Source organism: Cornus florida, unplaced genomic scaffold (genome assembly GCF_030987335.1).
Source record: "Cornus florida cultivar Cherokee Brave unplaced genomic scaffold, ASM3098733v1 CherokeeBrave_3.0.0_Hap2_Chr04, whole genome shotgun sequence".
Classification (NCBI taxonomy): Eukaryota; Viridiplantae; Streptophyta; class Magnoliopsida; order Cornales; family Cornaceae; genus Cornus; species Cornus florida.
Genome location: NW_026775574.1, coordinates 7,377,998 through 7,450,086, shown reverse-complemented (window position 1 = coordinate 7,450,086; position 72,089 = coordinate 7,377,998). Strand labels below are relative to the sequence as shown.

Below are 72,089 nucleotides of genomic sequence, written 5' to 3'. Positions count from 1 at the left end.
TTTCACGAGACATAGTTCTTTAATTTCAAGTTTCCCGAACATGTTGGTACGAGCTTCCTCCAATTACAGACTGCCTAACTTCTTCCAAAGCAGTAGAAGAGGCTCAATTGTAAGCACATTTTACATTACTTCAAAGGCATCAATCTGCCTAAATTGGATCATGCACCTGCTCTCAGTTTATAGCCTTGTAGATTCATAGCAGATTCCTGATGAATCCATGGATTTATGATCATAGAAGTACTGAATGGTATTCTAAACGCTCCCAGTATTAGCCTTTAAGTAGGTGTTTCTGAATGTACTTTGACTAGGTTATGGTGGGCTAAAGGACACCAGATTAGTTCAGCGAGTCAGGCAGTCAAACTTTAGTTGTCAGCTGGGACCTACTGCAAGTTAGTTAAAGATTTTAATAGCCATATCAGAGGATGCTGGATCCACTACACATTGAACATATTTTTGGCTGCTGAGCCATGTGAACTTTATGATGATTTTGTTCTTTTATATTTCATAATATATACATACATTGACGTAGAAATGTCTAAGTATAATTTTTTGTAATAATTATAATGATAATATGTAATATGTTCGTAGCAAGAAAATAATATATCTTTCCTACTATAAACATATATTTTTATATTTAAATGTACATTCATATATTTACACTTATATAGGTGCTCTGGTATATTGGTATTTTCTGGACATTCTCTTGCTCTTGCTCCATGTTCTAGGGACTTAGCATAGGCGAGATGAAGTCTTATGGGTCTTGGAGCTTTGATACTGTTATTTATCTCATTCAGCACCGTTTGTATGGAAAGGTTTTTGTCTTTCCAGTACAATGCATTTATAAATCCTTGCTGAACTGAGTTAATAATGTTGTACCAAGTGAAAGAAAAAAGTCAATAATGTTCCAACATCAAAATATCATGAGTTTGGAACAATTCTGCAACAAACGCCTTCAATCACCTTCCTTCCTCATCAATTGGCCACAATTGCAATCTAATATTTGGAAATTGACTGATGAAACCTGCTGGAAATCTTTCCTTCTACTTCTGAAACCTCCTATACAACCATTGCAATGGAAATTAAACAAATCCTCAATGTTTGGACACAACAATTGCTATTGAATCACAACATGACTTCAGCAAATCAAAAGTAAATTGACTTGGTGAAAAATCTGATTCCGGAGTACCAATTTTCAAATATAGACCATTTAGGGCTTCCACCAATCAAGTAGTCTATGTCAAGGAAGCTCTGGACTAACAGTTCTGCATCTGGGCCATACATAATTAAATGACAAAGCACCATGCTGCCGAATAATGATTAGCTCCGGAAGAGATTGATTCACCTCATCAGTAGACACCACCTCTTCATCGATCTCAACTCTCACATTCAGGATTCACATTCTTATCCCATCTCTTCAGGGTCATTGGGTGTCCTTGATATGTATGAACCCTCTTTATAATCTCTTCTTGACAAGCAATGGATTCTAATCTAACAATAAAGACGCCATTTTGTAAAGATTCAAGTTTGGGTTGACCCACATTCTTCCAGATGTGTTGCAAGTCCTCTGTACACTATGGGCCGAACCCTGGTTTAGGTGACCCATGATTGACAAACCCTAGATAGCGCGTATATGTATATATATATATATATATATTTGGATTACCCATGCAGAGTTTTTTTGCAATACTTTAATTTGATGGTGCTCAATCAAATCCTCAAGGAGACTACGGTAATTTACCCGAAAAGAAAATATGTTGGCTATAATGTTCTGGAGACCATGGTTATGCAAATACTAAATTTACTTGCAAGAGAGCACCTTGGCTATGTACTGCTGTCTGTGCAACTCGAAGACTGTAAATTGACCATAAAGTAAAGTCTGGAGTTAAAGTACCGTGGGGGTTGAGGTAGGAGGTAATGGTTCTAAATTTAAAACCTGATTTTTGTACAGCTTGTTGTGAATTCCGACTCTATTTATGGTATATAAATATGAAATGTAGCTACCTTAATTTGAAGTTAACAAAAGCTTCCAATGTAGAAAACGTATCACTAATGTCAAGAGCATCCACTATTCCACTTTAATTTGTGGAGAACATTTTCCATGATTCTTTAATAAGACAGTGATGGTGGTTCCTTGTACAACTAACTTAATAGTGCAGCTGCTTCATAAAGCTTGGGATACATTTTAATTGCACTTTGTAATATGGTTCTATTCCAAAAATTGTTTTGCCGTCTGGCCGCACTCCTAATGCAGTGCTAATTTGTATCCTGAAGCTTGAAATACTTTTTCGTTAGTATAGACCTCCAATTGTTTGGAGTTTCTTTTCTCCTTTTTGTGTTAAGAGTTCTTGCTTTGGTTGGCATCTACTTGTTGATATTATATTTCATATTACACACGATTTTCCTGTTGTGTGTGTGGGAATACATATGTATTTGCATGTTCATAATTTTAAGTCTCGTCTTGAAATTGCTAGTGTTTACGATGCGTGATTTTTTAAATGAAAACAATACTCACTTGTTGTGGGGGCATGTAAATGTCTTCATTACTTTGCTATTGCAGGGAAAACGCAATGCTCGTGCAGCAGATCTACCTGTTGATAATGTCAAAAATCCTCATTTTCTTGTTCTAATTTCAGAGAATTTCATCGAGGCTCGTGCTGCTTTAAGTCGGCCTGGAGTTACAAGTTTGGCACCAAATCAGAGTCCTGTAAAGATGGATATAGCTTCAATTCCTCCTGCTTCAGCGCCACCTTCAACTTCTATACCATCAGGTTGTTTGCATGTTGAACTCAATATTCTACACCTCTTTCATCCATTCCCTTTACAAGTAATCTGCTTTGACTCTATCATTGAGCGTGGTTAACTAAGTTGCTTATTATATTATGTTCTTTTGTCTTCCCTAAATCTATATATATATATATATATATATAGGGTTAAGTGCAAATACCCCCCTCGCTATATACAAAATGTGCAAGAAACACCCCTACTAAAAATTAAGTGCATATAAATCCCTATATTATTAACTGTTGAGCAAATTGCTCCATAATCCTCAATTTTGACTAATTTTTTTATAAAAATTCCAAAATACCCTCCACACTGCATCATCTTACCTGCACTCTCTCAATAGCATCTCTCTCTCTCTCTACATCTCTCTCCACACTCTCCCTCTCTCTCTCTTTCTCTCTCTCTCTCACACACACACACAATCCTTCTTTCTCTCTCTACAACATCCTTTTGGAGCAATGATACATAGCCACATCATTCCCCACAAAATTCTCTAAAACGTTTTTCTTCTCTCTTCAATTTCTGCAGACTCTCTCATTCCTCTGGTTGACTAACAAGATTTAAAAAAAAAAAAAAAAACAAGCGTTTTGTTCAAGATGGTTGTCCGGGAACCCTTATTTCTTTGTTAATGGATTTCCATTACCTAACCCACCACCAATAACATAGTATTCATTGGAAAAAAACAAGAAACACCCAAATTTATTTCCAAGATCCAACACCTATTGTAATTTAGTATTGAACAACAGGTTGAAGTGTTCAATGATGGATATTAATTTATTAATTTTATCTAACACCAACTATAGAGTATTTACATAAATTCAAAGTGTAAGAGTCCTATAAGCTATACGGAATTCTATTTTGTAAAAAAGAGAAAATTAATTCAGTTTTGGGCTTATAAATTTAAATTTAGACAGAGATAGAAGATTTTTCCTTCGATTTTGCAAAATCAGAAGAATCTATACCTACATTATTTGTTAGTTCTTGGAATCCATGGCCATGATTTAGAGGATTCAATGAGTGATTCAATGTCTTCAACCAGTGCAAGTGCATGTAGCTAGTTCTACATGGGTCTGGTGCATGTGTTGTGGTTTTGTTTGTGTGTGTGTGTATATATATATATATAGTAATGAAAATGAAAACTTTTTTTTTTTTATTTTTATTTTTATAAGTTAAGGCTAATTTAGTCATTTTATTGTCCAATTACCCAATTTGTCCTTATGTGCACAAATTAAAAAATGTAGGGGGTTTATGGAACAACAGGGGGGTAATTGAACATTTTGTATATAGCGAGGGGGTTTTTTGCACTTAACCCATATATATATATATATATATATATATGTATATATTTTTAACTCGTACCAATACTGAACTGGATCTGCATATAAGAAAAAAGGGTGACAAAAAAATGGCTTTATAATGTTCTTGGGTTTTCTAACTATTTATCTATCCTGCCTTAATTCTGTATCTGCTTGATTAGGATAAAAATACTTACTCAGTCCTTTCTTAGAGGACGGATGCTGCTAAATTGGTAGATGCAGCAGCACTTAATTATTATTATTATTTTTATTGTTATTTTGTTATTCAACTTTTACATCTGGAGAACTAATATTTTTAAAGTACCACTTCCAAAATGCATGCATATTGAATAGCTAGCATTGACTAAGGGGAGGGAAACATGTCAAACCTTGAATTAAAGTGCTTTTGTTGAGTGTAGACTTTCAAATTTCTTAGTGTCAACAATTTTCCTTGATTAGTTGGTTAAAATTTTAAAGTATGGTTGAGGTCCCACCATGGAACCAATAGCAACCTGGTATCAAAATATGGATATTTTTTTCCGTAATAATTTGCTTACCATAATGCTTGCATGATCCTTTTCTTTTCAGTAAATGGTTCTATCATGAACCGGCAACCAATTCCAGTTGGAAACATCCCCCCTGCAACTGTAAAAGTTGTAAGTATCATACATTCTCTGATTCTAATTTACATCGACTAATGTAGCAAAATAAAGTTGTTTGTATTGTAGTTTCTATGGCTTTTAGGGTCGTGGGATAGGTCATGATTTCATAACATACTTGTTCAGGAGCCAAACACTGTGACCCCCATGGTATCTGGACCTTCTTTTCCACATATTTCTTCTGTTCCTCGTGCAACTTCTCAAGGAGTCCCCAGCTTGCAAACTTCTTCACCAATGTCTGCTTCTCAGGAGATGATCTCAAATAATGACAATGTGCAAGATCTAAAACCTATAGTTAGTGGTTTATCACAGCCCTTGCGTCCTGTAGGACCTGCTGCAGCAAATGTCAGCATTCTGAACAATCTCTCTCAAGCACGGCAAGTGATGAACTCTGCACTAAGTGGGGGAACTTCTATTGGACTTCAATCAATGGGTGGAAATTCTATGGCCATGCATATGTCAAACATGATATCCAGTGGCATGGCATCTTCTGTGCCTGCCGCTCAAACTGTATTATCATCTGGGCAATCAGGTATCACATCAGTTGGTGGATCAGGGATGCTAGCAGGGACTGCACAGGTCGCACAAAATACAGCTCCTGGTTCATTCACTTCCGCAACTTCTAATATGTCTGGGAATTCAAACCTTGGAATGTCACAACCACTGAGTAATCTTCAAGGAGGTGTTAGTATGGGTCAATCAGTACCTGGCATGAGCCAAGGAAACCTTGCAGCAGCCCAGATGGTACAGAGTGGAATTGGCATGAACCAGAACATAATGAGTGGCCTTGGTGCATCTGGTATGTCTTCTGGAACTGGCACCATGATTCCTACTCCTGGAATGAATCAACAAGTGCAACAAGGAATGCAATCTCTTGGTGGGAATAATAACTCTGCAGCTAACATGCCCATGTCCCAACAGACGTCAAGTTCACTGCAGTCAGCACAATCGAAATATGTAAAAGTTTGGGAGGTAAGACCAACTTAACTGTTAGAAAGGATTGAAATTGAATCTGCATATTTTAGATTCAAGTACTTAAGATACTTATCATGCTAAAGTTAGTTTCCTAGAATAATAAACAGTTGTTGATATTTGGAACCTTTTCTTTTATTTTTTTTTTTAAAAGTAAAATGTATTAGAAAGCGTTCAAAAGGGAAATGCGTCCCAAGAGCTGTACACAAACCAGAAAAAAGAAAGAGGAAAAGACCTATGGACTCAAAGAGCCCAAAAAGTCCACAATTTCCTCAATAGATGAATAATTTCTCCCCCAATCCCCACAAAAAAGGGTACAAATAATAGAAAATTCCAATGCCCCAATGAAGGACTCCTTCCCATCAAAAGATCTTCTATTCCGCTCTTTCCAAAGGCTCCACCAAACACAAAGGGGGGTCACCCTCCAAAAATCAACATGCGCCCCCACCCATTGGCCCCCCCAGATGTCCATCAACTCCCTAGAGGTCCGGGGCATGACCCAATGGACACTAAATAGACCAAAAATAAGTCTCCAACAGTCATGGGCCACAAGACAATGCAACAGAAGGTGATCCGCGGACTCTCCATCAATCATACAAAGACAACACCGATTGACAATGATATGTCTTCTCTTCCTCAAATTGTCCAAGTCAGAATCTTACCCTAAGCTGCGGTCCACACAAAAAAGACCACCCTAAGAGGAGCCTTTGACAGCCACACCGTCTTCCACGGGAAGGTGGTATCGTGAAACCCAGAGAGACAAAAAAAGGACTGGACCTGAAACATCCCTTGCGCAGAAGGCACCCAAGTCAAGGAATCCGCACCAGTGCCCTCCATCCCATGTCTATACAAGAGAGCCATCCAACTCCCAATCCCAAAAAGATCGTCGGAACTGCACATCCCAAGACAACCTACCGCTATCATGACGATAGTAGTCAGCAACCAGCCAACCATAGCATGTTTGTCAACAACAATCCTGAACAGCCTTGGGAACAAAAGAGACAATGGGCTATCCTCGCACTAGGAATCCTCCCAAAACCTTTTCTTTTAATTGTGCCTTTGATTTATTATTTTGTTAGTGTTTAGGTGTATTTGAATTAATGTTTTACATTTAGGACTAATTGCCTTGTCACTCTGTTTTGACACATCCATAGTTATGAAATATATTTCACTATTTCGAACACTTGGCCCACACTCTCACATACTCCAAAGAAATGACTTATGTAGTATAAACATGTCTTAAAAGGAACCTTGCCTTACCATATTAGAAACAAGGTGAACACACCTCGAGATTCCAACATTTCCTTTTTTCTATAAGGAAATCTGACATTGTACACAATTTTTTTTTTTTAATGAAAAAATGACATTGCACATATGGTCATCTCAAATTAAGAATGCAATGAACAATTTCTTATATAGGGCAAGAACATAATTATAGTAGCAGAAATATACTAATAAATAAAAAATAAAAAAAATAGTGGCACAAATATAGGAGTATTGTATCGGCATATTTAATGTAAAATCTTTAGCATCATCTTTGACCTTATGCATTCCTAGTATAGAAATTAGCAAATTAATTAAATTTATGTAATTAGTTTATATAATAGATTCTTACAATAAAAAAATAAATATTTATTATTGCCATATCCATGTAGAGTTCATATGCTATTTGTTCTTTTAAGATTTGCTGCATCAGTGTATCTGGGTCGTAAAGTGTTTGTGTCACGTGTCAATGTCTTCTTAGTCCCCCATGAATAGGAGTATGGAAGTGTACAACACAGCATGCAATGAGTATGGCACATGTCTGACTCTGACTAACGTGGCTAAATAAAGGTGTTGTCTAGTAATTGAATGGACTGTGCCGGGCACGACATTGATGTCTGTACTCAGATGACACTTTCATATTTTGCCAAGCACCTTTGTTCATTCTAGTTGCGATTTTTCTTATTTCTTTTAGGTAAATGAATCAATACTGATAGTCACCCAACTCACCCCTCCCTTCCAATTTCCTTGCATGCACCACTACGCCACAACTGTTTTGGCCATTTTTATTGAGTTAAAAATGCCAAAACACACTTACTGTTTCTTCTTTTCCCCAAACCCTCCATTCACTTGTACAAGGGAGATTACTTATCAAAAAAAAAAAAAAAAAAAACTTGTACAAGGGAGATGCTGTTATTTTTCTTCCACCAAAGTTCTTCGTTCTGTCCTGTCAAAAAGGGCAACAACCTTTTTTTCCTACCAATGCCCCTATTAAAGCATTAAAGTACCAAATAAACTAATTAACAATGCACCAAAAGGGGGACGTATGGAAAATGTTTTTTGCCAGCTGCAAAAGCTCTTTCTTAGTGATTGTCATCGGAGGTCTCTTTTCATAGGCTACAAGAAATAAGGCCTTGGGGAGAACCAAAAAACATATATGAACAACAGTTAAATTCAGTAGAATTGTTTACGTTAATTTAGCATCACAATTGCTTATGATAATAATTGAGACCTTGCAATGCAAATGCCTACTTTAATTTTTATATTAAAATCAATAAATATTTTTAAAATGCAAGCAAAAAATTGTACTCAATCAAGTATTGTTTCTTTATTGTATTTTATTTGTTTATGCAATCACTTATAGTTTCTTGAATGATCTAAATGACGCAGGGAAACTTATCTGGGCAGAGACAAGGTCAGCCCGTGTTTATCACCAGACTGGAGGTATGTTTCGCATAGTTGATAAAGGATTTCATTCGAGTTTTATGAAGCTTACTGTTAACACATTTCACATGTAATTTAATTAATTATCTTATCCTAATGATTTTAATCTTACGCTGCAACTAAAACATGTCACATTGTAACGTAATGTAATCTAGTCTTTTCCATCTCTTACATAAACTTCTAATACTTCTCATTTCGCAATTCTGATGTTTTACTGATTTATGGCAGGGTTACAGGAGTGCATCGGCCTCTGAAACGTAAGTCTAGGGAGTATCACAAACATTTGAGAATTTGCTTCAAGTTACTTTTCTTATCATTAGCATTTGAGGTTTCAAAATGTAATCATCTCAATTCTTATAAGTCAACAAAAAGGGAAAATTCTGAACTTGAGCTGCTTCCTTCCAAGTTGCAAAATACTCCTTTTACTCGTGATTAATTAGAGGACCTAAGGTTCAGTTAGATTTGTCATATCGCCGCGTCCATATCATACACTGGCCAGGGCCGCCAGGCTGTAAGTCTACTAAGAGACCTAAGGTTCAGTTTCAATATTATAACCAGGGCAGCGAATTGATTCAGCGGAAGGTTTGTGAATGTGCCACCGCTCTAAGAGTTGTCCTTAATGATGGTATTATATTCTGCAATTTAAGAAATGGTTTGTGGTGACTTTCCTATTAAAGGTGTTTGAGGCAACATTAATTTGTTTCTTGAGGCTATGATGCTTGTTCCCTTGAAAAACTGTGGAATGCGGTTTTGCTGAGAATCATATTTCTTTAGTATACAAAAATAATTCATCCTGTCAAAATCTCCTCTTATTTGCAAGTTAATTATGCCTTTAAAACATTTTTCCTGATACTTCTTTGATGCATTTAAAATGGATGACTTAGTCTGGAACTGATCCTGGGACTAATTGCTTTTGAAATATTGAGTCTCTGGTTGTTATATGTATTATATGAATCTTCCAGTTGTATGAGTTCTTTTCTTTTTTCTTCCATTCAGGCTTGCAGCAAATTGGCCACCAACAATGCAGATTGTTCGGCTTATATCTCAGGACCACATGAATAATAAGTAATTTCTGCCATTTGGAACAATTTTTTTTTTTTGTATAGTTGTAGGTTCATCTCTGATTATATACCTGTTCTGAATTTACGGTCTCTTCAGAAATTTTCATATTTCCTTTATTTAAAACCAGGCAGTATGTAGGGAAGGCAGATTTTCTGGTTTTTCGGGCAATGAATCAACATGGGTTTCTTGGACAGCTGCAAGAAAAGAAGCTTGTGAGTAATCTGAAGGCTTTGCTTATATTTTCTTAAATACTTGTCGAAGGTTACGTTACTCAGGGGACATAGAAAAAAAAATACATTTATTATGACGGAGCACATGAATTAATTTAGAAAAGTTACATAAAGTAATGATAAAATTATCATTATGGCAATGTTAAACCAGTACTGCTATTACATATTTTGTAGTTTCATATATACGAACATGTCTGTGATACTCTGTGTGTATAGGTACACAGCAAATATGTATAACTGATGCTATAGTTGTTATTGTTGCTTATATTGTGGTCTAGATTGATAATAGGCAATTGTGTTGTTATTTTTATTAGTAAGAAGTGAACGAACAGAAATAAAAGGCGGCAAAGAAAAAATAATCTTCTTCTTATATTAGGTAATGGAATCTTTGATGCTTAAATTTTTACTAAGGGCAGGAATGGAAAGGACACAAGAAGAGTAACATGAAAATTACCGTCTACTGCTCTTTCTTTCCTCCTGGCTATTTTTTTTTTTTTTTTTGATAAGTAAGAATATTATAAAAAAGCGCTCAAAGGGGAGCGAAACCCAAGGATACAAGAAGAAAAAACCAAAAAGAGCCTCAAGCCTTCAAAGAGGCCAAAAACATTACAATCTCCTCAACAGAACGATAATCTCTCCCTGAGACCCAACAAAAGAGAGTAGAAATAATAGAAAACTTAAGCATAGAAATGGGTTTCTCCTTGCCTCCTGGCTATTCATGCATGAGGATTGTCCTCGACTACCGGTGCTATAGGTAGGTGTACATTATGGCAGGAACAGTCACTCGGGCTCCTAGCCCAGAGATGCAATCTGCAAGAATGTTACTACTATTCGAGGTAGGCTTACCCTTCTATTGGATCAGACACTAAATACTCGGCCAGATATTTCATAACCTGGACTGCCAGCCCCTCTCCTGCTTTTTTCAGTCAGATCTTTTAGAACCAATTAGTTTCCATTTTTGTATTAATGGCACTATTGTTGTGATATATTAAGAAGTGAGTTAAATCACAAGGCATGCGAGTAAAAAATTTGTTCATAGTTATGTATTGTGCAATATCATTATCATTGTTACTACAAAGGGCTGTAGCCCAATGGTATCTCCTCCACCTTCTGAAATGAAAGGTTGAGGGGTCAAGTTCTCATACGGACTAACTAGAGTGTTTGTTATTTGTCCGGACAAAAAAATTAAAAAATTAAAATATCGCTGTTTCTATTTATTACTAATTACTATCAAGGATAGAAATGGAAACAATATAGTTCATTCTTTTAAAATGTGGTACAGGTCAAGGTAATGTTTGCAGTTGTAAATGGATTGTATCAAGGTTATCTGTTGATGGAAAACTGTTGGCCTCCAATTTGCTAAATTTTAATGTCTTTATTGGCTTAAAGTAAATCTTGTTGATACTTAAAAAAGATGTTGTTTTTAAGGAATATTGAATTGTATATCGGTTTTCAAGTCACTCATCATTATCATCACCATCCTTGCCTATATCCCACATGAATGCGATCGGCCACATGAATAGTGGTTTTCAAGTCACGGTTGGTAAGAAATACTTCTATTATAAATCCCTCCTGTATTCTCATGACTAGGGTCACTCTATTAAAAAATTATTTAGTCAAATATGCCAAAATGTCCATTGATACTGCAATTAAGTATGATAAAATATCCTATATTTGAAAAGGATACTCAATTTTTGGACTCTTAACTTCTCGTTTATGAAGATTTGACCTTACATCTTGTGACTCTTACAGCATAGATCCTTTGCCTATAAATATAGTTTCCTAGTTTAGATTGGAGAAATATGTTGAGCAATGGGGAAAAAGTTTTGAAGGCACTCTGAAGTACTTGATGAATTCACATGCTTTAACGAGCCTTGACAACCAGTAGGGTACAATAATGACTCTTAAAAAATGTGATTTTCAATCTGATAGAAGGCATTGTTATTCTTTGTTAATGTCATGGACTTGAATATAAAAATGTTAGATTGAAACACAATCCCTTTATTACAAGTTATAACTTAAACTTTTAGATTAGATGGCTGTCCAGATTGGCCATAAGCGCTTCCATCATCATCATTATTATTTTTTTATGTAGGGGAAAAAGGTGTAATGCCTTGTTTCTGTCACCTCTCTTCAGTCATTTAGAAAAACTTTGCCTAGTTGCTTTGATTGATGGGACTTCCGAGGAGCATGGATATGGACACAAGACACGCACGCCCTATGATACTAATACATTAATATAGAAAATCTTGAGGGAGGTAGAACACTAATGCGGCAAGGACACGGAAATAGAACATTTTATATAAAGAATCAAATTATATATGATAATGATATTTCATAATAAGTAGTCATATAGCGTGAAATTTTAACTAAAAAGATCATATAATCATAATGATCCTTATTTCATAGAGATATATAACAAGGGCTTAGAACAATATACACATGCTTGTTTTTATGTATCTCTCTGTGTGTTTGTGTGTGTGTGTATTTATATATATATTCATATGTTTGTGTGCGAGCATCACGCTGTCCACACATAATTTGATGACTTCCATGGGCACTTCTTCAATGGAAGTTTAGAACCTTCATACACCTGTTTTTGAAATATGGTCAAATTTATGTAATATTGTAAGAACTTTTAATTTAAATTTTCTTATATTGTAAACTTTTTCCATGCTAAAAGACAGTCATTCCAACTTTCAAGGTTCATTAGTTACATTATTGCATGTACAATAAGCGTTAACCGTGTGTTCTAAATGAAAAATATTATTTTTAAATTATGGACATTTTTAAGATGTGTAGGACATCCAGGAGTGTTGAAGAAGTGTTGGTCTCTGACATGGTTCCTCCTTACAAGTGTTTGTGCTTCTTAGTTGGACTTATACGAGAAACACCATTTTGCCAATATTATATTTGTTTATATTTTTTGATGTTGCTATTAAAAGGGATTTTAGTACTTTTGAAGCTCTCTGATTTACTGAAGCTTGGAGGGAAGTTTGGTGGAAAGGGGGGTTGGCGTCGTTAATTTGTAAAGTGACGCTTAGATGTTGAACACTTGCAACTTTTAAATACTAAAACTGACAACTTTTGGATGCTAAATTTAGAAGATTATAGAATACATACGTAAATTTGGTGCAAGGCTTGGTGCTTGGAAATACCCAAAGATCGCATTGAGTTCACAAATCAAGCCTTGATTTAACATATTTGTATTCTCAAGAATGAGATGATGGCATGTTTTCCCGGAGACTCATGAATCAACCAGAGAAATTTTTTACTTCATCTTGCTTGCCATATTTTGTCAAATGCGTTGGTGGATGTTTGTATTGGAGAAGTCTGATAAGAGTTTTCAGTGTCACACTGTGACATTTTCCTTTGACAGGATTTCTAATGTTGTCTGTCATTATGGATCTCTAGTGTGCAGTAATACAGTTACCGTCACAGACATTGCTGCTATCTGTTTCTGATAAAGCCTGCCGCTTGATTGGAATGCTTTTCCCAGGGGTAAGATGTTATTGTAGATATTTTTATCTTTAATTTTGTAATAATATCAACACTGATCACAGAATTTCACTTTTGATTCTAGTCTCTGAACTTATACACTATATTCGTTCTATGAGTAGGATATGGTCGTGTTTAAGCCACAAATATCCAATCAGCAACAACAGCAGCAGTTGCAACAGCAGCAACAACAGCAACTTCAACCACAACAGCTCCCGCAGCTGCAACAGCCGCTTCCGCAGCTACAGCAACAACAGCAGCTTCCACAGATGCAACAGTTGCAGCAACAGCAACAGCTGCAGCAGCAGCAACAGCATCCTCAGATGCAGCAGCAGCAACAACAACAGCAACCGCTTTCCCAGCTGCAGCAACAGCAACAGCAACCGCTTTCCCAGCTGCAGCAACAGCAACAAATGCCGCAACTGCAGCAGCAACAACAGCAGCAACAATTGGTTGGGACAGGAATGGGTCAAACTTATGTTCAAGGTCCAAGCCGGTCGCAGTTAGTATCTCAGGGACAAGTTTCAACACAAGTGCCACCAAGCATGTCTGGAGGGAGTTTTCTAAATTAACAAACTCAGAGAGAAGACTAGCAGTTTGCATATAAACAGCTACACCTGTTAACCAAAAGTCACTTTATCCTGATTGCATGTGTTTTTTGATTGAAAAGTAGAGATTGGAGAGATAAAGTAGAATAACATTTGATCAATTTCTGATTTAGTTCTGGAATGTAGATATAGTAGAATAACATTTGATCACGAGGATAGGGACTGGGTTGCTGCGATTCTGCTTCCTTGTTGATTGTGTTGTATTGAAGACAATGAAACTGTTACCAGGAATTGTTACGAATCATTATGGCTCCGGAGAACAAACCACCACCATCACGACAATCGTTCACAGCCCCACCACCACCGTAGTCATGGTGGTTGCCTAAATTCCAGCCTCAAGGGCCACCATCTGAGCGCCACCATCACCATCCTCAATCCCACCACAATCATTCACACCCCCACCACCACCGTGAGTCCATCATTCACCATCCGGGATGGTAGTGATGGTTGTGCAACAGGGATGGTGGTTGGGGATGTGAGAGAGGAGAGAGAGAGTTATGGCGGTGGCCATGGTGGGGAGGAGGCAGCGTGGTTGGAACTCCGGAGTCCATAATTGTTGCAAAAATTGCTTGCTTGGTCGATTTCTCCTAATTTGTGGAATCAACAGTTGTGCGATAGAGTAAGCAAGAAATTGCTTGCGTGGTAGTGGCTACAGTGGGAGGAGGTGGCAGTGGTGGTGGCAGTGGTGGGAGGAGCGGCCTCTGTGGAGGCGATGGTGAATGGGTGATACAATAATTTTGGGATTTTTTTATTTATTATTATATAAAGACGCTACGGTGGAAAAAAAAAATTTCACCAGGGCACAATGTAATATTGTACACTACAAGACAAATTTACAATATAATTTACATAATATAAGACAATGTTTAGGAGTATACATATCTATATATATATAGAGAGAGAGAGAGAGAGAGTGATGTTTTTGAGATGAAATTAATTCACAGATATAGAATATAAGAATTAAGGAAATAATTTAGGAGAAGAAAATAAGAAACATATATAGAATTCTACTAGGGATGGAGAAAATTCAGGGGTTACTTTTCATATTTTCATAAAATTATGGAAAATGATAATTTTGACGACACATTCATCGTTTTGTTTAGAGAGTTGTTCCCCAATGATAGTTGAAAATTCAAGGAGCTAGATTTCGGGCCGGGGGGGGGGGGGGGGGGGGGCAAAAGAAAGAACAACTTATGCAAACTATCAACACATCTCAGAGCAGCTGAGGAAGAAAAGAAGTGGAACATTCAGAAACATTCCTGGAATACACTCTCCTCTGTCTCACTCAAGTGAGAGCGAGTCCGCATTTTCTCGTAAGTAGGTTGGTGCGTAAGTCATAGCCTCCTCTTACGCGTTTGTCAATTCCTTCACTTCCTAAGGACAGAAAAATTGACTCTCACGTGGCCGTAGATGAATGGTTGTTCCAAATCTCTCTCATCACATATTAAATGCACTATATTTTTCAGACAAAAATATCCTTTTTAGTTTCCCCTTTTCTTCGCCATATATATATATATCTTTACAAAATTCTTTTTCCAGTGAGAGACTCCAATGGAAATTTTTTTTCTCTGTCATCTAAAAAATTATTAAATAAAAAAGAAGAAAGAAACATGACGAATAAGAAGACGTGATAGTAAATATTAAACACTCATTTAATTCGTAGGGGTCATTGCATATTCTTGATTATGTTTCACGGAATATCGGGATTTATTGTATTGCCTGATTCTTTTATTTGTATTGCCTGCTTAGAAAGTAATTTTTCTTTGTTTTGCCTGCTTAGAAAGTAATTTTGATGGTAGGTCGGAAAAGAGATGTTATTGCAGTTTCACAGAGTTCCACAAGAGGATGTGGAGAGATGATGCATTATTACTTTATTTGGGTAGAGAGAGAAAAGGATCTTCTCGGGATTCATTGTATTGCCTGTCCAGAAAGTAATTTTGATGGTTGGTCGGAAAAAAGATGTTATTTGCCGTTTCACGGCTTTCCACAAGAGGATGGGAGAGAGGATGCATTATTGATGTATCTGGGTAGAGAGAGAAAATGATTTTCCACCTTTTGTTAACCGCTGTATTCATATATTTAGATTTTAAAGTAGGCATCCACGTACAAGTAGTAATATATCGAGTTTGTTTAAGTAAGGCGAAATAGCAGTACTCTAAAATTATATATATTATACAAAAAAATATTATTGACAACTTTAATATCCCATAAATTACGGCTTTTATTCCTTTCTTATTTTTCAATTTTCCATAGCCAATTTCCTTTACCTTTTTAGTTTCCCATTTACTGTTGTATCATCATCTTCTTCTTATTTATTTATTTATTTATTATTATTATTTTTCACATCAAGTTTCATGGTACTCAAATATAATATAAGAATTTGATTTGTAAAAAATCTACGACAAAAATTACAATTTCTTTTTTTTACAATTTTTTAATATTTTATTTTATTTTTAAATTCCTCTTCTTATTTTTGTTTATGGGAGTCAGATAAATCATAAGCTTTGATCATTATAGCAATTAACAAATGCCTAACAATGTTTTATCTCAAGAGTTCTTATAGAGATGCAATGTGATGTGATGTGTGTGTATATATATATATATATAATAGATACACAATTTGATATACATGGTGATTTAAATTTTAATTGCCAACAAAAATACTAGATTAAGATGAAACCTAAAAGGGGACTGCAACTTTCTAAATAGTTAATTACCTTATATTTTTATGGATCCCATTATATTTGACACACATAGATAACCACATAGACTTGGTGAACTAGTAGGTTTTTATTTATTTGGCTAAAATTATATTAATAAACATAATTTTTACTTTTAGGAATTGACAAAAAAAAAAAAAAAAAAAAAAAAAAAAAAACCCACTAATTATTCCAGTTACTTGGAGACCCTCTCTCATATGTTCACGTCTCTATAATAGGTGTTACGTTTGGTATGCATGAATGGAATACAATGCAATGCAATGCCAATTCCAACAATTCATTTGTTTGGTATGAAATTTAAAGTGGGAATTGTCATTCTATTGGAATGAAAATCCATTCCACAACTAAACCTATGGGATGACCATTCCATTTCCAAGCAAATTTTTTTAAAAAATCAACTTCCCAAAAAACCCTCATATTAATTCCAAGTTTAAAAACCATCATTACCTTCAACCACCTCCGCTTTTCACCACCACCAACTTTCACCGTTACCACCGCCTTCCACCACCATCACTGCCATCAACTTTCACCACCGCCTACCGTTTTCCACCACTACCGCCATCGCCTTTCACCATGCCACCACAACATTCCACCATTGCGACCGCTACCACCTTCCAACACCACCACCACCACCACCACCACCACCACATCCTTTCACCACCGCCATCGCCTTGCACTACTACCATGCTGGGAATATTTTAATAAAAATATAATTATATTGTATTAATTATGGTTTAATACGATTTTATTCTACTCATTAAATTATACTTATGTTGTATATTATTTCTATCATTATTATACCTTAGCGGTTACATATTTTACTCCTATGTATACTCTATGTATAAAACATCTATATGAGGACTTTGGAGTATATGGCAAGATAACAGAGTGACACTTTTGTTAGGGTTGTGAGCCTATTCTATTTTTTTCTTTGAGAGTTATTTGAATATTGAGTTTACGAGCAACTAGACTTATATAGACTTGGACCTAGTCTTCCTATGGTCGTGCACATGGACGAGACGCCGCTACGAGCTGATTGTGTTATATTTTGGAATTAACTAGTTTCACCAATACCCGCACGAAGGAAAGGGCTAACAACTTTAGGTCAATGTGTTTATATATGCCTCAACAATCAGACCAGTTTTTCTTACCTATCTTATTATTGTTGTTTTCATTCTTAATTTCTATTATTATTTTAATTTCATTTATTTATCATGTTAAGTTCTTATTCATCATTATATCTATGTTGTTCAATTATGTATTATACAATTTTATGAAAGTATTTTGTTTGATTATTTGTTGTTGTTGTTTATTTTCTTTGAATCATTAAGTATGAATATTGTACTTTATATTTTTCTATAAATATGTGGAATTTCCACAACAGTCTAGAGATGATATTTCCTTAGTAATATAAAAATGGAGTAGATATGTATTCCCTTGATTTGATTTGATTTAATATCTTGTCAATTCTTTCTAAAGTATTATTAATCTTATTTATGGTAATATGATATGGGTATATATCACCGGATGGTAATTGGTTTATGTTGTATCTCTTTACTTTAATAAAATTGATATGGTTAGGTAAATTATTCATTACTATATTTGATCATATATGATTTCCTTAAAATGATTGCACTCATTTTATGTGAACTGATTTTAGTCTTAAAATTAATATATATTTGCGTGTGTTTGTTGGTATAAAAATATAGAGTCATTTACATATAAATTTTGATGCATGCATTAGTTAAATTTTACTTCATATACTGTAAAGTAAAAATTTCTATATTACCGAATTTACTGTATTTCTGCATTGTATATTCGGTATACTCTTGACGGATGTTGCTATAATTAAATAATTTGTGTAATTAATAGCTTTATTATAGCAGTTAAAGTTTATATATTTATAATCATTACGCTTATATAGCACTATTAAATAGAGATTTATATAGATATATAAACACTTGTCCCCCACTTTAATTTTGTATTTCAAAATTTCAGTTGCTGGACATAATACCTATTTTATTGGGTGTTTATTATTTGATTGAGGTTACAAATTTTGTCATTACTCGTTTACTTGTTTATATTTGGAAGGATTATTATTCAATTTATACCTTTATAATGAATTACTTAAATGCGTAACAGTTACATGTAATAAAGCAAATTTATTGCTGCATATTTTGAAATGATTTGTACCATAAAATATGGATGCAAATATATATATAGATTTTAAGTTTTCCAATTTATTTATATATATTTGGTTGATCCCGAAATGTGAGGGATTTATTTATACGGCATGTCATATAATGAATTGTCTTAGGTACTTGTCAATTTGAATAGTAATTGAGCATTTATACTTTTTCTAAATATATCAAATTAATTGTGACGGTTTATAGTAATTTTAAATATTGGTGGGGTGTGAGTATATATATATATATTTATATGTTAATAGCTGTTAAAGTTTAACCGTTACATGGTGCATTATCTATGAAAACGGCCATAACATAAATAATTAAGTATAAATAAAAGCTGAATTTATACTGCATATAAATAATTAAGTATCCGTTTTGAGTTTTGCAATTAACTGTTTTAATATTATTATTTAAAGTGATTAGTTTTGTGAACTGATACAAGAATTGAAGGATAGTATCTATTATGAAAATGACATGAATATAGACAGTTATATATGAGGTTTGGTTTACTTGCTGTTGAAATATTAATGGTTGCATATATATATATATATATATATATATATGTGGTTGAAAAGGAAAGATTCGGTAGTAATACTATCAAATATTATTAACTGTAAATATAATATTTGGAGTATATTTGCTGTAAATAGAATATTGGTTAAATACTATAAATTAGGAAATTATTAATTAGGCCAGTTAGTTATGTGCGTGTATTCTCTCTTATAAATAGAACCCGTGTAAACTTGTAAATAGTGTGCTAATACAGGGAAAAAGTTTATTCTATATTTCTTCCTTTTAAGTTTATATGGTATCAGAGCCACCCTAAAGAAAAAAAAGAAAAAAAAAATAAAATTTCCTCCATGTCAACCTCGCCAATTCTCACTCGGTTCAGATCACCAATATTCGCCTTATTCGCCTTAATGGTGACAATTATTTATGCTGGTCCCAGTCCGTTATGATGTACATCAGAGGGCGGGGAAAGATCGGGTACCTGACGGGAGACAAGAAGGCACCAGCATTAGAGGACCCAACGTACATGACCTGGGATGCAAAAAATTCAATGGTGATGACATGGCTTATGAACTCTATGGACGAGGATATTAGCTCTAACTATATGTGCTACTCCACGACCAAGGAGCTCTAGGACAACGTGAATCAGATGTACTCTGATTTAGGAAATCAGTCTCAAATCTACGAATTGACTCTAAAACTTGGTGAGATTCGGCAGGGAGAAGACTCGATCACCAAGTATTTCAATTCATTGAAGCGCTTTTGGCAGGACATGGATATGTTCAATGATTATGAATGGAAATCCACTGAAGATGCCAATCACTATAAACGGACCGTGGAGGCTCATCGCATTTACAAATTCCTTGCTGGGCTCAACGTAGAATTTGATGAAGTACGAGGACGGATCATTGGCAGGACTCCTCTTCCTCCAATTGGTGAAGTGTTTGCTTAGGTTCGAAAAGAAGAGAGCCGCAGACATGTAATGTTGGGGAAGAAGAGGACCTGTTGAGAGTTCCGCCCTCATTGTTGCAGAGACTACTGCTAATAAAGCAGTCAATTTTCAGCGAAAAACTAAAGAGAAGCCACGGGTCTGGTGCGACTTCTGCAACAAACCGCGCCATACTCGGGAGAACTGCTGGAAAATCCACGGAAAACAAGCGAATTGGAAGAGTAGCAAGCCTGGTGACAGAAATAGGCGTGCGGTTCTACTGCTAATGAAGCTGAGACAAGTCCCTTAAGCAAGGAGCAGATGGATCACTTTCTGAAGCTGCTAAAATTTAATTCCTCATATGGTATTCCTAGTGTTTCTCTTACACAAACAAGTAGTGCATTTAATGCCCTTTCTTGTTGTTTAAATTATACTCCATGGATCATCGATTCTGGAGCCTCTAATCATATGACCAGCCTTTCCAATCTTTTTAGCACTTACTCACCATGTTCTGGCCTTGAAAAAATTAGAATTACGGATGGTAGTTTCTCACCCATTGCAGGAAAATGTTTGATAAAATTATCCAAGAATATAGATCTTAAATATATTCTCTATATCCCTAAACTAGCCTGTAACCTTTTGTCCGTGAGTAAACTAACCAAAAAATCTAATTGTCACGTAATTTTCTATGATTCTTACTGTGAATTTCAGGACCGGAGCTTGGGGAAGAAGATTGGCAGTGCTAAGATAATAGATGGACTTTACTACTTTGATGTGGACTTCTCCAGTAATAAAAAGGCTCAGGGCCTTAGTACTGTTAGTTCTAACTCTGTTTACGAACAAATAATGTTTTGGCATTTAAGAGTAGGACATCCTAGCTTTCTATATTTTAAACATTTGTTTCCTGCTTTATTTAAAGGTTTGGATTGTTCATCATTCTATTGTGAGAGTTGTTGCTTATCTAAGAGTCATCGTAGTACTTATTTGCCAAAATCTTATACTTCTTCAAAACCATTTTATTTAATACATAGTGATGTTTGGGGACCTTCAAGATTCACTACTATCTTTAGGAAAAAATGGTTTGTTACTTTTATAGATGATCATACCCGTTTATATTGGGTTTATTTGATGAATGAAAAGTCTGAGGTTGAAATTTTTTTTAAGAATTTTTACATAATGGTTGAAACTCAGTTTCAAGCAAAAATTAGCATTTTTCACACCGATAATGGAACCGAGTATTTTAATAAAATTTTGGGGAGTTTTTTGAAAGAAAAAGGGTATCCATCATCAGTCAACATGTGTGGATACCCCTCAACAAAATGGAATTACTGAAAGAAAAAATAAACATTTACTTGAAGTGGCCCGTGCTATAATCTTTTCAATGAATGTTCCAAAATATCTTTGGGGGGAAGCTATCTTAACAGCTTCGTATTTGATTAATAGAATGCATTCACGTGTTTTAAAATATAGCACGCCATTAGAATGTTTCAAAAGAATTTTTCCATTATCAAGGATATACTCGGATTTACCTCTAAAGGTTTTTGGCTATATAGCTTTTGTTCATATACCCAATAATACTCGGTCTAAACTTAATTCTCGAGCTGAAAAATGTGTTTTTATAGGGTATGCTTCTAATCAAAAAGGATATAAGTGCTATAATCCCCAAATAAGAAAATTTTATGCAAGTATGGATGTCTCTTTCTTTAAAAATAAATCTTACTTTCCCAAAAATTCTCTTCAGGGGGAAAATGAGGTGATGAAAGAAATTTTTTGGGATTTATCTCCTACTCCTTTACCTAATGTGATTTTGACTCTTTCACCTCATCATACTGTTATTCCTGAAATTCAAAGTCAGGAACAATGTGATAAAACCAATGAAAACAATGAAGGGAATCCTAGTCATATAGTGCCAAACATTACTATATCTGAAACAGGGGAAGAATCACTACAACAGGGCACTAAAGTTCCTAATACTGAGCCTCTGGTTTATACTCAGAGAATACCTCATCAAAAGAGTCAAAGTCAGCCTATTCCTCTTGGAAATGATCAATCTCAACCTCCGGGAACTGGACCTCCAGATATCACAGGTAATTATGTTCCTAACTCATCTTCAGTTCCTATTGTTTCTCCTAACCAAGAACCATCAGACTTTGATATTCCTATAGTTGTTAGGAAAGGTATTCGAATCAAATATCCAAATCCAAAATATCCCATTGCCAAATACCTTTCTTATGAAAAACTCTCTCATACTCATAGGGCTTTTATCTTAAAAATCTCACACTTGTTTATCCCGAGAAACATTCAGGAAGCTCTTGATGATCTGAATTGGAAGTTAGCAGTGATGGAAGAGATGAATGCTCTTAGAAGAAGTGGTACTTAGGAGATAGTTGATTTACCTAAGGAGAAAAGAACAGTAGGCTGCAAGTGGGTCTTTACTGTGAAATGTAAAGTTGATGGTAGCATAGAGAGGTACAAGGCAAGACTAGTAGCAAAAGGGTTCACCCAAACCTATGGAATTGATTATCAGGAAACTTTTGCTCCTGTAGCCAAGATAAACTCAATCAGAATTTTGTTATCTTTGGCTGTGAATTTCAGCTAGCCATTACACCAGTTAGATGTAAAAAATGCCTTTTTAAATGGAGATCTTGAGGAGGAGGTCTTTATGAATCTACCACCTGGGTTTGAGGGAAAATTGGGACCTAATAAAGTCTGTAGACTGAAAAAATCTTTATATGGTCTCAAACAGTCCCATAGAGCTTGGTTTGAGAGATTTGGGAGAGCTGTGAAGAATTGTGGCTGTGTCAGAGCCAAGATGACCATACCATGTTTTACAAACACAATAGAGAAGGTAAGGTTGCAGTGTTAATTGTCTATGTGGATGATATAGTCTTGACAGGTAATGACAATGAGGAATTGGAGAGACTGAAAAAGAGACTTGTAGCTGACTTTGAGATCAAGGATTTGGGTGCATTAAAATACTTTCTAGGAATGGAGTTTGCTAGATCCAAAGAAGGTATATTTGTGAATCAACGTAAATATGTTCTTGATTTACTTAGTGAGACAGGTCTGCTAGGATGTAAACCAGCCGAGACACCCATTGAGCCCAACCTTAAGCTGCAGCCTTTTAAAGATGAAGAAGTTATGAATAGAGAGCAGTATCAAAGACTTGTTGGAAGACTGATCTACTTGTCGCATACACATCCAGATATAGCTTTTGCAGTCAGCATGGTTAGCCAGTTCATGCATTCACCTGGTCGAGAACACTTTGATGCTGTCTACAGAATTCTCAGATACCTAAAGGGGACTGATCAGTATGACAATTATACATCAACCTTTGCAATATCATAAATCATTGTAAGATAGGGCTATTGGTCTGGTAAGTCAAACCACTAGGACTACAAGGTTATGGCAACTAAGATACTTAGAACCACTTTTAGAATGATAAAAGGGGGTGTAAAGAGGTTTGTTGGTTTGTCACTAAGTAACTAAAATTAGAATGTGGATAAAATAGTAAATGAAAGGAATCTAAGATGAGAAGAACTTATGTAGAGAGGGCTAGGGAAGTGAATCCACCACCAACTATATAAACATGCTTGCTTGCAAATAACTTGGGGGACAAAATATACATGTAACCATGATATGTAGAAATGCAAGACAACTACAATATCTTCAAGAAGTTCACACATTCAATAATTAAGTATAATTCATCAAAGGTTGGTATAATTCATCTATCTAAACTAGGGTATAGCATTAAATATCCTTCATAAGCTATGAACTATCAAAGTCCTCAATTTGTGTGGTAAGTGCACATGAAGTCAAAAGTTAAGGATAATCCATCAAAAGGGAGGCCCTAAGCTTGGACTGTCAAACATTTCATACAACATGCCATTAAAATCATTTCATATTCTCATCTCCATTCTCACTATGGAGATGTAAGCCCTATAATCATGAAAACATACAATCTAAAACAAGATAATACATTTAACACCATCATTTATTGAATTGAAGAACATTTACAACATGTGTAAGTCTCTAGAATATGAAAAGAATACAGACACACTTCATTCGCCAAATCAAAACAAGATTATAGCATGCTTACAAAGAATGGCTTCATCACCTCCCTAGGATAGGGAGTTAGTTGCTCATGGATGCAAGAGAGGAAGGAGAAGAGATGAAAACCCCCTCCATTTTCGTGCTTAGAGGACCCAAAATGCACACAACCTCAAGAACTCTACTTTCTCTCTCTAAAATCCTTCCAAGAATGTATGATATGGAAAAATAATGCTTCAAGGCTCTTATCTACTCCAAAATCTCCTCTCTTCTCCATCACTCACGAGCTCTAACCACTAGAAGGAAGCAACACCACACAAAATGGGTCAAGGGAACAAGATTCAGCTGGAATTCAGAAGCATGTGGGCTGCTCTCTGCAGGTCGGCGGGCGCCCGCGGGTGCTTGCATCCGGAGGAACTTACTGTACAAAATGGCGGGCGCCCGCGGTGGCGCAGCTGGCGCCCGCGGAGGCTCGGCGGGGGCCCGCGGAGGTTGCGAGGCCCCGCGGAAGAAGGTGACCTACTAGAGTGATTGGCGGGTGCCCGCGGAGCCTTAGCTTCCACACCTGCAGCTCCTTTCTTTGGCCACTTTGGTTGGCACAGCGACACGGTTTTCATTCTAAGCACTATGCCGCAACTTCACACATCTGGCGACTCTAGAAACTTGACCCAAAAGACGGTACCCAGCAACGGGGTGCTTTGATTCTTCAAAGGCTTGACAAAACCGCATCTTTAACCATATTTGGGGAAACCGACCTGAAAGAAAACGAAAATAAACAAATAAAGCTAAACTATACATTATAAACTGTACATTATTCGGCGCTTATCAGGGACCCCTGGAAGAGGTCTATTATTAAAAAATCATGGGCATTTGCAAGTTGAAGCCTATACTGATGTGGATTGGGCTGGGAGTGATATTGATAGACGATCAACTTCTGGCTACTGCACCTATGTTGGAGGTAACCTTGTCACCTGGCGGAGTAAAAAACAGAATGTAGTAGCAAGAAGTAGCGCAGAGGCCGAGTTTAGATCAGTTGCTCATGGAATTTGTGAGGTGTTATGGATTAAGAGACTATTGGATGAATTAAAGGTCTTTAATCCGTTGCCTATGAAATTGTACTGTGACAATAAAACTGCTATTTCGATCGCTCACAATCCAGTGCTTCATGACAGAACAAAGCACGTGGAGGTAGACAAACACTTTATCAAGGAAAAGCTCGAAAAGGATTGATCTGTATGCCGTACATTCCTACTACCGAGCAAGTTGCAGATGTGCTTACAAAGGGACTTTCTACAAGACAGTTCGATAGACTAATTGACAAGCTGGCTATGGAGGATATCTTCAAACTAGCTTGAGGGGGAGTGTTAAAAAGGAAAGATTCGGTAGTAATACTACCAAATATTATTAGCTGTAAATATAATATTCGGAGGATATGTGTTGTAAATAGAATACTGGTTAAATACTGTAAATTAGGAAATTATTAATTAGGCCATCTAGTTATGTGCTTGTATTCTCTCTTATAAAGAGAACCCGTGTAAACTTGTAAATAGTGTGCTAATACAGAGAAAAAGTTTATTCTATATTTCTTCCTTTCAAGTTTATATATATTATAACTCAAAACAACCGTGAGTTATATATATATAATACTAACATTAAATAGATATTGAAGTATTTATACATTTGATCATTATTACTTCTATATTTTATAGAAGGAAAGCATACAGTTGCTTTAGAAATTAACTCAATCTAATTTCCTACCATTAAGAATTTCAAAAAATGAGTGGACTGTTATAGTATTTGCATCAATGTATTTTAATTCTTCACATGACTGTTACATGTGTATATATCTATATATATGTGGATCAATTTTGTTGGACGCTTAGATAGCATTAATCATATTTGAGGTCATTGGGTATTGATATGTATAAATAATTGAAATGTAACGCTTCATCACTCCATTATCGGTAAAGACATTATGGGATTAAACCCAATTTATTCTGAAACGGTATAATCTTTGTAACCTTGCATTATTATTATAGCAATAATAGTAGAACATTATAATATTGTTTTGCTTTTATGCCTATTATTTAATGATTGCATTTATCTATCTAAATCTTTTAAAACACCCATAATCGATTTTGGTAGAACAATGAAAGCATGTGTGAAGCAATACAAGAAATTACATAAAGGTGGGATCTGGCAGAATTGAGAGCTTCCATGGGGGACTGTTCAAAGGAAGATGTCATGCATAGTAACTGGTTTGATGAGGAGAAAGACTTTAATGCAGAGCATGTGATCAGATTGGTGCACAAACGAAGACAAAGCTAAAGGAAAAGAAAGATGAAGAGGAAAGGAAGGAAGGCAACATTTGTGATACCCCCGGATTTCCGGATGCGAGTTGGCCAGGTCCACGTCCGATTACCCAAGGATATCAAACCAATTAACAATAAACAAATACATAATACAATTAAGAAAACATGAATAAATAAATTGCTGAAAAGAAACTAGATTGATAATCCAAAACTGAAAACCTCAGAATAAATTTTTTATAAATAAAGTATTAATCTGATACATCCAACTTCTCCAATTCTAATACAACTCAGGAATCCATCTGGTGGACCCCTAATAAAACCAACACTAAGAAATGAACCACCGGAAAGGAATCTAATGCTAAATCATACAGGAACCGCCTACGTCGTCGGTAGAGTGAGTAGTCGTCTCTGCTCAGCACGAACAAGCTCTAAGACCTGATATTGTCCGTTACCTGAAAAATAGTGGGTCAGGCCCACGAACAAGTTCTATCCTAACTACAATCCAAACAGAGACCCAATACGCAGATACATCCTAGATGTCTCAACCATATGTATATAGTCCGTAAATAGATATATACATATAACCACACTACAGGACCTCACTAGGCTATGCTGAGAGTCTCAACCTGAATAGAAGGCAACATGCAAAAACACACCTGAGTGGGCATGATTACCTAAGCCTAACATGGTATACCTCAACCAACATAGCTAGCTACACATCCTACTGCATATACGCTCCCTAACCGTCGACTATGAGACTCAAGCTCAGATCGCGGTATCATAATTTATATATATAAATTCCCATCCAAACCAATGTAGTGCCGCTCAACTGTTCGTTGCCATGACACGACATAAAATTAGGATTTAAATATTTTAATTAAATCCCTATCCATTCTACTAACAGAAAATATAAACAACCATCCAATATGTCGTTCAACTGTTTTAGTTGACAGGATATGAAATCATGTAGGATTTAACTATTTTAGTTAATCCATTCCATATGTATGAACGGGTTAGAATTAGCGTTTTGATTTAATCCGTCCCTCCGTATATCACCGTCCCATACCAGTGCATACCATGCATATGATCCGTAAATGATGCAATAACTCAATCAGTAATTGCATAAACAGTTTAATAATCCAGCAATTAGAATCCAAACATTTAATCCAAGTAATTGCATAAACAGTTTAATAATCTAACAATTAAAATCCCAAATCCATAGTCCAAGTAACTACAGAAAAGAATATAGTAATTTAACCATTAACATCTAAGATATACATAGATCAAACTTGTTAATTAAATGATCCTAGCATGCGACCAAAATAAGATTTATAAACATATTAGATCCTACTGGCTTGCCAAAATTAAGCTTAGGCAATTTAAGTGTTCTTCCATCCATTAACCGTATAAAGAAATGCATAACTTTTATACGGTTTGTTCCGTTAATTTAGGTGTAAACTTTAATCAATTAAAGTCCTATTAACACCTAAAATTAATTTCTTAATCATTCTGTGCAGTCCTAGAATTTTTCCAGAATAGTTCAGTTCCACCCGTCCGTTAACAGTATGTTAAATTGTATAGTTTAATACTGTTTCACCCACTAGTCTATGGGTATAATCTTTGCCATGTGAAACTTTAATAATTCATGAAATTATTTTTAAAACCAACAGTGCACTTCAAAAACCATTTCAGAACACCAAACAAGTCCCCAAACAGTGCCCAAAAGTCCAGATTTCACGAAAACAAGGGAGTCTGCTCTTAAACTCGTAGAGCAAGCTCCAAACAAACATTGAGCAAGCTCAATTAAAAAAAAGAGCCGTCTCTAAACACTTTGAGTAGGCTCCATTAAAAAAAAGAGCCGGCTTCAAACACATTGAGCAGGCTCAATTAAAAAAAAAAAGAGCAGGCTCAATCTTAAAAAAAAACCTGAACCTCATCCAGCCTTCTTCTTCGTCTTCGGCCACTCTTAACCTGTCTGTTTGGTTTTACAACAATTCCTAAGAGTCCTAACTATGTCCAGTATAATCCCCATGGTGTGTTTACAACAATTAAAATCAAATACAGAAACTACAAGTTCTACAGACTTTTCATGCTTTAAGAAACACACTGATATCAAATACACAAGAACTGTAATTAATCAGATTTAAACCCATACAGATCATCAATATATCATATATTATACATGTGAAACTTAGTTAATGATTAATTAAAACCTAGAGACCATCTAGATGCACTAAACACAAGCCAAAGGGAAAGAAGAAGGAAAGAACTTGCCAGTGATTTCAGTTATGAAATCCTGGCGTTGTGTCTACTGTTCTGGTAACACTGAGTTACTGTCTAGCCTCCTCTTACTTTTGCTCTTCCCTTCTCCTAGGTCTGACCTTGAAGCCCCAGCCGGAAACCTCACAAACTTGTTCTGTTTCTCTCAAAACCTCACTCTGTATCACACTGTGTTTTGAGATGTGAATAGGGTTTTCCAACCCTTCTTTCAGGCTATAAACATATATATATAGGCACAGATAAAACCCTAATCTAATGGTAATCGGAGATAGAAACCCTAACCTAAATAAAACCCTAATCGGCCCATAGGTTGAAATGACTGTATTAACGTAATTTAAATACTCATTTAACTTAATTAAATAAGTAAAAACCAAACAATAAATTAAACCATTACCACCAATCAATTAAATCAAGGAATGCAATTAAATTAAATAATCAAACAACAACCACAATTTAAAGAAAACAATTCATTTAACTAAAACAACTAATTAAACAATTTGACACCTAAGCATATAGAATCAAATTTAAATTCCAATTTTATCCTTTTGAAAATTAGGGGTATTACATTCTTCCCCCCTAACAAAAGGAATTCCATCATCGGAATTCTCGAAACTCTGAATTATTTATGTTTAAATTCATTTCCATCCCATTGTGGATGCTGCCGCTATGCAGGAGCTCCACTGAATTCCAAATCATCCAAGGAAACTTATGAGTTCCATATCAATGAAACATAAAAGTTGGGCAACACGTAAGTTGGATTGAGCAACTTATCCTTACCCAAATTGTTTATACAGGGTAAAGATCCACATTCCTCCAAGTTTCATAGCATAAATGTGTAAAATGTCTATGCATCTTATCCTAACGTTTTAAACACACAAATCGATAGGCGACCCCTAAATGGAGAAACAACCCCTATATGTAATATAAAAACTGACCTTCCTGTAACGACCCTCACCCTGGTCAGACACAATATTGTCCGTTTTTGGCTCACCCTGACCAGAGACTTCCCAGGGGGTCACCCATCCTGGTACTACTCCAAGTTAAGCACGCTTAACTACAGAGTTCTGATGGGTTCACGGCCATCACGGCTTTAAAACGCGTTGTGTCATAGAAGGGTGTTGAATCTACATATAGCACTTGCCCCATCCACACCCAGACGATGTGGGATTGTGCACCTATAGCTCGCCCAGTGTGGTAGCCTACTGGTGCCCCTTGCACACGCTCACACACACCCGCCCACAAGGTCGCCACAATTACCCCCCCTTTGGGGCCCAACGTCCTCGTTGGCCACACTTCCGGCTGGGTCAGGCTCTGATACCATTTGTAACGACCCTCACCCTAGCCAGACACAATATTGTCCGCTTTTGGCTCACCCTGACCAGAGACTTCCTAGGGGGTCACCCATCCTGGTACTACTCCAAGTTAAGCACGCTTAACTATAGAGTTCTGATGGGTTCACGGCCATCACGGCTTTAAAACGCGTTGTGTCATAGAAGGGTGTTGAATCTACGTATAGCACTTGCCCCATCCATACCCAGACAATGTGGGATTGTGCACCTGTAGCTCGCCCAGTGTGGTAGCCTACTAGTGCCCCTTGCACACACTCACACACACCCGCCCATAAGGTCGCCACACTTCCTCAGTAACGCACCTTACTTCTGATATAGAAGACATCCCCAAATCAACTGTTTCCCACTCCCATTTTGATTTAAGCAGTGGCAAAAATCCTCAAAGAGCTACGGTTATCCATCATCCACATTTCAAACAAGTGTTACGCGTATAGACAGTTATATACATGTCTCTTCCTAAACCTGATCCCTAGAACTGACAGTTGATGTCTTAATGTTTCGTAGAACCATCCGAGTGCATTAAGAAAAAGTGTCGATTTTTTAAATCGCATTCATTCGGACAACATTGACAAAAACTACGATTCTGCCGTCAGTACCTTAAACTCTAGATGAGTAAAGTAACACCTCCACGAAGATCAAACCTAGTATGTGCAGTTAACTTCCTTATTGCCTATGATAACAGCCTGTGTCATTGTTATACAAGCGAAACTGCCACTATGAACTCAACAATGAATCGCAAGATATGAATATCCGATTGGTTGTTGCGAGCATCCACCTCCCTATTCCTTTCCCTCGGATAGAACTTAATGCAAAATGTGAATCACCACATTGAGGCATCTAAGTAGTCTTGTAATCCCCTCTATTCATACGAACTGATGACCCACCAGTTCACAATAAACCAGAATTTAGCTGATTTAATAAAGAAACGAACCAACATCCCAACTAAATCCTAACCCTTTGTAAAAGTTAGCAACCCCTCATCCAAATCCGTGAAAAGGGTCTATCGATTGAACATAGAAAATGTTTACAAGGGTCTCGCAATCTCGAATGGTCCATCTCGATCATTTTAGAAATGGTATCCAAATCACCACGTCCCTTTGCTTGCCGATCTTCCAAACAACTGCTTCATACCATGAAGCATTTTATGTTGCACCAGGATGAATAAAGAACTAAGAGATGTGAATCTCAGTCCTTATATCCTCCTTCCTGTTTGTCTACAGAAAGTACCAACTGGTCTGGTACCACCAGCTTCCGTCTGCACCATTGCTTACATTGAAGCATTGTCAAAAGTTAACCCTGTAACTGTATCTATGCATCATCAGTTAGTGATAAACTTACCGATAATAAAATTAACCGGTAATTCCATTCATCAAAGGTCAACTCATTATGACTTTTGCACACACACCATGTACCGCTTCCTTATATAGGTGTTTGGTCTCACCTTTCTGTCCTTAACACACCCTACTTCTTTATTATAGGTAAGTGTCAAGTTAACTCCTTGTCTCGCCTCAAAGGAATATGGAACTTCTCCCATCCTCCATAGAGTCATCAGTGTCGTAGTAACAGCTAATTGTTGCGACTTACGACTCTAAAAAAAAAATGTCCACATTTTATACAGTGTAGAAACTTTGGTTCCTCCTCCGAGTGCAACACCAGCAACTACTCCAAAAGACACCCTCCTAAAATACTGTCTAGATCATGAATAGACTGATAAAGCTTTCATTAGTCCACTATCCTCCCTCAGCGTCATGCTAATAAGTACCTACCAGCATGAAATCCTCCATCCGAACCATAATGGCATTACGATGATCTTTACTTACCACATCCTCACGAATCCCCAAAGCGTTAACAATCACCATTACCTAGTATAAAACATATCAAACTAATCATTTTAGATTATTTGACTCGTGTTGATAGTTTATCTATCCCATCCTAAATAGCATACCATGTTAATGCATATCCAGGTCCAATAGATTGGCTAGAAGTTTGTATTTCTACCCAATCCTATGACCATACATTCACAAATCCTAGTGTACATCGCGCTATTACCCATGTCATCAAAATAATAGTTGGTTGATCACATACTTGTGTCCTCAACCATTCCATACTCCCAATCCGGACTAATTAACAAAAATGAAACACGTAATAACAAAACTGAAACACATAACAATTAAAGATGAAATACGTAGATACACACAATACATAAAACAACCAAAATATAATTCTACTTAAGACATCCTCCATTCCAGAGAAGAAAACCTCCTTTGAAATCAAGTTTGCAAAGTTCGTTCCATAATTTCATTGGTAATTATCCAACCTTGAACTTATCCATTAATCGTAGCTTAACTGCACAATCATTTGCTTAAGCAAATATCCAAAGGCTTAACCCTCATCCTCCCAATATGCGGAATGCAAACCGTCTATCGTGGCTTTACAAAGCAACTTAGAACGTTACAACCCTATCCCCACATCCTCCGAAGCATGATATAATAATCTTGTCTTCGTTCCGATAAGAACTCCATCAAATTCCAACCCCCCAGAAGAGTACTTTTTAAATAACTTCCAGAGAGATGATACGAAACTTTAACTATTTATAGGTTTGTTCACACCAACTCTACCAGTATCATTCACTATACCACTAGTGAATGAAATCAGCCTCGTGTGATCCTTCATCTTCAAGATTCAGTATCCTCTTTCTTGGATACGCTGAAATCGCTTCCCTTCGGATCCTCTTCGGACTCCTACTATTCGTTTGTCTCCTTTTTGAGAACAACGGAAATTGTGTTAGTCCCGATATGCGGTGACCTAACACCTACACCTTAATTCCTTCCTGGTTTATACTTTCTAAGTAATTCCAATCCCATAACTAAACCTTCGATCCCCAAGTTCTGTTTCTGTCAAAGAACTAGACTACGTACTCCTTAGGGTCTCTATTACTTTCGCCTTGGACCCCATCTTCCTCCTAGTGTCAACCATTCCATAACTATGGAATATAATTGACATCAGTTCCTAACGAACCGTAAAGAGAGTACAACGAATCCTAATATGGCTCTAACTTTTTTTTAAAAAAAGACGCAACGCGGAAGTCTTATAATGAAAACACTCCTAAGGACACTAGAACCTGGAATGCTCTGATACCAACAGTGATACCCCCAGATTTCCGGATGCGGGTTGGCCAGGCCCACGACCGATTACCCGAAGATATCAAAGCAATTAGCAATAAACGAACACTGAATACAATTAAGAAAATAGGAATAAATAAATTGCTGAAAAGAAACTAGAATGATAATCCAAAATTGAAAACCTCAGAATAAATTTTTTATAAATAAAGTATTAATCTGATACATCCAACTTCTCTAATTCTAATACAACTCGGGAATCCATCTGGTGGACCCCTAATAAAACCAATACTGAGAAATGAACCACCGGAAAGGAATCCAATGCTAAATCATACAGGAACCGCCTACGTCGTCGGTAGAGTAAGTAGTCGTCTCTGCTCAGCACGAACAAGCTCTAAGACCTGATACCGTCCGTTACCTGAAAAATAATAGTGGGTCAGGCCCATGAACAAGTTCTATCGTAACTATAATCCAAACAGAGACCCGATACGCAGATACATCCTAGATGTCTCAACCATATCTATATAGTCCGTAAATAGATATATACATATAACCATACTATAGGACTCTCACTAGGCTATGCTGAGGGTCTCAACCTGAATAAAAGGTAACATGCAAAAACGCACCTGAGTGGGCATGACTACCTAAACCTAATAGGGTATACCTCAACCAACATAGCTAATTATGCATCCTACTGCATATACGCTCCCTAAACGTCGACTATGAGACTCAAGCTCAGATCGCGGTATTATAATTTTTATATATAAATTCCCATCCAAACTAATGTAGTGCCGCTCAACAGTTCGTTGCCATGACACGACATAAAATTAGGATTTAAATATTTTAATTAAATCCCTATCCATTCTACTAACAGAAAATATAAACAACCCTCCAATATGTCGTTCAACTGTTTCAGTTGACAGGACATGAAACCATGTAGGATTTAACTGTTTTAGTTAATCCATTCCGTATGTATGAACGGATTGGAATTAGTCTTTTGATTTAATCCATCCCTTCGTATATCACCGTCCCATACCGGTGCATATCATGCATATGATCCATAAATGATGCAATAACTCAATCAGTACATCACATAAATCCATATAATCCAAATAGTTGATAAAATAGAATTGAAACAGTACATCAACTATAATCCCAAAATACCATCCCTGTAGTTGCTAAAACAGTTTAATAGTACAGCAATAAAAATCCCAATCCATAATCCAAGTAATTGCATAAACAGTTTAATAATCCAGCAATTAGAATCCAAACATTTAATCCAAGTAATTGCATAAACAGTTTAATAATCTAGCAATTAGAATCCAAAATCCATAGTCCAAGTAACTGCAAAAAAGAATATAGTAATTTAACCATTAACATCTAAGATATGCATAGATCAAACTTGTTAATTAAATGATCCTAGCATGCAACCAAAATAAGATTTATAAACATACTAGATCCTACTGGCTTGCCAAAATTAAGCTTAGGCAATTTAAGTGTTCTTCCATCCATTAACCGTATAAAGAAATGCATAACTTTTATACGGTTTGTTCTGTTAATTTAGGGGTAAACTTTAATCAATTAAAGTCCTATTAACACCTAAAATTAATTTCTTAATCATTCTGTGCAGTCCTAGAATTTTTCCAGAACAGTTCAGTTCCACCCGTCCGTTAACAGTATGTTAAATTGTATAGTTTAATACTGTTTCATCCACTAGTCTATGGGTATAATCTTTGCCATGTGAGACTTTAATAATTCATGAAATTATATTAAAAACCAATAGTGCACTTCAAAAACCATTTCAGAACGCCAAACAAGTCCCCAAACAGTGCCCAAAAGTCCAGATTTCACGAAAACAAGGGAGTCTACTCTTTAACTCGTAGAGCAGGCTCCAAACAAACATTAAGCAGGCTCAATTAAAAAAAAGAGCCGGCTCCATTAAAAAAAAAAGAGCCGGCTCCAAACACATTGAGCAGACTCAATTAAAAAAAAAAAGAGCAGGCTCAATCTTAAAAAAAAACCTGAACCTCCTCCGGCCTTCGTCTTCGTCTCCGGCCACTCTCAACCTGTCTGTTTGGTTTTACAACAGTTCCTAAGAGTCCTAACTATGTCCAGTATAATCCCCATGGTGTGTTTACAGCAGTTAAAATCAAATACAGAAATTACAAGTTCTACAGACTTTTCATGCTTTAAGAAACACACTGGTATCAAATACGCACGAACTGTAATTAATCAGATTTAAACCCATACAGATCATCAATATAGCATCTATTATACATGTGAAACTCAGTTAATGATTAATTAAACCCTAGAGACCATCTAGATGCACAGAACACAAGCCAAAGGGAAAGAGGAAGGAAAGAACTTGCCTGTGATTTCAGTTATGAAATCCCAGCGTCGTGTCCACTGTTCTGGCAACGTTGAGTTACTGTCTAGCCTCCTTTTACTTCTGTTATTCCCTTCTCCTAGTTCTGACCTTGAAGCCCCAGCCGGAAACCTCACAAACTTGTTCTGCTTCTCTCAAAACCTCACTCTGTATCACACTGTGTTTTGAGACGTGAATAGTGTTTTCCAACCCTTCTTTCAAGCTATAAACATATATATATAGGCACAGATAAAACCCTAATTCTAATGGTAATCAGAGATAAAAACCCTAACCTAAATAAAACCCTAATCGGCCCATAGGTTGAAATGACTGTATTAACGTAATTTAAATACTCATTTAACTTAATTAAATAAGTAAAAACCAAACAATAAATTAAACCATTACCACCAATCAATTAAATCAAGGAATGCAATTAAATTAAATAATCAAACAACAACCACAATTTAAAGAAAACAATTCATTTAACTAAAACAATTAATTAAAAATTTTGACACCTAGGCACATAGAATCAAATTTAAATTCTAAGTTTATCCTTTTGAAAATTAAGGGTATTGCAGCATTCCTCATTGCTGGTGAAGAAAATTTTATCCCGAGGTTAAACAAAGTTCTGAGGCAGTAGTTATATTCAACTAATGGCAAAACAATCTTCAAAAGTTGTGGTGCATGTGATTGTGACTAAAGGCTGAGTTAAGGTGTCGACGGAGTTAGTTTCATTTGATCACTACCGAGTTTGAGAAAGAAAAAAAAAATGTAATCTTGTATAGGACCTCCGCCATAACAGGTGTTTTTGCATGCCGGTCATACTTAATAAAATTAAAGTATTGTGTGGTGGAGGGAGATCGCACGGGCTTGCCCTGGTTCTCTCAACCTATGTGGTGTGTGTGTGTGTGTGTGTGTGTGTGTGTGTTTGTGTGTGCTTGCATCTCTCTCAATCTTACCACTTCCTAATTTGCTACTTTACAATGTTGCAACTAACATAATGGAAAAGCAAATGCATTCGGATACGTTAACAAATTATCCAACTCTGATTTTTCAAATGACGTATTATTAATGACGAATTATTTTGTAGAGAAAAAAAAAAAATGAGAGAGCAAAAGAAAGAAGTGGTGGGGTGAAGAAGAAAAAAAAAATGATGGAAAAGAAAAATAAAAATGAGAGAGAAAAATAAGGGAAAAAAAAAAATGAGAAGAAAGAAAGAAAAATTCAAGAGTTGGGTTGTAAAGGAAAACAAAGAAAATTAAAAAGACCAAGTGTCTTATTAGGACACAGTCCTATATATGTCGAGGGGGATGGGCCTAAGCCCCAAGGGAGTCACCTCCGGAAGTAATCCAACCTTCTGATTGGCGATCTATATCACACGACAAAAGGTTCAATGGGTAGAAACAATCTGCACTGCGTGATTCATTGACAACACTCTTTTTAGGAGGTTTCTTGAGGAGATTCTTTCCTACTCATCCTTATGACATTTGTGTTGTGATGTGACGTTAAGGAAGGGCTTTGCCCTGAATGAATTCGAGGCGAGCGTACTCTCGCAGGTTATAGGTGACATATACTCTTGGAGGATTCACCTAAGTGAAAGTTGTCGTGAGGCTGCGACCGTGGGAGTTGGATTGTTCCCTAGAGCTTTCATGAGAATCAAGATACCAGCGCATGGCCACTAATCGCGCTAACCCACCAAACCAAGTCTATTGTCAATACTCTATGTGTGCTAAGTTGAAGTTTGGCTTAAGGAACCGAATTCAAGACTTAGTTCATTCAGGTTCCTCAAATGGAGACTATCACACTAAGTATAGGTTCAAGTCCAGAAAGCACCTATACCGATTGCATATTATAAAGTTGCTCAAAAATATTTTACTTATTTATTTTTATTAAAATAGGTGGGGATTGTTGGGAATATTTTAATAAAAATATAATTATATTGTATTAATTATGGTTTAATGGGATTTTATTCCATTAATTAAATTATACTTATGTTGTATATTATTTCTATCATTATTATACCTTAGTGGTTACATATTTTACTCTCTATAAATACTCTATGTATAAAACATCTATATAAGGACTTTGGAGTATATGACAAGATCATAGAGTGACATTTTTGTTAAGGTTGTGAGCTTATTCTATTTTTTCATTTGAGAGTTATTTGAATATTGAGTTTATTAGCAACTAGACTTATATAAACTTGGACCTAGTCTTCCTGTGGTAGTGCACATGTAGGAGACGCCGCTGCGAGCTGATTGGGTTGTATCTTGGAGTTGACTAGTTTCACCAATACCCGCACGAAGGGGAGGACTATCAACTTTAGGTCAATGTGTTTATACATGCCTCAACAATCAGGCCAGCTCTTTTTTACCTATTTTATTATTGTTGTTTTCATTCTTAATTTCTATTATTATTTTTATTTCATTTATTTATCATGTTAAGTTCTTATTCATCATTATATCTATGTTGTTCAATTCATGTATTATACACTTTTATGAAAGTATTTGATTTGATTATTCGTTGTTGTTGTTGTTTATTTTATTTGAATCATTGAGTATGAATATTGTACTTTATAATTTTCTATAAATATGTGGAATTTCCATAACACCACCTTCCATCACCACCACCACCACCACCTCCTTTCACTACTGCCACCGTCTTCCATTTCCACTATCACCGCCTTCCACCACCATCGCCACCTTTCACCACCACCGTCTTCCACCATCGCCACCGCCACCGCCATCGCCTTCCACCGCCGTCGCCACCACCACCACCACCGTCAACGCCTTTCACTATCGCCACTACTTTTCACCACTACCACCGTAGCCACTGCCTTCCACCACCACCACATTCACCTCCATTAGCTTTCACCACCGTAACCTACACCACTATCTCCTTCCACTACCACTACACTACTGTCACTGCCTTCCACCAACATCACTACTGCCTTTCACCATTGCCGCCATCGTCGTCGCTTTCCGACATCACCAACTACACCATTATCGTTTTCCATCTCCACCACTTCCACTGCCATCATTTATTTTTTAAAAAATTATAAAATAATGTCATTTTGTTAATTTAATTTATTTGTTACTAATAGGGATATTTTGGAGAATTCAAATTAAAATTTATTCCATTCCAGCACACCTAACTGAATATAAAAGAGGTATCTCCCCCCCCCCCCCCCCTCCCCACCCCAAACAACACTACCTTCCACCACCACCACCACCACCACCACCACCCATAGTTGTTAAAGGCGCGCCTAGGCTCCAAAAAAGCCCCAGGCTCATCAAGGCTCAGCTAGAACGCCTTAATCCACTACAGGCCAGGCCCTTCAATCAGGCTCACATAAAGCCCTCAGGCTAACGCTTTTTAGTAGGCTCTAGGCTCAATAAAGGCGCGCCTTGTATTTTTTAATCATTTATTCATACACTTTCTTTTTTACTTATGAACTACTAAATTAAAAGGTTCTATATCATATACCATATTGTTTAACCTTATGAAATATTTGACAAAATTCATAAATTTATGGTTCATTACTTACATTAACTGCAATTACAGCTTGATTATGAATATATATAATAATATATGCATTATTATATACACATGCCTTACTTTGATCAAGCTCGCGCCTTATACTGCGCCTTGCGCTTAAGCTCCAGGAGGCCTTTGGTGACTTAGTGCACCTTGAACCTTTAACAACTATGCCACCACCACCTTTCGCCACCGCCACCGTCTTCCATTTCCACTATCACCGTCTTCCACCACCATCGCCGCCTTTCACCACCGCCACCGCCATAACCGCCACCGCCTTCCACCACCACCGTCAACGTCTTTCACTATCGCTACTACCTTTCACCACTACCACCGCCACCACTGCCTTCCACCACCACCACATTCACCTCCATTAGCTTTTACCACTGTAACCTACACCACTATCTCCTTCCACCAACATCATACTACTATCACTACCTTCCACCAACATCATTACTACCTTCCATCATTGCCGCCACCGTCGTCGCTTTCCGACATCACCAACTACACCATTATCGCTTTCCATCTCCACCGCTGCCATCATTTATTTAAAAAAAAATTATAAAATAATGTCATTTTATTAATTTAAATAAAATTAATAAAATGTAATCCTTATTAATTCCATCCTCCCCCCTAAAAAAAAAAAAAAAAACACACACACACACAGATGTAATCCTTATTTTATAATGAATAACACCGTCTCTCACATAGATGTAATCCTTATTTTATAATGAATAATACAAATCTTTCTAAATAAAAATAATTGAACTACTTTTTCTACCCCCCCCCCAATAGATGTAATCCTTATTTTATAATGAATAATACAAATCTTCCCCCCGCCCCCCACCCAACAGATGTGATCCTTATTTTATAATGAATAATACAAATCCTTCTAAATAAAAATAATTGAACTTTTTCTAATTATATTCTAAGCCCCCCCCTTCGCGGGCCCCAAAACACACAGATGTAATCCTTATTTTATAACGAATAACACCCTCTTTCACATAGATGTAATCCTTATTTTATAATGAATAAGATAAATCTTTCTAAATAAAAATAATTGAACTTTTTTTAATCTTTCTAAATAAAAATAATTGAACTTTTTCTAATTATATTCTAACTCCCCCCCTCACCGTCTTCCACCACCATAGCCGCCTTTCACCACCACCACCGCCATAACCGCCGCCGCCTTCCACCACCACCGCCAACGTCTTTCACTATCGCCACTACCTTTCACCACTACCACCGCCACCACTGCCTTCCACCACCACCACATTCACCTCCATTAGCTTTCACCACCGTAATGTACACCACTATCTCCTTCCACCAACATCATACTACTGTCACTGCCTTCCACCAACATCACTACTACCTTCCAACATTGCCGCCACCGTCATCGCTTTCCGACATCACCAACTACACCATTATCGCTTTCCATCTCCACCGCTGCCATCATTTATTTTAAAAAAAATTATAAAATAATGTCATTTTATTAATTTAAATAAAATTAATAAAATGTAATCCTTATTAATTCCATCCTCCCCCCTAAAAAAAAAAAAAAAAACACACACACACACACACAGATGTAATCCTTATTTTATAATTAATAACACCGTCTCTCACATAGATGTAATCCTTATTTTATAATGAATAATACAAATCTTTCTAAATAAAAATAATTGAACTTTTTCTACCCCCCCCCTCCCCCCCCCAATAGATGTAATCCTTATTTTATAATGAATAATACAAATCTTCCCCCCGCCCCCCACCCAACAGATGTGATCCTTATTTTATAATGAATAATTCAAATCCTTCTAAATAAAAATAATTGAACTTTTTCTAATTATATTCTAAGCCCCTCCTTTCGCGGGCCCCAAAACACACAGATGTAATCCTTATTTTATAACGAATAACACCCTCTTTCACATAGATGTAATCCTTATTTTATAATGAATAATACAAATCTTTCTAAATAAAAATAATTGAACTTTTTTTAATCTTTCTAAATAAAAATAATTGAACTTTTTCTAATTATATTCTAACTCCCCCCCCCCCCCCTCACCGTCTTCCACCACCATAGCCGCCTTTCACCACCACCACCGCCATAACCGCCACCGCCTTCCACCACCACCGCCAACGTCTTTCACTATCGCCACTACCTTTCACCACTACCACCGCCACCACTGCCTTCCACCACCACCACATTCACCTCCATTAGCTTTCACCACCGTAACGTACACCACTATCTCCTTCCACCAACATCATACTACTGTCACTGCCTTCCACCAACATCACTACTACCTTCCATCATTGCCGCCACCGTCGTCGCTTTCCGACATCACCAACTACACCATTATCGCTTTCCATCTCCACCGCTGCCATCATTTATTTTAAAAAAATTATAAAATAATGTCATTTTATTAATTTAAATAAAATTAATAAAATGTAATCCTTATTAATTCCATTCTCCCCCCCCCCCCAAAAAAAAAAAAAAAAAAACACACACACAGATGTAATCCTTATTTTATAATGAATAACACCGTCTCTCACATAGATATAATCCTTATTTTATAATGAATAATACAAATAAATAAAAATAATTGAACTTTTTCTAATTATATTCTAAGCACCCCCCCCCCAACAGATGTAATCCCCCCCAACCCAAACAGATGTAATCCTTATTTTATAATGAATAATACAAATCTTTTTAAATAAAAATAATTAAACTTTTTCTAATTATATTCTAAGGCCCCCCAATAGATGTAATCCCCCCCCCCATCCCCCAACCCAAACAGATGTAATCCTTATTTTATAATGAATAATACAAATCTTTAAACTTTTTCTAATTATATTCTAAGGCCCCCTTCGCGGGACCCAAAACACACCGCTGTAATCTTTATTTTATAACGAATAACACTCTCTTTCACACAAATGTAATCCTTATTTTATAACGAATAATACAAATCTTTCTAAATAAAAATAATTGAACTTTTTCTAATCTTTTTAAATAAAAATAATTGAACTTTTTCTAATTATATTCTAACTGCCCCATCCCCCCCCACCCCAAACACACAGATGTAATCCTTATTTAATAACGAATAACACACTAGCTCACGTAGATGTAAACCTTATTTTATAATGAATAATATAATGAATAATACAAATCTTTCTGAATAAAAATAATTGAACTTTTTCTGATTATATTCTAACTCTTTCCAATTTTTTGCTAATTCTATTAGAAAATAATGTTCGTCTACCCACCGTTCTGCAATTTACCCTAAACAAATTTCTAATTCTCTTTCACCACCGTTCTACAATTTTTTTTCCCCTCTCGAAACTCCTCCCTTGTGTCGATTGTTCTGAATTAGCAGCAGAGGTAATCCTCCTCATTCATTTTTTTTTTTTTTTTTTTTTTTTCATTTTTTTATTTACTTCTTGTGGTTTAGCAGTTACTGTTTAAAGTTCAGTTTGTTTGTGCTTAAAAATCGATTTTGTTATCTATTTTGAATATAATATGAGTTATAAGATATGTGATTTTAGATTTTATATTATTGTATAATGTTCTGAAATTTGTTTTTGTTTTTGTTTTGTTTTGTATAATGTTTAGAAATTTATTATTGATTTTTTTAACGAGAGTACAAGTGCTCAGACGAGGTACTTTTTCTTCGAATTTATTTTTAATACCCCTAAATCAAACTAAATCAGTTTGTCTTTAAAATTGGATTCTTTTATCAATTTTGAATACTTATTAGATGTGTGATCTTAGATTTCATATTATTGTATAATGTTCTGTAATTTGGGGTATTTATTTATTTATTATTATTTTGTATGGTGTTCTAAAATTTATTATTTTTATTTTGACCGAAAGGGAAAACTATCAAACGCTCTCAATTAGCAGCAGAGGTACTCCTTCTCAATTTTTTATTTTACTTCTTATGCTTTATTTTAGCAGTTTGTTTGTCCTTAAAAAATGATTCTAGTCTCAATTTGGGTTATAAGATATGTGATCTTAGATTTCATATTATTGTATAATGTTTTGAAATTTGTGTGTGTGTGTGTGTTTTTTTGGTATAATGTTCTGAAATTTATTATTAACGCAGTACATTGCCCTATTAATATACTTCAGAATGTTAATAAGAAATACGGTCCTTATAGAACAGAATCCCAGCAATAAATACCAGTTGGGGTTGGCTGCATGAATCCTATGTTCCCTTTCTGCTCTATTTAAAGCCATAGCCTCAAGTAGGAGGTAATGATTCTAAGTTTAAAACTTGATTTTTGTACAGCTTGTCATGAGTTGTGACTTTATTTATGGTTTATTAAAATGAAATGTAGCTACCTTAATTTGAAGTTATCAAAAGCCTCCAACACAGAAAACGTATCATTAATGTCATCCAAGACTCATAATTTGTGGAGAACCTTTTCCACGATTCTTCAATAAGATAGTGACGATGGTTCCTTATAGGTACAGCTAGCTTAACCGTACATTTGTTTCATAAAGCTTGGGATACATTTTAAGTCTACTTTGTAATGTAGAGAAATTCCAAAGATTGTTTTGCCGTCTAGCCGTACTTGTCATGCAGCGCTAATTTGTACCCTGAAGTTTGAAATACTTGTTCTATTAGTATAGACATCCAATTGTTTGGAATTTCTTTTCTCCTTTTTGTGTTAGGGTTCTTTCTCTGGTTGACATCTACTAATTGTTGATATTATATTTTATATTACATACAAAGTTTTCCTGTTTTGTGTGTGTGTATGCATATGTATTTGTATGTACATAATTTTAACTCTTGTGTTGAAATTGTTAGTGTTTATGATACCTGATTTTTTTTTTTTTTTTTTTTTTTCCGCATAGTTGGTACTCACACACACACACGTCTCTACATGAGAATTGAACCCTTGACCTCCCTTTGGGAGGTAAGAGGCTGATACCGCTAGGCCACTGGCCCGTTGGTATGATACCTGATTTTTTAAAATAAAAAGAATACTCACTTGTTCTTTTCCAAAATTCTTCAAAAAGATTGTGATGGCGGTGTAGCTTTTGAGGGACGCATTCCCCTTTTGAAAGTTTTTTAAAACTTATAGGTACGACTAACTTATAAATGCAGTTGCTTCATAAAGATTGGGATACATTTTAATTGTACTTTGTAATGATAATTCTATTCCAAAATTGTTTTGCTGTCTAGCCACACTCCTAATGCTGTTTTATTAGTATAGACCTCTAGTGGTTTTGAATTTCTTTTCTCCTTTTTGTGTTAGGGTTCTTGCTTTGGTTGACATCTAATTGTTGATTTTATATTTCATTTTACATACAACGTTTTCCTGTTGTGTGTGTGTGGGTATACAATGTATTTGTATGTACATAATTTTAAGTCTCATCTTGAATTTGTTAGTGTTTACGATGCCTGTTTTTCCAAATAAAAAGAATACTCACTTGTTGCAGGGCATGCAAATGTCTTCATTACTTTGCTATCACAGGGAAAAATGCAATTTTCGTGTAGCAGATCTACCTGTTGATAATGTTAAAAATCCTCATTTTCTTGTTCTAATTTCAGAGAATTTCATCGGGGCTCGTGCTGTTTTAAGCCTGCCTCGAGTTACAAGTTTGGCATAAAATCGAAGTCCTGTAAAGATGGTTATAGCTTCAGTTCCTCCTGCTTCAGCGCCACCTTCAACTTCTATACCATCAGGTTGTTTGCATGTCGAACTCAATTTTTTCCACCTTTTTCACCCATCCCCCTTACAAGTAATCTGCTTTGGCTCCATCGTGCAGTGTGGTTTACTAAGTTACTTAATCTATTAGGTTCTTTTGCCTTTTCTAAATCTTTTTATAACTCGAACCAATACTGAACTGGATCTGCGTGCAAGGAAAAAAGAGGACAAAAAATGGCCTTATCAAACATTATAATTCTTTCAACCCCTTAAATTCTGTACTTGGATTTTCTATCTATTTATCTATCCAGCCTCAAATCGTTTTTGTTGTTATTTTTGTATTCAACTTTTACATCCAGAGAACTAATATTTTTGAAGTTCCACTTCCAAAATGCATGCATATTGAATAGCATTCACTAATGCTATGTTCGGTAGGAGGGAAGGAAGGGGTGTGGATAGAAAATAGGAAGGAAAGAACAAACTTCCTTTGTTCGGTAGAGTTGATGCAAGGAAAGAAATGCATTCACTAATGCCATGTTCCTATGTTCTTTTTATATATCTAAGAAGATTGTACCCTTCCTTTTATCAAATTAACACACTTGATAATTTCTTTCACTTTTTTAGTCTTCATTTTGGAATCAAAATTTGTGTGCATATTTCTGGCACCCCTGGGTTGTACACACAAATTTCGAGATCGAAAATAAGGATCCAAAGTGTGAAACAAGTACAATCCCTTGAAAATATTCTTTACATAAAGACCAAATCATCTGATTCAATCTCCTTCACGTGTTCAAGTCTAATGGTTATACGAGCTTGATCTTGAATTATGTTGTCAAGACTTTCTTCAAATCATCAAGGTTGCAGAAGACTTTCGTTGGAGGGCCAATGAAGCTTGTTCTTGAATGGTGGATTAACGATCCTTTGAAATTGTTGAATCGTTGAAGAAGACTAAAACTAATTTTATGTGCTTCTTGTTCAGCTTCGAGATATTGGGAAGTAAAAAACTGGGCAAAGTTTCAGCAGTCTCTTGGTCATTTCTTGTTCGATCCTTCCTTCACCCATGAGCCTTTATTTATAGACCCAATGGAGGGGTACAGTTCCAAATTATAAGATTTCTATTGATTTGAAGAAGCTCTAAGATTTTGTTATGTGTCACTTTTGATAATTATCATTATTGATATATTTTATTTGTGATACTTGATTAATCTATTTAGCTGACACATATTCAATTGGGTCAAGCCCAAATTGAGCTTTGAATTGTTCAGAAACAATCAAGGGAAATTCTCAACTTCTTTGATTGATGTAATGTTGATTAAATGACCATAAAATTGTAATGTCTATGTTGGTGGAATAGTTACATTTTCTTTTTAGTAAATGGATTGTGATGTTGAGGACTTATCAAAAAAAAAAAAAGGATTGTGATGTTGAGGACCAAATTTAATTTCAGGTCGCGTTGTGACCCATTTTCGACCCGACAACCTGTTTTGACCCATTTTTGCTTGCAGGTCATGGACCCTGTTTAGTACTCTCTTGAGGATCAATATATAAGGGTGTTTAGGGTTTAGAGTGGGATATTGATAGATGCTGGAAAGCGCAGAAAAGAGAGTGAGAGTGAGAGCTAGGGTTTGAGGGCTGAAACTTGTAGTCGTTTTTTTTTTTTTTTCTTTTCGGCATAGTGAAAAGTGAACTTTTGCAGGATCTTCTTGGTACCGTGGGCGTAGGCTTTGTTGAACTAGGTAAATCTTTGTGTCTTGAGTGGTGCTTTTTTTGTTGTGTTTCGTGATTTGTTCTTGGGTTCGCTGCGTTTCTCGTAAGATGGATCTACCTTGAACCGGCAACCAGTTTCAATTGCTGATGACTGGATAATTTTTTTCCCTTAATAATTTGATTACCAGAATGCTTGCATGATCCTTTTCTTTTCAGTAAATGAATCTGTCATGAACCAGCAACCAATTCTAGTTGGAAACGTTCCCCCTGCGACTGTAAAAGTTGTAAGTGTCATACATTCTCTGTTTCTAATTTACTTTGATTAATGTAGAAAAATAAGGTTGTTCGTATTGTAGTTTCTATAACTTTTAGGGTTGTGGGATAGGTCATGATTTCATAAAATATTTGTTCAAGAGCCAAACTCCGTGACTCCCATGGTATCTGGACCTCCTTTTCCACATATTTCTTCTGATCCTCGTGTAACTTCTCAAGGAGTCCCAAGCTTGCAAACTTCTTCACCAGTGTCTGCTTCTCAGGAGATGATCTCAAATAACGACAATGTGCAAGATCTAAAACCTATGGTTAGAGGTATTTCACAGCCCTTGTGTCCCGTAAGACCTGCTGCAGCAAACGGCAGCATTCTAAACAATCTCTCTCAAGCACGAGAAATGATGAACTCTACAGCCCTAAGTGGGGGGACTTCTATTGGGCTTCAGCCGATTGGTGGAAATTTTATGGCCATGCATATGCCAAACATGATATCCAGTGGCATGGTATCGTCTGTGCCTGCCGCTCAAACTGTATTATCATCTGGGCAATCAGTTATGACATCAGTTGGTGGGTCAGGAATGCTAGCAGGGACTGCACAGGTCGCACAAGCTTCTGGTTCATTCACTTCCGCAACTTCTAATATGTCTGGGAATTCAAACTTTGGAGTGTCAGAACCAGTGGGTAATCTTCAAGTATGTGTTAGTATGGGTCAGTCAGTAACTGGCATGAGCCAAGGAAATATCGTATCAGCCCAGATGGTACAGATTGGAAATGGCGTGAACCAGAACATGATGAGTGGCCTTGGTCCATCTGGTATGTCTTCTGGAACTGGCACCATGATTCCTACTCCTGGAGAGACTCAACAATTTCAGCAAGTAATGCAATCTCTTGGTGTGAATAATAACTCTGCAGCTAACATGCCCATGTCCCAACAGACATCAAGTTCATTGCAGTCAGCAAAATCGAAATATGTAAAAGTTAGGGAGGTAAGACCAACATAACTGTAAGAAGGATTGAAGTTGAATCTGCAAATTGCAGATTCCAGTACATAAGACACTTTTAAATGCAAAACATTGTCACTTTCCAAGAATAATAAGCAGTTGTTGATTTTTGGAACTTTTTCTTTTAATTGTGCCTTAGATTTGTAATTTTGTTAGTGTTTAGGTGTATTTGAATTAATGTTTTAAATTTAGGAATAATTACATTGTGACGCAGATATGTTCCTGACTTGCCGCATTTTTGCTGAAATTTTGTTCTAGGAGCAAGATAATTTATTTACACAAGAAGAAGTTTTTCTTTTCCCAACCACTTGGGGTTGGCTACATGAATCCTATGTTTCCATTCCACTCTATCTAAGATCATAGCATCAGTCAAACCACATGCTATCATATCCTTCTTTACTAACTCTACCCACATTAACTTTGGCCTTTCCAGTCTTACCGCAAATCCATCTCAACTTTCACATTTCCGCTACACTCACTTTAGGCAAATCTTGTTTTCTAGCCGCCCAACATTCGGTACCATAATGTATGGCTGGTTTAGTAGCTGTTCTATAGATCTCCCCTAAGGGGATACTCCTTCACACAATATCCTTGACGCACTCCTCCATTTAACCCATCCTCCTTCACACAATATGGACTCAGGCTATGATGCACTTTTCTGACTTTATTAATGGTCATCAGCTTATTGATCTTCCTCTCTTGAGGGAGCTTTTTTCACTTGGTCCAGTGGAAGTGAAGCACCAACTCTCTCTCGCCTTGATAGATTTTTGATTTCCGGTGACTGGGAAGAGAAGTTCCCGGAAGTTGTTCAGGCTGTGTTGGCTAGGGTGACTTCGGATCACATTCCTTTGGTTCTGGATTGTGGAGGGTTGAGATCTCGTTGCACTCCTTTCAGATTTGAGAATATGTGGCTTCGTGTGGATAACTTCCAGGGACTTGTGCGTTCGTGGTGGGAGGAGAACCTGGTGGTGGGTACGTCGAGTTTTATTTTTGCAGGAAAGCTTCATATTCTGAAAAATAATCTTAAAAGGTGGAATAAGGAGGTTTTTGGGAGCTTGGAGTGGAGAAAGAATAGGGCTTTGGCTGATATTGCCGAGATCGATAGACTAGAAGGGGAGGTGTTCTTTCTGAATCCTAACGCAGTAGGAGAGCAGCTTGTCAGGCAGAATATGTGGAGATTGCAGTTTTGGAGGAAATTTCGTGGCGTCAGAAATCTCGGGCCTTATGGCTCAAAGAGGGAGACCGGAATACCAAGTTTTTTCATAGAACCGCTAATGCTCATAGGAGGAATAATCACATTGGGCGGATGTGTGTGGATGATGCGGTTTTGACTACGGAGGAGGAGGTGCGTAGTGGTATTGTCTCTTTTTACCAAAAGCTCTATTCTGAGCCTCTTCGATGGAGGCCACGTCTTGATGATCTTCACTTTGATTCTATTTCTACATTGGAAAGAGATGGGTTGGAAATCCATTTTCGGAGGAGGAGGTGCTGAAGGCCCTTAAGAGCTGTAATGGTGATAAAGCTCCAAGCCCGGACGACTTTACTATGAGATTTCTGTTGGAGAGCTGGGAGGTGGTCCGGTACGAGGTGATGGGCACTTTTTATGAATTTCATTCCACGGGGCGGTTTGAGAAATCACTGAACGCATCTTTTATTGCTCTTATTTCTAAGAAGGGTGGTGCTTCTCACATTAAGGATTATCGACCAATCAGTTTGATTGGATGCATTTACAAGCTCATCGTAAAAGTCCTTGTATTCCGTTTGAGGGAGGTCTTGGATGGAGTTATCTCTGAGTCTCAGAATGCTTTCATTGGGGGTTAGACAGATCCTGGATTCCGCTCTTATTGCTAGTGAATGTGTGGATTCTCGATTGTGTAGTGGGGCTCCTGGGGTTCTATGTAAGCTGGATATCGAGAAAGCTTATGATCATGTCTGCTGGAATTTCCTGTTCTATATGTTGGAGAGGATGGGCTTTGGTGAGAGATGGAGGAAATGGATTGTTTCATGTGTTTCCACTGTCAGGTTTTCGGTGTTGGTGAATGGGTCCCCTGCGGGGTTTTTCGGCAGCACTCACGGTCTGAGGTAGGGGGACCCTCTCTCCCCGTTCCTTTTTATTATTGTTATGGAGGCTCTTAGCAGGTTGATGAGAAGGGCGGTGGATTTGGGTTTTATCAGGGGTTTCAAGATCGGTCCCGACTCCGTTCAGCAAATGGAGATTTCTCACTTGCTTTTTGCGAATGACACTATTGTTTTTTGTGAGGCAGAGGTGTCCCAGTTGAGGTATCTGAGATGTGTCTTAGTTTGCTTTCAGGCTGTCTCTGGTTTGAAAGTCAATGTGGGCAAGAGTGTGCTTGTCCCTGTGGGGGAGGCTCAGGAGGTGGACACTCTGGCTGCTGCTTTAGGGTGTGGGACACAACGTTTCCCTATCTCGTATTTGGGTTTGCCGCTGGGGGACTCGGCCAGGGTGGTGGGAAGTTGGGACCCGGTGATTGAGAGGGTCGAAAGAAGATTAGCTGGTTGGAAAAAGCAATATCTCTCCAAGGGTGGTAAAGTTACGTTAGTGAAATGCGTCTTGTCAAGCCTTCCAACGTATTTTCTTTCGCTCTTTCAGGTTCCAGCCTCGGTTGTTGGCCGTCTTGAGATGTTACAACGAAACTTCCTTTGGGGGGGTCGTGGAGAGGAGTTTAAGTATCATCTTGTCAGATGGGAGTAGGTTCGCAGGCCTTTTCAGTTGGGCGGGCTTGGGATTAGGAGATTGGCCCCCTTTAACAGTGCTTTCCTCGGTAAGTGGCTTTGGAGATTCGGCAGTGAAAGGCATAGATTATGGAGAAGGGTTATTTCCTGTTGCTTTGGGGAGGAGAGAGGGGGGTGGTCAGCTAGGCCAGTCAGGTCTGTTAGTGGAGTAGGGGTGTGGAGGGCCATTAGAAAAGGATGGGACGAGTTTTCCAAACATGTTAGATTCAAAGTTCGGGATGGAAGGTTTGTCCGGTTTTGGGAGGATCCCTGGTGCGCGGATAGGCCTCTGGCTCTTCTGTTTCCAAGGCTGTTCAGGATTGCTGTTGACAAACATGCTATGGTTGCTAACTGCTATCGCCTTGATAGCGGGAGGTTATCTTAGGATGTGCGATTCCGGCGATCTTTTCAAGATTGGGAGTTGGATGATGTCACTGGCTTGTTGGTTCTCTTGTACAGACAGGAGGTGGAGGGCACTGGTGTTGACTCCCTGTTTTGGGTGCCCTCTTCTCAGGGGATGTTCCAGGTCCGGTCTTTTTTTGTGTGCCTTTCTGGTTTTCATGGCGCTTCCTTCCCGTGGAAGACGGTGTGGTTATCCAAGGCGCCTCTTAGGGTGGCCTTTTTCGTGTGGACTGCAGCTTGGAGCAAGATTTTGACTTTGGATAACTTGAGGAAGCGAAGACATATTATTGTTAATCGGTGTTGTCTTTCTAAGTTGAATGGGGAGTCAGTGGATCACCTGTTGCTGCATTGTCCTGTGGCTCATGATTGTTGGAGTCTCATTTTTGATTTGTTTGGTATTCATTGGGTTATGTCTCGGACATCTCGGAAATTGCTGGATATTTGGAGGGGCCAATCTGGAGGGTAACCCCCTTTTGTGTTTGGTGGAGCATTTGGAAAGAGCAGAATAGAAGATCTTTTGATGGGAAGGAGTCCTCCATTGGGGTGTTGAAATTCTCTATTATTTGTACTCTTTTTTGTTGGGGTTGGGGGAGAGATTTTTCCTCCATTGAGGATATTGTGGACTTTTTGGGCTCCTTGAGATCATAGTTTCAGTTTTTTGTATAGCTTGGGACACATTCCCCTTTTGAACGCCTTCTAATACATTTTATTTATCAAAAAAAAAAAAAAAAAATGTAATCTCTAATTTCTCCTTCATTATGAATAATTGAACCTAAATAACAAAAAAATCACTTTTTTGTACCTCTTGATTCTCAATCCTCATTTGTATTTCTAGATATACTACAGTTACACTCCATGTATTCAGTTTTATTTCTAATTATCGTAACCCCTTTTAATACTAAAGCTTCTCTCCGAACCTCCAATTTGGCATTAACTCCTCTAGTCTCATCAACTAAAACAATATCATCGGCAAACAGCATACCCCATGGAATCTCATCAGCAAGATAATTTATACGAGAGATATATTTGTCTTTTTTGGCAAATTATTGAGAGGATGATGGAGATGATGTTATTAGACATAGGATGATGGAATTCCTAGGTGATTGGTTTGGTGTGGGATACCAAGGTTGCCTTAAGGGAGAGGGAGGGAGAAATATATATGTGTGTGTTTAGAGAGAGAGAGAGAGAGAGAGAGAGAGAGAGTTTGAAGAATTCCATGACTACTAGTGTCCTCTCTCCCTTTTGATGGTGTTCCGAAAGTTCTTTCTTGCAGGAATATTTTAGGGCCCATCCCCTTAAGAAGGTGCCAGTTCACGATGGACACTACACATCCATAATTATGAAATAAATTTCACTATTTCGAACTGTTGGCCCACACGTGTTATATACTCCAAGGAAGTGACTTGTGGAGTATAAACATATCTTGAAAGGGACCTTGTCCTACCATATTAGAAAGAAGATGAACTCACCTCGAGATTTCAACATTTCCTTTTTCTTTTAGAAATTCGAACATTGTACGTGTGGTCATCACAAACCAAGTATGCAATGAACAATTTCTAATATAGGGCAAGAATATAATTATAGTAGCAGAAATATAGTAAGAGTATTGTAGAGGTGTATTTAATGTAATAATCTTTAGCGTCATCTTTGTTGTTATGCAATTCCTAGTATAGAAATTAGAAAATTAATTAAATTAATGTAATTAGTATATATAATTGATGTATACAATCAAAAGTAAATATTTATTATTGTCATATGATCATATCCATGTAGTGCTCATATACTATTTGGTCTTTATGATTTGCGTAATCGGTCTATCTGTGTCATATGGTGTTTGTGTCACGTGTCAATGTTTTCTTAGTCCACTATTTATATGACGTATGGAAGTGTAAAACACAGCATGTAATGAGTATGGCACATGTCTGAGCAACGTGGCTAAAATAAGGTGTTGTCTAGTGTAATAAAATGGACTGCCAAGCACAACATTTGATGAGTGCGTCTCAGATGACACTTTCTTCTTTTGCAAAACACCTTTTTATTTGCTCTAGTTGCATTTTTTCTACTGTTTCTTTATATGATAAGAATCAGATACTGATAGTCACCCCTTCCATTTGTGCACCACTATGCTACAACAGTTTTGGCCATTTTTATTGAGTGAAAATTGCCAAAACACAACCCTCCATTCACTCATACAAGTGAGATGCTATTAGAATTTGTGTTCCACCAAATTTCTTCGTTCTGTCTTGTCAAAAGGGGTCTACAACCTTTTTCCTACTAATGTCCCTGTTAAAGTAAGAAAGTACGAAATAAACTAATTAACAATTCACCAAAAGGGAACATACGAAAAAGTTTTGTTGCCAGCTGCAAACCTGTTTCTTAGTGATTGTCATCGGAGGTCTTTTTTCATAGGCTACAAGCTAATGGCTTGGGGGGAACAAAACCATTTACAAACAACAGTATATGTCTCCCAATGGAATAGTTTCCCTGGACTTGTTCAATTCTGCAGAATTGTTTACGATAATTTAACATCACAATTGCTTATGATAATAATTGAGTTCCTGCAAATGCCCACTCTAATTTCTATATTAAAAACGATAAATATTTTTTAAATGCCTGCAAAAAATGTGTACTCTATCAAGTATCTGTTTATTTGTTGTACATTATTTATTTATGCCATCACTTATAGTTTCTTGAATGATCTAAATGATGCAGGGAAACTTATCTGGGCAGAGACAAGGTCAGTATGTCACCAGACTGGAGGTATGTTTTCACATAGTTGATAAAGGATTTTATTTGTGTTATATGAGGCTTATTGTTATCGCATTTCACATGTAATTTAATTATTTATTTTATTATAATGATTATAATCTTACGCTGCGACTTCAATGTGTCCCATTGTCACATTGATGTAATTTAGTCTTTTTCCATCTCTTACGTAAAATTTCTAATACTTCTCATTTCACAATTCTGATGTTTTACTGACTTGTTGCAGGGTTACAGGAGTGTGCTGGCTTCTGAAACGTAAGTCTAGGGAGTGTCACTAACATTTGAGAATTTGCTTCAATTTATCTTTCTTATCAATAGTACTTGAGTTTTCAAAATGTAATCATCTTTATTCTTTTAAGTGAATAAAAAGGTGCAAATTACTCCTTTTACTTGTGATTAATTAGAGGACCTGAGGCTCAGTTTCAGTATTATAACCATGGCAGAGAATTGGTTCAGCGGTAGGTTTTGTGAATGTGTCACCACTCTTAAGAGTTGTGGTTTCTTTAATGATGGTATTATTATTATTTGCAATTTAAGAAATGGTTTGGGGTGACTTTCCTATTAAAAGTGTACGAGATAACATCAATTTGTTTCTCTAGGCTATGATGCTTGTTCCTTTGAAAAACTGTCAAAGAATTATTTAAGAGACTAGTCACTGAAATACTGTTTTGATGAGATGTTATGTTGTTTTTCTCAATTCTAGAAAGTACTCTTCAAATCCTGAAATTTGAGTTGTTTGCCGCTTCCCTACTGTCCATATAGTACCTCAAAAATTTTCCTATTATTTCTTAATCTTAGTGCACTCGGAATGCAGTTTTGCTGAGAATCATATTTGTAACGTATACAAAACAATTCATCTTGTCAAAATCTCCTATTATTTGCAAGTTAATTATGCCTTAAAAACGTTTTTCCTGATATTTCTTAAAATGCAGTTAAAATGGATGACCTAGTCTGAAGCCGATCCTGGGACTAGTTTTTAAAACTTTTGAGTCTCTGGTTGATGGTGACTTTTCTTGTTCTAATTAATGTGTTTCTTGTTCCTTTTTTGAAATGAATCTTCCAGTTGTATGAGTTCTTTTCTTTTTTTTTTTTTTCCACTCAGGCTTACAGTAAATTGGCCACCGTCAATGCTGATTGTTCGGCTTTTATCTCAGGACCACATGAATAAGTAATTTCTGCCTAGTGGAACAATTCGTTTTGTATAATAATATGCTCATCATTAATTATACGTCTCTTCTGAATTTGACGTCTCTTTCAAAATTTTCATATTTCCTAGATTCAAAGGCAGGCAGTATGTTGGGAAGGTAGATTTTCTAGTTTTTCGGGCATTGAATCAACATGGTTTTCTTGGACAGCTGCAAGAAAGGAAGCTTGTAAGTAATCTGAAGGCTTTGCTTATATTTTTTTAGATAGTCGAAGGTTGCATCATGCAGGGGACTGGTAACTTTATTTATTTATTTTTTATTATGCGGAGCACATGAATTAATTTTTGGACTCATAACTTCTTGTTTATGAAGATTTGACCTTATGTCTTGAGACTCTTACAGCGATGATCTTGCTTGTAAAGATAGTTTCCTAGTTCTTCGAAGTACTTGTTGAATTCATAATGCTTTAACGAGCCTTGACAACCAGTAGGGAATAATAATCTGTTAAAAAATGTGCTTTTCAATTTGATCGAATGCATTGTTATTCTTAGTTAATATCAATGACTTGAGAATTTTTTTATTGATAAGTATATCAATGACTTGAGTATAAAAATGCTATGATCGAAATATAATCCCTTTATTACAACTTAAGCTTGTATATTAGATGGTTATCCAGATTGGCCATAAGTGCTTCCATGATTATTTTTATTATTATTATTTTTTTTAGGAAAAAAAAATTGTAATTACTTGTTGCACTTCTTTTCAGTCTTTCAGAAAAACTGTCTAGTTGTTTTGATTGATGGACTTCTAAGAAGCATGGATTTGGACGCAAGATACATACACGATATGAAACTAATACATTAATATAGAAAATCTTAAGAAGGTTGGACACTATTGCGGCAAGGACACGGAAATAGAACATTTTATGTAAAGAACCAAATTACATATATGATAATGCTATTTCATAATAAGTAGTCATATAACATGAAATTTTAACTAAAAAGATCATATAATAATTATAATGATCCTTATTGCATAGGGATACATAATAAGGGCGTAGTACATATCCACATGCTTGTTTTAATGTATCTATCTATCTAGTTGGGGTGGCAAAATGGGTGTTGACCCGCAAACCCATCCAGTTAAAAATGGATTTGGGGGATTTTTTATTTTTATTTTTTATTGTTTTTGTGTGGGTCAAAAACGGGTGGATTAAAATAAACCACTTAATTTACGGATTAGTTGGTGTTGGAGAATAATTATAGGAGTGATTTAAGCCCTTAAATCACTCATTGACAGAATTTTAATGTTGCTATACTTGGGCAACAAGTTGTTGCCATATTTATATTTGACTTTCTGTGTAATCCTCTTATTACAAGTCTTCCCCAATTCACCTATAAATAGATGCGGTTATTGTAAACAAAATTAAGAGAGAATGTAATGAAAGAGATGTAGCCCTCTGGGCTCTTTGTGTCGTGAATGTAAGCCCTAGTGGTTGAACCACGTTATATTTTGTGTTCTTCATGTTCTAATTTCTCTCTTCAACTTTTATTTTTCTTTCAACATGGTATCAGAGCAGGTTTATCATACCCTACTCTATACTCTACTCTTTTCTGATTTTCAGATCAACTTGTCTCGGATCTTCGGATCAACTCGTCTCGGATCAGATCTTCGAATCAATTTGTCTCGGATCTCCGGATCAACTTATCTTTACTTGTCTCAGACTCTCGACAACTTCATATTTAATTTCAAGTTGGACACTTAAGTTAAATCTCCGTGTACCAATTTGAGGGGGGGTGTTGGAGAATAATTGTATAAGTGATTTAAGCCCTTAAATCACTCCTTGACGGAATGCTAATGTTGCTATACTTGGGCAACAAGTTGTTATCATATTTGTATTTGACTTTGTGTGTAATTCCTTTATTATAACAAGTCTTCCCCAGTTCACCTATAAATAGAGGGGGTTATTGTAAACAAAATAAAGAGAGAATGTAATGAAAGAGATGTAGCCCTTTGGGCTTTGTGTGTCGTGGATGTAAGCCCTAGTGGCTGAACCACTTATATCCTTGTGTTCTTCATGTTTTAATTTCTCTCTTCAACTTTTTATTTTTTCTTTCAACACATACCTTTATACATATGTGTGTGTGTGTGTGTGTGTAGAGAGAGAAGAGATGTATAGTATGATGATCACGATGGGAAGGTAACCTCTAGATCGGTACAAACATATCCATTGCCTTGGACGAGCTGTACCATTCCAATAACACTAGGCAACAATTGAACGATGAGCTCCCCGATCTAGAGACCTTACTACACATCCTACACCCTTAATGTTGAGTCCAGAAGAGAGGGGCAGATCAGAGAGAGAGAGAGAGAGAGAGAGGCTGGTTGAAGAGAACGAGGTGGAATAAAATAGAGGCGGAATCGACAAGTTGTAGATCGAAGAAAGAGCGGCAGGGGTGCTTATTGATGCTCTGGTTCCCTTTTACTCCCTTTACAAGTGAATATGGGTCGAATATGAGTACCCATATTCAACCTAACTGTTGAAAGAAAAATAAAAGTTGAAGAGAAAAATTAAAACATGAGGAACACAAAATATAACGTGGTTAAGCACTAGAGCTTACATCCACGACACAAAGACCCCAGAGGGCTACATCTCTTTCATTACATTATCTTTTAAATTTGTTAACAATAAGCAACTCTATTTATAGGTGAATTGGAGAGGACTTGTAATAAGAGGATTACACAGAAAGTCAAATATAAATATGGCAACAACTTGTTTCCCATATAACAAAATTAACATTCTGTCAATGAGTGATTTAAGGGCTTAAATCACTCCTATAATTATTCTCTAACATTCCCCCTTAAGTTGATACGCGGAGATTTAATTCAAGTGTCCAACTTTAAATTAAATATGAAGTTGTTGAGAGTCTGAGATGAGTAAATCTAAGATGAGTTGATTTGGAGATCCGAGGCGAGTAGAGTATAGAGTAGGGTAAGATAAACCTGCTCTGATACCATGTTGAAAGAAAAAATAAAAAAGTTGAAGAGAGAAATTAAAACATGAAGAACATAAGGCTATACTTGGTTCAGCCACTAGGATTTACATCCACGACACACAAAGCCCAATGGGCTACATCTTTTTCATTACATTCTCTCTTAATTTTGTTTACAATAACCACCTTTATTTATAGGTGAATTGGGGAAGACTTGTAGCTATAATAAAGGAATTACACTGAAAGTCAAATACAAATATGGCAACAATTTGTTACCCAAGTATGGGCCCGTTTGGCATAACTTTTGCTTCTGCGTGTAGGCAGTAGAAGAAGAGAAGCGGAAGCAATAGCTTCTATTTAGCTTATTTGTCAGTGTTTGGAAATTGTGTTTTAAAAGAGCTTTTAATGTCAAAAGAATTTTTGTGTGTTTGGAAAAACATTTGGTGAATTTCTTTTACTATGAAAATTACTATTATACCCTTACATGAAGTACTTGTTTTGGCTTATTTGACAGCATAAATTGGATTTGTAAATTCTATGAACACCTTGATGCTCAGGAATAACCACAATGCTAATAAAGGACGAAGCCCCACCGAATTAATCTTAATATTTTGGGTTAAATTTTTTAAAGTTTTTCATTCACAAATCAAGCAAGAACAAACTTTACACAAATGATTTCAAGTGAGTTAGGGAAAAAATTAAAGAAAAGAGCCTAGAAAAATGAAGTATCACCTGAAATTTTGTGGGACAAATTGACATAGGGTTGAGAATTACAGATCTGGATGGTTTGAGTATTTTTTGGGAGAGCGAGAGTCAGAGTTGGGTTGCTATTGTCAAAAGGTGAGAAGTCCATGATTGAAATTAGGGTTTTGAGAGGGAAGTAGACAACCATATTGAAGCTTGATTTTGCGAGGAGGGCAAGATGGACATCAAAATTTTGCCAACGGACTGAGATGATATTTAGAGGTGATCTTGAGCGTGAGGTTTCTCAGTTTTTTCTGTCGCCATAGGGCTTGGGAAGAAGAACATCGTGTCTTTTATAGGGACACAGTTGATATTTTATTTTTTTGTTGAGTAATAAAAAGGGTATAGTTGGTATTTAGAAAGTTTCATTAAAATATAACATCAGCTTCGCGTGTTATTAAAAAGAGCATTTTAGGCAAGCTGGGAGGTACCGGCTTCTCCAAAACGCTCTTCTAAGATCCAAAAGCTCTTCTAAAAAATTAGCCAAACACTACTAAAAATAGCTTTTAAACCCAAAAAGCCTAAAGCAACGTTTCAAAAGCCAATCGAAACAGGCCCTATAGCAACATTAACATTCTGTCAAGCAGTGATTTAAGGGCTTAAATCTCTCCTATAATTATTCTCCAACAGTATGTAATATGTTGGTATGTTCTTTTACTTGGATTCTTTTATGTTTTTTTAAGATTTGAAAGATGGATGGATTTGCTGCGATTCAAATGGCTATTTGCTAGGATGTGGAAAATTGTGCAGATAACTTCAAAGATTTTCTATGAAATCTATTGGGTTGAATAAGGTATTGATGATTGTAATTGACACAATTATTGGGATGATTATATCATGTTTGAAAATTAGTATAGCTATGTATTTGACGGTATAATTGGGAATGATTAGATCCTTTGTAAATAGGTAAATATTTATGTCAGTGAAGAGTTTTGGAAACACCCAAGCGAAAGTCGTTTTTTTTTTTTTTTTACTAGAATTATATTCTGGGGGCAATGGGTTGGATCATTTTATTTTTCCTAGTTGATACCCTCCCGGGAATTGTTTGCACTCAGGAGTAATTGAACCTTAGATCTGATGCTTCATGAGGCACCAGGGCCAAGTAACTTACCCACTTGAGCCAACCCCTTGGGATATGGATTGGATCATTTTACTTGGTCAGGTCATTGTAAACAGTTTTGGGCTCATAGGTTCAATTTCTGAATCAACAAGTCTTGGGTTCATAAAAAATGTTTTTATGCCTTTCTTCCTGTTAAATATAAAAGAGAGAATATAGAACTCTATATTGTATTGATGTGTATGAGATATGTAATACAAGAGTACATGGGGGTTTATATAGGAGAGGTCATGTGTGGAGAGCAAGTCATTACCATATAAGGTAATGCTATATATGGTAATGAGGGTAGGTTAAGACAATTACTATTCAAGGTAATGCTATATATAGTAATGATATATTATAGAATATACTCTAACAATAGATTCGGAGGGTTAGGCATTCGAAAAATTGTTCCTTTTAATCGTGCTCTCTTAGGAAAGTGGTTATGGCGATTTGGAAGGGAACGACATCGTCAGTGGAGAAGAGTTGTCTCGTGTCGTTTTGGTGAGGGGAGTGGGGGTTGGTCATCTCTTCCAGTCACTATTACGGGAGGCGTTGGTTTGTGGAATTTTATTCGGAAGGGATGGGATGTTTTCTCTACTCTTATTAGATTCAAAGTTCGTAATGGCAGGCATGTTCGTTTTTGGGAGGATCTTTGGTGTGGCGACTAGTTGCTTTCACACTCATTTCCTAGGCTTTATAGCATTGCAACTAATAAGCATGTTTTCGTGATTGATTGTTATCATCTTGATAACAATGGAGTTACGTGGGATGTGCGGTTTAGGCGGTCTTTTCAGGATTGGGAAATGGAGGAAGTTTCTGCTTTTTTGGATATTTTGTATAGGCAGAAGGATATTGGCAGAGGGTGTGATGATATTTTGTGGGTTCCTTTGGCTCATGGTCGGTATGATGTCCGCTCTATGTTTATTCATTTATCCAATTTCGTTGGTTCAGAGTTTCCTTGGAAGTCCGTGTGGTGCTCTTAAGCCCCTCTTCGAATCGCGTTCTTCGTTTGGACAGCTACATTGGGGAAGATTTTGACTTTGGATAATTTGAGAAAGAGAGGCAACATCATTGTTAATTGGTGTTGTTTATGCAAAGATGATAGTGAATCCGTGGATCACATTCTTTTGCATTGTCCTGTGGCGTTTGGTTGTTGGAGTTTTATTTTCAGCATTTTCGGCATTTTTTGGGTAATGCCTAAGCACTCCTCTCAATTGATTAACGCTTGGAAAAGCTGTCCTGTTAAGAAACAAGCTCGTGCTTATTGGAAGATTATTCCTCATTGTGTCTGGTGGTGTTTGTGGCGTGAGAGAAATAACAGATCCTTTGAAGGAAAAGAATCGTCCTTAGCTAATTTAAAAATTCATATTCTTCGTTCTTTATTCTTTTATGTTAGAGGAAGTACATGCTCCTCGATTGATGATTTCTTTGATCTCTTGGATTCTATTGGTCCTTAGATCTTTTCTCTTGTATTAGGGATGCGTTCCCCTTTTGAACGTTTTTCTAATATATTTTTACTTATAAAAAAAAAAACAGTATATTATAGAATATATTCTAACAGCCCCCCTTAAAGTCAAGGTGGGTTATATGACGCCATCTTGAGTTTGAAGACAATCCTTTCACCCTGATATAGATGACGTGACATTGATGCTAACGTGGTTGATGACATGGCAACTGAAGTGGCAGGTGACTTAGCACTACTACTGGCACCTCTACTGCGTGGCAATTGACGTGGTAGGTGACGTGGCACAACTACGAGCATCGTTGCAGAATGTGTCTGACGTTGCACCAATGCTGATATGTCAAGTGATGTAAGGTGGATCTGTGTGCGGGGTGTGAATAGGTTGACGTTGTCATCCCCGATGGGTAACTGTTAACCACTAATTGACGAGAGAGAGAGAGAGAGAGAGAGAGGGGGGGGGGGGATAGAGTCAATGGCCAATTTTTGCAATTTATAAAAATTATTTCCAACTAACTATCATGCAATAATCAATTGAAATATTTAAGCAATATATAACACAAGTATAAAAGAGATAGAGACAGGAAATTGAAAACAATGACTCAGCGATTTAGCGAGGTTCGGAAACTCTTACTCCTCGGCTCAAGGTCCCCCCTTGAGACTTCCCAAATTCACTAGAGCTTCTCCTTAATGGTGGAGAGCAAACCTTCAACCGAAGCAAGACCTTGCTTCTCTTCCTTGCTAGGAGAACAACCTTCTCCTAGGCTTCTTTTGGGTCACACCAATCCTTACAAGTTTGAAGTAATATAAATGAAATACAAGATTGTTTCTCTCTCAAAGAAACTATGTATAATTTCAGCTCTCAACTAGAGTAGATAAGAATATAAATAAAGCTCAAGTTCTAAGATGATGTGAGAGAATGTAGGGATATGAATGAATGCTCAAGGGAAAGTGTTAATGGCTCTTGAATGCTCTTTCAAGTGGTGTAAATATTCAGCAGACCAACCATCTATATTCATAGAGATATGAAGCTCAATATAGCTGTTAGAGGTGGTTGGGGATCATTAAATGTAAAAATTCCCGTTGGAATTCAAATCCTCAGAAGGAGCCGGCTTTGTCCAGAAGTGGAGGCGGCTCCCTTTGCCTTGAGAGCCGGCTCTCCATTGCATGGAGCCTGCTCCCTACCTCTGTGAACCTGCTCCCCATTTTGGGAGCCTGCTCTCTTGCTAGGAGTTTGATTTTTCGTTGAAAATTTGGCTACTGGAATGTTGGCAGCCTGCTCTGTCTTTCATAGAGCCCGCTCCATTACTGTATGTGACTTAAATTGAATTTATTTTAGTCCTATATAAACTTCCTATTATGTGTGGCTCATGTGTGAATGTGTTTATGAAGTTCATGAGCTGTTTTTATGTTCTTGAAAATGAAATGAGAATGGTTATGCATGATCCTATAATTTTGAGCTTCAAAATATATTCAAATATACTTTGACATTAAATCTTAAGCTCTCACCATCTTATCTATCATTTTCTTCATTCTTTGACCATGATCGTTTAGGCTTGATGAAGACTTGTTTTCTTTCTTTGAAATGCTTGAGTGATCTTTTAAGTCCGAGTTTTTCTTTGATTGGATATGCCTTTGATTTCTTGCAACTTTTAAGGATTCCTTGAATCCATTGCTTGAAATGTTTGGAATGCTTGGAATACTTGGAAGGGATCTTAAGGCTCATCATTGAGGTTTGAATATTGATCATCTATATATCACTCAATGAAAATATTAGTACTTAAACATCATTAATGGTTTGTAATCATCAAATTATTAGATTGACCTTTAGATAAATTCCTTAAGCCAACAATAATTACTATAAACTGATGAGTGATGAATTTGTGAAGATTCACCACGTTAAAGGCGCGTGTGAGCACATGATGACCACTGATGGCGCGGTGGCGGAGCTGATCCGACACGTTGAGGTGCGAGATTACCGCTGGTGCACGTGAAAGCGCATGGAAAAGCGGGATTACCACTTGAGGCGCATGGTGGCACGGTAACGGAGCTGATCCGACACGTTAAGCATCTCTGAACGAGGCATCTCGTTAAATAACGAGGCTTCCCTATACGGGGCATCTCTAGGCGGGGCTTCTCTAAACGAGGCATCTCGTTGGATTTCCCGAAGAAAGACTTAGACAACGAGGCTTCCCTGAACAGGACATATGAAAATCTTTATGAAGATCGTGGAGTGCGGAAGCGTGAGTTTGTTGTTTGACTGCCGCCACCGAGGATGGGGCTAATGGTGCCATCCCCGGCGGTGACTACGATAAACTAGTAGATTTTTACCAGAGATTGAAACGCTCTGATACCATGTTAACTACCCAGAGATATGGTTGTTTAACATGGTATCAAAGCAACCAATGTACTTTGTTCATTTCTCTTTTTTCATCAGAGCCATTCTTGGTTCTCTTCTTGGATCTCTAGATCCATTTTTATTGCTACTCGTTTCGGATCTTTGGATTCATTTTTTAATGAGGTTGTCTTTTTACACCCTTTCATCAATCGAGGCTGCTGCTACTCATCTTGGGATCTAATTTGGATCCATTTTTATTGAGGTTATCTTGTTACACCTCTTCATCATTTGCACTTGCTACTATTCGTCATCTCAATGGCAAGTTGGACATTCATGCTCCAACTTGAGGGGGAGTGTTGAAGATTTACTGGAGGAATCAATGGAAGAAAATCTTCCAGTATTGATGCTCTTTCCTATTGTTGAAGATTTACTGCTATATTTGTTATTGAAGGAATCAATGGAGGAAAATCCTCCATTATTGATGTTTCCTTTTTATTGAAGATACTGGAGGAATTTGTGAAGAAAAATCTTTCAGTATTGATGGTGTTTCCTATATCTATCTCTTTCCATTCTCAGTATTTCTTCTCCTATATAAATGAGTCTTAACTATTGTATTAAGCATAAAAAAAGAGATTATTATAATAAAAGATATGTAGCCCGTTGGGCTTTGTGTGTCGTGGATGTAAGCCCCAGTGGCTGAACCACGTATAATTTTGCCTTGTGTTCTTCATACTTTGTTTCTCTATTCAATTTTAACACTTGCTTTATTTAAATCAGATTTTAATTCATAAATAACAAATGAAGGAGGAGGTAATTTTTCCAGTGGTAAAAATTTGGGTTGCGTTTATAGATCGGATTCGGTTTGATCCGGATCCACCACCTGTTCATTTTGCCCTAGTATTTGATATGATATCATGATGAATTAGAAAAAAGGGATCCATTCCAACACTTGCTTTATTTGGGTTGTGTTTATGTAGCCCTTTGGGCTTTGTGTGCCCTGGCTGAACCCCACATATATTCTTGCCTTGTGTTCTTCATACTTTGTTTCTCTATTCAATTTTAACACTTGCTTTATTTAAATTATATTTTAATTCATAAATAACAAATGAAGGAGGAGGTAATTTTTCCTACTTATCAAAAAAAAAAGGAGGTAATTTTTCCAGTGGTAAAATTTTGGGTTGTGTTTACAGATCGGATTTGGTTTGATCCGGATCCACCACCTGTTCATTTTGCCCTGGTATTTGATATGATAGCATGATGAATTAGAAAAACGGGATCCATTCCGAAAAAAAAAAAAAAATCTTTATGGAGAGAGAGGAGGGATAGTTTTTTTTTTTTTTTTTGATTGAATGAAGGATTGTATTAAAATATAAACAATATGGTCCATGTCAAAAATGAGGGCATACCCCCACCAAACAACACAAAAACAAAAACACACCCTTACAAGGGATCACAAGCAAATCTTAATCTAAACACATGTTATAAGATGTCTGGAAGGCATACCCTCATGACATCCAAAACCTCAAACAAAATACCCTTTGCTAAATCTTGTGACTCTTTGAATTTATCATTATGCACTGTCATTCCTTTCCATCCAAATGAAATAAAGAGTAGCAGTGAACAATATTCTTGCCATCTTATTTTTTCCCTTTCCTTGGAATTTCTGTTTAAACAGCAAAGCAGGCTCCTGGACTACATCTCTGCAAGTTCCAAGCACAAACATCTGATAAAGTAATCCACACCTTCCATGTGTAATCACAACTGCAAAACAAGTGGTCCAGTGTTTCTTCATAGCATAAACACAGATAACACCTCGACGCTAGAGAAAAACCTTTCTTCTTCATATAGGACTGTGTAAGAACAGCATTCTGCATCACTAAAACTGAGTTAGTTGACCATCTAGGTCTTCCTCCACTCCAGCACAACCCACACCAGCTTACAACCTGGAATTTAGTTCTACAGGCCTCCCAAGCCACTTTAAAACTGAAATTATCTTTCCATCTCAAAGTATCCTCCCCACCATAAATCTTCTGTTTGTGAAACTCCTGTATAACTTCCTGATTTTTATTCATCAGACACTCATCATCCCATTGGTTATTAACAATGAACTCACTTAAGCAGCTCATTTTATTTCTGCTGAGATATCCCAACAGTGACTAAATAAATCTCCCAAAAATTGACCATCACACCAAGGGTCTAAAAACACCTTTATGTTCTGGCCATTCCCAATTCGATACCTGCAATTCACCTTGATAATATCTCGTATTGCAATGATGCTCTTCCAGATAGAAGAACATGTTACCTTAGGTACCACATTCCAAAAAGTAACACTTCTCATACCATGCCACCCAAATTCTGTCCTTTGACAGTAAGAAATCCCAGGCCAAATTACATTTTGAGGCTAAATCAATGTCCACAATTCTTCTCAGCCCAAGCTCCCCTTCTTCTTTAGTAGCAGCAAGTTTCTTCCAACGTACCCCGTGCATCTTCTTTCTGTCTTCCACATGCCCCCAAATAAAATTCCTCGTTCTTCTTTCAATTAAATTAACTACCATAGCTGGTAGTGTATGCACTGAAGTCCAATAATGAACCATAGGAATGATGACAGCTCTGCTAAGCTCCACTCTCCCAGCCATAGATATTTGCATACCAGTCCATCTGGAAGTAATAGCTATGACTTTATCAATCAAACTAAGACAGTCCCTTCTTCTCAACATCTTATCAGAAATAAGTAGTCCCAAGTAAGTAAAAGGGAGGCTTCCAACTTTGCATCCCAATGCCCTCACCACTGCTGTTCTTTTGACTGATCTAGTGAATACAATTCTGATTTGTCTTTGTTTACAGCTAAACCTGATACTTCTTCAAACAAATCCAGAACTCTTTTTAAAGTAAGAGCTGTTGCCATATTAGCTCTGACTACCACAAGGAGACCATCAGCAAAAAACTGGTGAGTGATAGGTAAACCAACTTTGTTTGCAGCTTCAGAAGGGAAAATAGTACCACTCTTTATCTCAGCATCAATCATTCCTGAAAAATACTCTGTAACAAGAGTAAAAAGAAGGGGAGATAAAGGACAACCTTGTCTTAACCCTCTCTCAGGCTAAAAAAAACCATTAGGAGATCCATTTACAATAATGGAAAACCAAACAGAACTTAAGCACACTTGAATCCAGTTAATCCAAGTGCTTCCAAAACCAAACAACTTCATAATACTTGTCAAAAAAGACCATTGAACTGTATCGTAAGCTTTCCTCAAATCAATTTTCCAAGCCAAAGTAGGCTTTGCTCTCTTAGCAGTTAACACCAAATCCTCTCAGGCGTTCATGAGCAATAATAATGTTGTCTTGTATTTTTCTACCTTGAATAAAGGCAGTTTGTTCCTTATCCACAAGCTTCCCCAAAACCTTGGCTAGTCTATTAGCTAAAATCTTTGCAATGACTTTATAAAAGACATTACATAGAGAAATTGGCCTATAATCACCAAATCCTTATAAATAAGTTGTTCTTTTGAACTTGGATTTTTAGCTTCAAAGTCTATAAAAACAGTTCATTGGGTCATTCAAGTTGGCCCAAACCGTTTGACCCTAACCACATTTGATCCGTCACAAGCGGTTGATTATGGGTCACAACCCATTTGACCGACCCGACCCGTCTGTTTGCCACCCCTACTATATATATATATATATATATATATATTCATGTGTGTCTGCCTCACATGCTGTGCGCACACAATTTGATGACTTCCTTCTGCACTTGTTGAATAGAAGTATAGAACCTTCCTATATCTTCTGTTTTTGAAATATGGTCAAATTACGCAATTTGGTAACAAATTTAAATTTAAATTTTCTTATATTGTATACTTTGTCCATGCTAAAAGAAAGCCATTCCAACTTTCAAGGTCCATTAGTTACATTTTTGCATGTCCAATAAGTGTTAACCATGAATTCAAAATATTATTTTTAGATTATAGAAATATTCTAGGCCATCGAGGAGTGTTTTAGAAGTGGTAGTATCTGACATGGTTCCTACTTACAAGTTTATGTTCTTCTTAGATGGACTTGTACAAGTAAAACACCATTTTGACAATATTATATCGATTTATATTTTTTGGAGTTGCTATAAAAAGGATTTTAGTACTTCTGAAGCTCTATCATTAACTGAAACTCGGAGGGATGTTTTGGGGAAGGGGGTTGGGTTGTTAATTTGTAAACCTAACAACTTCTGGATGCTAAATTTAGTAGATTATATAATAAATATGTAAAGTTTTTTAACTAGTGTGGATTTGATGCAAGGCTCGCTGCTTGGAAATACCCAAAGGCCGCATTGAGTTAACAAATGAAACCTTGATTTAACTTATATGTATTCTCCAATATGAGATGATGACTTGTTTTTTTTTTCGGCAGACTCATGAATCAACCAGTGAAACTATTAACTACATATTGATTGCCATATTTTGTCAGGCACGGTGGTGGATATGTCTATTTGAGAAGTCTGATAAGAGTTTTCAGTGTCATGCCATGACATTTTCCTTTGACAAGATTACTAATGCTGGCTGTCATTATGAATCTCTAGTGTGGAGTAATACAGTTACCGTCACAGACGTTGCTGCTGTCTGTTTCTGATAAAGTCAACCGCTTGATTGGATTGCTTTTGCCAGGGGTAAGAAATTATTGCACATATTTTTATCTTTAATTCTGTAATAATATCAATACAGATCACAGAATTTCACTTCTGGTTCTAGCCTCAGTACTTAAACTCTCTTACACTATAATTGTTCTGCGAGTAGGATATGGTCATGTTTAATAAGCCAGAACTATCCGGTCCGCAGCCACAACAGCAGCAATTGCATCACCAGGTTCTGCAACTACAACAGCAACTTCTGCAGATGCAGCAACAGCAGCAGCTTCTGCAGATGCAACAGTTGCAGCTTTCTCAGATGCAACAACCACTGCTTTTCCAGCTGCAGCAACAACAGCAGATTCCACACTTACAACAGCAGCAGCTTCAACCACAACAGCTCCCACAGCTACAACAGCAGGTTCTGCGGCTACAACAGCAGCTTCTGGAGATGCAGCAACAACATTTGCTTCCTCAGACGCAACAGCTGCAGCAACAACTACCGGTTTCCTATCTGCAGCAGCAGCAACGAATGCCGTAACTGCAGCTACAACAACAATTGGTTGGGACAGGAATGGGTCAGACTTGTGTTCAAGGTCCAAGTGGGTCCAGTTAATATATCAGGGACAAGTTTCAAAAAGTTGCCACCACAAGATTGGTTAGGACTTAATAAATTGGGTAGGGGCACAGATGGTGCTTGGCAAGGCTAATATTATATATATATATATATATTTCTAAGCTGTAGGTTGTATAGCTAACACAATTCTTAAAATATTATTCTGCTACTTTCACTAAGTACCATATAAAGTCTACTATAATTTTGTCCGCCAAATCTGATTATAACCATAGAAGACGCTATTTTGACATTCACTAGATTTATAGCTGAGTTTGATTCTATGCACTTTGAAATTACAGTGGAGAGTATTTTTATTCACTTTATAATAGGCTATAAACTAAGGATGTGACTTGAGTAGGGTTGCAATTCGTACAATTCAGGCCCATATGAATTGTTTTACCATAACCCAATCTCGACCCGACCTCTAATCCTGATTATTGAATTTCTAAACTCGGGTTTGCAACTAATTACTGATTATTGAATTTTTAAACTCGGGTTTGCAACTATTTAGGGTTAGAAAGTAAGGATGGTTCAAATTATCTGTAATCAATTGCTACATTGAAAATTTTGTTAAAGTAATCTTTAAGTCACTTGAAAGAAAAATTTTTAAAAACTACAAACAAATTTTTAAGAAAAAGGTGATCATAATTTGAATATAATATAATATATATTTAAAATAAAAAATATGTATAAAAATAATATTACAATTTGAGTTCTGTTGAGTCTAATTTCAACTCTAATTATTTATTCTAATTATACAAATAATTGTTGAAATGGGATTGAATTTGAATTGGCTAACTCACATTGCATCCCTAAACTTGAGTAAACTGAATTTTACACGATCACTTTTGTTGTTTATTTCATTTGAGGTTTTATTTTATTTTTTATTTTATTTTATACCAGAGAACGAAAGTTTGCATTTATATACTTTCAATCAAAAAAAAAAAAAAAAAAAAAATTGCATTTATATTTCACAGAGTCGTGGAGACTTTACTCTCACCAGATTAAGTTTTTATTATTACGCCTTGCCAGCCAGTCATTGGTATATTTACCCAATGACAGAGCATCAATTTAAAAAAAAGAAACTCACTTATTTATTTATGAAATTGCTGAAAACAAGAAAATATGTGATTGGATAATTATACTAATAACATGACAAGCATAGTGCAACCAATAATCTACGCTTCCATCCTCAACCTCATACAACTTATAGATGACATACATATATGCAGTGGTACATACATATATATATATATATATATATATCAGTATCTATACTATATATATTACATCTATCTATTATTATAAGTACAAAGAGTTTTAATGTTTAAAAATTTTTATAATACATTTTTAACTTTATTATAAATATCTTTCTAAATAAAAATATATTATTTTATTTTTTAATTATATTCCCTTCCCCAAGCTCTGCAATTTACCTTAAAAAAAAATTAAAATTAAAATTAAAATTAAAATTAAAATTAAAATTAAAATTAAAAATTATAATTTCTATTTTCATTTTAGAATAAAAACACAAATCTTTCTGAATAAAAATAATTTACATTCAAGATACTCTTTATAATTTTTTTTCTAATTCTTTTCTCTTTATTAAAATTCAAGAATTATTTTCTTCTCCACAATTCATCCTAATTTTCTTAGTTATTATATTCCTTTTTTATATCTCTTTCCTTTTTATTTTTCTAATTCTATTCTCTTCATAACTCTTCCCAATCTTAAAATTCCTCACATTCCTCTCAATTTTTTCCCCCTCTCGAAACTCGTTACTTGTGTCTTTTCAGAATTAGTAGGAGAGGTAATTCTCTCAAATTTTTTTTTTTTAATTACTTCTTATGGTTTATTTTAGCAGTTACTGTTTAAATTCAGTTTATAATTTTGCTTTATCTGCAATACTTTTATTTTTCAGACCCCTAACACGGTATTATTTTGTTTGTCTGTCCCTTTTTTTTTTTTTTTTTTTTTTTTCACTAGTTTGTTTGTCCTTAAAAATCTCGATATGGAATTTTAGATTTCATATTATTGTATAATGTTCTGAAATTTGTGATTTTTTTTTTTTTGTTTTTTTGATGTATAACGTTTAGAAATTTATTATTATTATTATTTCTAACATGAGTAAAAGTTCTTAGACGAGGTACTATTTCTTGAGTTTCTTTTTCAGACCCCTAAATCAAACAGATTCGGTATGCTTGTCCTTAAAGAACGATTCTTTTATCAATTTTGAATATAACATATGTGAATATAATATTATATTGTTATATAATTTGGGTTAATTTTTATTTTTATTATTATTATTATTATTTTTGAAATTTATTATTATTATATTTAACACGGGGGAAATTATCAATCACTCTCAATTAGCAACAGAGGCGATCCTTCTCAATACCCCCACTTTTTTTTTTATCCCTTATTTTTGCAGTTTGTTTGTCCTTAAAAGTTGATTCTTTTATCAATTTGGGTTATAAGATATGTTATGTTATTATTATTATATTTAACACGGGGGAAATTATCAATCACTCTCAATTAGCAACAGAGGCGATCCTTCTCAATACCCCCACTTTTTTTTTTATCCCTTATTTTTGCAGTTTGTTTGTCCTTAAAAGTTGATTCTTTTATCAATTTGGGTTATAAGATATGTTATGTTAGATTTCATACTATTATATAATGTTCTGAAATTTTTGTGTGTGTGTGTGTGTGTTTTTTATTATTATTATTTTTGCATAAAATACACTCTGTATTCTGATTTCTCAAGTAATATAATGTTGATTTTAATTGACAATCAAAAAACTATCGAAAGACACAGGTAGACAAATTGGAAGTAACATCTTTTTGTCAATGCATTGCTTTCTTCAATATGTCAATTTCCTATCATATATATTGTATAAAATCATGAAGTATATATATATATATATATATATATCTTTCAAGGAGTAGACTTTGAACAACAAAGTAGTTGAAGCTATAATCTATAAATTCTGGACTCAGAATCTGACACCGGTTAGCTCATGTTTAATTTATCATTCTTCTAATTTCACCAATGGTTCACATAGTGTTGAAGCATTATTTATATTTCAAAGGACTTGTATTATTTTGTATAATGTTCTTTTCTCATTGTGTTTTGTATAATGTTTTATTTTTATTTTTATTTTTATTTTTGTATGATGTTCTGATATACTCCTAGGTTCTAACGTGAAGGTTTTCTGTTTTTATCTTCTCTATCTCTTTTATTTATTTATTTATTTTTAGCGCAAGTGGGAAACTGTCAAACATTCTCAATTAGCAGCAGAGTAGAGGTAATCCTTCTCATTCCTTTTTTTTCTTTTGAATACAGAACTTTATATGCAATTGTTTTTGTTGGGATCAAT

General features: G+C 36.2%; 2 protein-coding genes across 4 annotated transcripts in view; both read left to right on the top strand.

Annotated features, from left to right (window-relative positions):
• Positions 1-14,686, top strand: part of LOC132302650 (mediator of RNA polymerase II transcription subunit 25) — a 23,897-nt gene extending 9,211 nt beyond the window's left edge. Inside the window, exons 7-15 of the mRNA XM_059799561.1 lie at positions 2,558-2,768; positions 4,665-4,732; positions 4,862-5,707; positions 8,360-8,413; positions 8,642-8,670; positions 9,410-9,478; positions 9,603-9,687; positions 13,120-13,206; positions 13,326-14,686. Coding sequence (XP_059655544.1) covers positions 2,558-2,768; positions 4,665-4,732; positions 4,862-5,707; positions 8,360-8,413; positions 8,642-8,670; positions 9,410-9,478; positions 9,603-9,687; positions 13,120-13,206; positions 13,326-13,775 — 1,899 coding nt within the window. The 3' untranslated portion in view covers positions 13,776-14,686. The remainder of the gene's footprint in view (positions 1-2,557; positions 2,769-4,664; positions 4,733-4,861; positions 5,708-8,359; positions 8,414-8,641; positions 8,671-9,409; positions 9,479-9,602; positions 9,688-13,119; positions 13,207-13,325) is intronic.
• A 30,185-nt stretch (positions 14,687-44,871) lies between these two features.
• LOC132302649 (mediator of RNA polymerase II transcription subunit 25-like) lies at positions 44,872-69,106 on the top strand. 3 transcript variants are annotated; one of them, XM_059799558.1, is made up of 7 exons: positions 44,872-47,785; positions 53,648-53,695; positions 53,928-53,956; positions 54,804-54,869; positions 54,978-55,074; positions 68,052-68,138; positions 68,266-69,106. In XM_059799558.1, exons 1-7 carry the CDS (start codon positions 46,964-46,966, stop codon positions 68,635-68,637), a joined length of 1,521 nt encoding a protein of 506 aa, XP_059655541.1. In that variant the 5' UTR covers positions 44,872-46,963; the 3' UTR covers positions 68,638-69,106. The 3 variants fall into 3 exon arrangements, with proteins under 3 accessions (XP_059655541.1, XP_059655543.1, XP_059655542.1); XM_059799560.1 differs by having other exon boundaries at positions 67,940-68,138; positions 68,266-68,390; XM_059799559.1 differs by having other exon boundaries at positions 67,883-68,138; positions 68,266-68,390.
• The last annotated feature ends 2,983 nt before the right edge of the window (positions 69,107-72,089 follow it).

What these genes read in the sequence shown, in the direction of transcription:
- LOC132302649 (XM_059799558.1), top strand. Translation starts at nt 46,964, where the DNA reads ATGGTATCTGGACCTCCTTTTCCACATATTTCTTCTGATCCTCGTGTA. An exon ending in AGTATGTCACCAGACTGGAG is followed by an intron (nt 53,696 to 53,927) that starts GTATGTTTTCAC and finishes GACTTGTTGCAG; the next exon opens with GGTTACAGGAGTGTGCTGGC. An exon ending in TCTCAGGACCACATGAATAA is followed by an intron (nt 54,870 to 54,977) that starts GTAATTTCTGCC and finishes CATATTTCCTAG; the next exon opens with ATTCAAAGGCAGGCAGTATG.